Raw genomic sequence first — 72,089 nt, 5'->3', positions numbered from 1 at the left:
TTCGAAAAACTCTTTAACTCTATGTTATCAAGTTTGTTTGTTTTGGCTTAATAGGTTGAAGTCTTCAGATTTTTCATGTAGACCAATCTGAACTGAAGCTCGGTGCAGTTGCTTTGGTCAGCTTTAGGCTGCATCGGTTTCATTGTAATTTCATTCTTTATTTTTATTTTTTGAAATTTTTATGGTTTAATTTTTTGTTATTTTAATCTATTTTTATATATAAAACTATATTTAACTTGTATAATTTTTTTTAAAAAAATTTGAAATCTTCCTTCAAATCTATCGAAATACCAAATTGTTGTATTTTTTCAACCAAATTGAAAAAGGCTCCAAAAAAGTGAAACAGTTTAACTAAATTAATTCATTTTATTTTATTTTATTTATTATTATTATTTTAAAGTTGGCAGCCAAGAACAATGAATGGGCAGGTGACAGGCCTCATGGTTCCCTTGATGTGATGGGAGCTTAGAGTCTCCATAGTTGAAGAAATCCCAAATCCAAGTGTTTGCATAGAAAACGAGAAAATGCAAAGAATGCTATGCACGTCATCTTCATGGTACAAGAAATCACAGATATCCCTTACTATTTTCTCAGCTATTGACAAGGAATAGGAGGAGAAAAATCCAAGAGGGCATTGGACTCCCAAATAATTACACTCCTATGTAGGACCATAGGTCATTTTCTTTTAAAATGTATAAGCTTAAGTCATTTTCCAACAAATATTGTGTGTATTTAATTTCACCAACTTATCATGACCATAGAGAGCTGCAAGTGCTATTATAGGACTTTTAGTGTAAAATTAGGTTTCCTAGAGAAGGATTAAGGGCCCCCTCAAATCTCTAATTAATGGGGTCACTTCTTAATCACTCGTGCCTCAGCTTAATGGTTGAAAAGCAATTGCTTTCATGAAAGAAATTAATTCATAATTTCAATACGTACTCTCTCTCTCTCTCGTTTATTATTTAATAGGTGTGGTTTGTATAAGGTTGAAGCTCTAAATAATACAGGTAAGGTGCACTTTTAAATAATTTTAAAAGATATTGTTTTAGTACTGAAAATCTTTGAGATGACTTGAAAATCTATTTTCGTATCTAATTATAAACTTTAAATTTTAAAAAATAGTATAGACCGAGTAAATCTATGAACACTTAAAAATATTGAAAATTTATAATCCAAAAAATGTATTACAAAATACATTAATTTCAAGACTTAAAATTTATTGTTCTCTTGTCCATACAACTTGAGGTCAAGATGATTCATTCTAGAAATTTTGAGCTTCAAAACAACATTTTCTTATGGATTTTTGATGTACGCCTTAATTTAATTGTTTAAGGTCTCCCCCTTATATAAATTTTTATTATTTAATACGTCTCTCTCTCCACCCACGCAAACTGTTTGTGAAAAAAAGTGCACGACTTTCACTATGGTAAAAGGAAAGAAGATGATTTGTCAAAATAAAGTTAAATAAAAGGAAAGAAGATGGAAGTGGGGTATACTTTTATGAACATTTTTTTAAAAGAATTTCTCCATGTTCATTGAACGTGACGTTTATTCCATCGTGTTTTGGTTTAAGCATCAAGCCATTTATCCTTACCAAAAACAGAGAGAATATTTTTTTTTATTTTCTCAAATTTTGTTTAACCCACTTTATTATTTTAAAATTTCCTCAATTTCATGGGTGATTTGAATTTCCTTGTTTGTGTGAGTTTTCTACTTTTTCTCCGATAGTCGAGGTTTGTATGAGGTGGCTTCCTTGTACTGTAGAAGTGAGGTGCACCTCTTGATTTTGCCTGGAGATATAGTTTCAGTGTCAAAAACTTATTATGGCTTCAAAAATCTATCTTCATCTCTAGTTATTAGATTTGGAACAACAAAAATGGTACATATTGAGCATAAGTATGAACACTTGAAAATTTCTAATATAGATGGCCTAGATGATTTATTACAAGCTGCACTGTTTTAAGAAGTTGAATTTTTTTTTCTGTTTGTATCTATACATCTTGAGGTTGAGATAATCAGATTAGATGATTTTCTGACCGTCGGAACACTCTTCTAGATGATTTTTAAGGTACACCATATTTCGATGGTTTAATATTATAAGGTTGACATCTTATATAAACTTTGTCCTTCTCAAATTGGGCTCCTTTTACTCACTTTCACCCTTCTCTGCCATTCAATGGACATGTTAGGCACTTAGCACTAAATGCATCTCGGTTTTTCCCTAAAAATTTTTCCAAAACACAAGTAAAAGTTGAACTATTCAACATAGTAGGTTGACATAAACGTGAAAACTTGGTGCAAAGTAAAAGTAGAAAAATTGTGGAAAGTAAAATAGATAAACAAGTTCAAAAATAGATAAACAAATGTTATTTAATAGATTCAACTTAGGGTCAAAAGAAACTTGAGAGTTGTTGGGTTGCCTAGTAAGAGTGGGACTCTAAGGTCAAATTTAAACGGCTTACGAATATTGCTGCCCTTACCGACGCAAATACGAGTTCCTCCAAGGCCAAACACCTTGAATACGACCTCCAAAGAGTGCAATAACCCAATTTATAAGATTTATTCAATTATATGGTGTTTTGGGATTGTTTATAAAGAGATTTTTTATCTTTTATAGAAGGTCACAACTATTTTCCACTCATTAAATATCAAATTGGATGGTTGAAAGTCTATTCAATGACACTCTTACAATCACCCATTTTAAAATTTAAGAGACAAGAATGATTGTGACCTACTTGTACAAAAGATAAATGATCTCTTTGTAGACAATCACATTCGTTTCACCCCTTTGTTGTTTTCTTAAGCAACGTTCTAGAATTTAATTAATAAAAAAAAAGCATTACAGTAAGGAGATTACAATATCAGAAATAAAAAGCACAGGTGAAGAAGTACCATTGTTAGCCAAAAAAAGCAACTAACTCATTAGCTTCCCTGTAGAAGTGACAAAAACAGACTATTAAGGTAGCCGCCAAGTCCAAAATCTGTAGCCATAGAGACTTCAATTGCCATGACACATGTTGCTTCTTTTAAATTCACTGGACACGGATTGCCCAATGAGCTCGCCCACCCTCCCACTCCCCCCCCCCCCCCCCCCACCCCCGCGACCAACTTGGTGCGGATTACCTAATGAGTAACATCGAAATTGAGGTTATAAGAGCCTTGTAAGGGAGATTCCCATCTAACCTTAGCTGGAACGTTATAGGCTCCAACTTATATAGATTAGGTAGATTTAAGAAGACATCCATCTCTGAAATACCTTGGCCCTCCTTAATAACAGATCGCCAGCACCACACAGTGTGCCCTATGTCATTCAAAATCCTTTCAATTGCCTTCAAAAGTACAATGATTTCTCTCCTTCTAGACCTCCAAAGAATAGCACCACTAAGAATTTTCCAAATTAGGCAAGACTGTCAATGAAACCTGTGTGATGGTATCCAAAACATTGGGTGGCATCGCTAAAGGAATGCCCAACTGTTGAAAGCTCCAACTCCATATTCTCAAAACAAAAGGACAATGTAGAAATAAATGGGCTCAGATTCTCCATCTGCCTATTATGTGCGGAAGCTGTAATTTTTGATAAATAAAGTATGAGAAATAAAGCACGAAACACATATCACAAGAATACAAAGATTTACGTGGTTCACCCCAAAAATGCTACATCAATGAGTATGACTAACTGAAATCCACTATATCAATAAAAGTTGCATCAAAGATTTTGGAACAAACCTCGAAAAAAACCCAAGTTGAGCAAACCCTTTTAAACAACCATCCATTTATTCTCTTTACTTCCGACAATATCGACAGCATCAGATACAGACTCGAGAGCAATGATAAACCGACTTTCTCTCTTACTAAAAGAAAAACAACCCAAATCTTTATGGGAACCATTTTTTTATAAGAAACAAATATCTTAATTTTCAAGAGTCTAAAAGAAGCATCATCACAATGTTATTCGGGAGTCAAAAAGATGCACCATCACAATGTTCTTCGGGAGTCTAAAAAAGGCACCATCAAAATGTTTTTCTTCATAGGAAGCTCTCTTCTCTCTAAGAGAAAATTGCATCTTATGAAACCTCTCTCCACAAGAACCACCATTTCGGCTGAAATATGTCCTACAAATTCTCTGTACTTTCATCCTATATATATAAAGTTATGAATCCATACTAAATAAGAAACTTTCGATAGATATTGCATATATCTCAAAACCCATGAGATATATCCAAAAAGTCATAATCTTATTGGATTTCTATTTCTTCTAGAAAACTTATCAAATATCAACATCAATATCACATAATAAGGAAATATCTCAATTCTACATATTTTGAAAATGGCTTCAATATCACATAATAAATAAATATCTCAATCCCACATAATATAGATCAATCTCAATCCCACATACTATAGGATTTGTTTACGTGGGTGATTTGGATAACACTAAATCCAACACTGCCTTTCACATGAGACAAATATTGGATAACACTTTTCCTCTTTTGATTAAGTTATCAACCATTAAGATTTTATTTTGCCATACTAACTAAATAAAGATTTGAATTTTATAAAGGATAAGCCATTTTCAGATTTGAGCTATTCGAAGAAAAGACCACTGACATTGATGGAATAAGAGCCTATAAACCGATTTGACATAAAATTGCCCATCATTCTCCTCCTCCCACACTGCTTCATCATCTACATCATTAGCGATAGACACCGTTCCCAACTCATACACATTACATTAACATGCACTCTGTTATAATGTAAACAAAGACTCGACTTTTCACGGCTATCTATACCTTCAAACAACTCAGCAACCAAGGCATTCGGCTGAGACAGTTTAGCAAATAAATCCGAAAATAAGATCCCAGCATGCTAAAATGAAGCTCTCTCCCAATACCTATTTACCCAAATCAGATAGAGGTGGCTTACTTGAAGCATGGGTAACCAAAAATGAATTATCCCTCGATTGAGAAATAGAAAATGTAGGCATATCGAAATGTCCCACCGGGATCTGAACTTTTTTAAATTTCAAATTTGAACTAGCACCATATATCCCTTGGTTCCTAGAAATCCGGGAGGGCTTTCCATGGAGTGCAGCAGAAGAACCACAACCGAGGGATCCATGGTCATGACCTTCAGACCCAGCTGCTTTTTACTTCCTTCTCCTGACCTTACTCCACTCATCTCCCTTATTCACATTTCACACCATTTTTTATATTTCTTTAAAGCCAAAAAGATCATATGCTAATGTTCATCATGTATTAGATTCACTTCCTTGGGAAAGATGCATAGGAATACTCTAAAATTGGGGATACAACTTCCTCAACCTACTTATCAACCTTTAAAAAAAAATAAAAAAATATATAAAAAAAAGAAAGAAAGAAAAAGGTGCAGTTTGTATAGAGCCGAGGCTCTAAACAATCAAAATAAAGCGCACCTTCAAATAGCATAAAAAAATGTAGTTTCAATACCGAAAATCTTTGTGATAGCCTTAAAATACGTTTTCATCGTTAATTATAAAATTTAAAGATTCAAAAATAGTGTAGTTCAAGCAAATCTATGAAAACTTGAAAATCTTGAAAATTGACAGTCCAAAAATACGTTATAAGATACACTGATTCCAAAAATATGCTTCTACGCAAAAATCCTATACAAGTCTTATTTGATCTATTCAGTATTCTTGTTTCACTTATCAAACTCTGTAAAACTTAAGTTTAATTTTCTTTTTATAAAAATACTCATCTTGTAATTGTAAAATTGATTCCAAATTTCAGATTGAGAGAATCCCCCAAAGTATTTTCCCGAGGGAGTAGGTGTATAGTGTACCAAGTATATTAAGGGGTTTCATCTCCATAGTCCATCTTGAAAACAGATAGTGGATGTCCACCTCGACGAAGGTATACCATGATCCATTGGAGTAGGTTATATGGTCTTCCTGAGGACATCTACCATCCCTTCCTAATGATGGAAGGGTGATATCAGCTCTTCAGGGACATTCAAGTGGAATTGAATCTCCACTGTCCATCGGAAGATCGGACAGCAGATGCTCCTATGGAGAGTGGTATGCCATACTCATCGGATTATGACATTCTTGCCCTTGTACTTTTTCTCTCAGCGTGTTGCTTAGCACCTTCATTGTATTTTAAAGATTTTGAAGGGTCGTTACCCACCTGCTCTTATGGCATCATGGGAATATATTGAGGGAAATGCCCTACAAAACAATAATTTGAAGCCTTCAAAACCAAGCCCATGGTCAAAAGTCTCTACTTAGATACTCACGTGGAGGGAAAAAGTTCAAATGTGGTCCCATCTAAACAGGGTGAGGTTTATATAAGATGCACATATTATACTATAGAATTAATGTGCTTCTCTAGATTTTGCTGGAAGTTGTAGGTCAGGTGTTAGAAATTTTATGATGATTTGAATTTTTTTTTTCATTCTTAACTATAAAATTTTAAATTTCATATTAGTGGAGATCAATAGATCTATAAACACTTTGAGCAATCTTGAAAATGGATTGTCGAAATAACTTGTTAGAAGACCTACTTTTAGGATTTGAAATTCTTTTTTTTCTTCATATCCATGCATCTCGATATCAAGATAATTATTTAGAGGGTTTCCGAGCTTTGGAATACTCTTTATTAGCAGGTTTTTGTGGTGCACCTTGTAGTATAAGATTAACACCGTATATAACATTTTTCACTAAAACATCATCTTAGAGATGAATTTAGCACCTGAAAGATATCTTAAATCACTGTACATATATATCTGCTTCATGTCCATGATGTTGTGGTCCTTGTGGATCTGAAAATAATATTGATCCGATGATTCTTGACAATTAAATTGAGTAATAATGAATAGTCTAGAACCAAAGTTTCGGCTGCACTACATTTAAGGTTCTATTGTTTTAGATTTGTAATCATAGTGGTTTAGATTATCCACTTTTTAAAATTTAGTCCCAGAGTCCCATCTTTTGAACGAATCCGCATTTGAATGGGTGATGCACCAAAACCCATCCCATGAAAAATCCAAGAAGATAAATTGACAACGAAATTAGGGGTGGCAATGGGTCGGGTCCGGTCTAGCAAAATTATGGGATTTAGACCCAAACTCGGACCTAACCGGACCCAAAGTTATCGGACACGGACTCGATTGGACCCATCCCAAAATTTTAAAAAGTATACTTAAATAAATAAATATATATAATTTAAATATTATAACTATTATTATATCTAATTAAATATTATTTATTTATATAATAAAGGTTGAGTCCACATGGACTCGGACCTAGAACCGAATGGTGTTTGGGTCTAATATTTGGATTCAGACCTAACTCGTCGGGTCAAATTTTTGAATCCATACCCGGATCCTGGTTGGGTGCGGACGTTGGGTCGGCGTCCATTGCCTGCTCTAGGTGAAATGCCCGAAAATGGGGTTTGACATCTTGCTTGAATGGTAAGTAAAAATGGGGCATAACTTTAATGTCCAAGATTCGAAATGCTGAATGGTCACATTGAAAACATGCATCTCACGAGTTAAAAGAAACTTCTTTGACGGTTGGAGAATAGTAAAAACTAGTGAAAAATGTACGGGCTCTGCAATCAATTCAACCTTTTGATTCTTTGTTTTTGACCCTCGAAATATAACCTCTTTCCGTGGTTCACAACAAACATCAAACGCAAAGTTGGGAAGACTAAAAGTCCCAAGAATTTCAAATACTGACAATTGACAAAAGACATGAATCCCCTCGATACATTGAACAATCTTTTTCATTTAATATTAAACAAAACATTTGTTTTTGTTTAATATTAAACATCATGTGGTCTTTTCAACTCAATAGATTTCTTGTATAATGGACCATCCTTTCACCATGATTTTCATAGTTTTTTATTGTTAAAGGTTAAACCTTATCAAGAATATGATGGTGATTATACGGTTAATGGTCTTAACGATAAGATAGAGTTTAGTTGATTCCTCTAATGATAACAGTTCATGCACTTGGGAAAAAACAAAAAAAAAATTACCTGTGGGAGCACAGTGTATAGTTACTCCCTCAGCGAGAGTCCTTAGAAGGATTTCCTTGGTTTGAATTTTTGAGATCAGTTTTAAATTATCGATGAAAATTTTAATAACAATTTAAATATTGAGTAGCTCATTATTTAAATATAGTTGAATCATCTCTACGACTTTATCCTATCTTTTATTTTTTCAAGCACATTTTTTTTTTTTTTTCTCTTTTAACTATAGTCGTTTGGTGGAGGAAGTTGCCGTTAGGATTCAAGGGCGCTCTTATATGCGAAAATATGAATCCCGAACATTGGATCCTACTAAAGTCATATATTTAACCAACTAGAATCAAAATCAGTAATAGTACAAATCATGATATGAGTAAAAGATAAACATACACACAGCCATACACTGCAAGAACACAGATTTACACGATTCATTCCAAAGGCGTTACTTCCATGGGCATGGCAAACATAAACAAGTTTCTTTTAACTTCTCATTTCTGAACAATGTAATTTTGTGTTGGAAACTTTTATGGTAACTTGAAAATTTATTTCTAATCCCGATTGTGAAATTTAAGGCTCGAGAACTGATGTAAGTTGAGCATATCTGTAAATATTTGAAAGTCTTGAAAATGGACGTTTTAAATAACATGTTACAAGGTGCACTATTTTTATTACTTGAAATTTTTTTTTATCATACATCTTGAGAAAAGAGGATTAACTAGAGCTTTTTTTAGCATCAGAACAATCATTTGTGATGGACTTTTGATATACTTGTTATTTCTACAGTGTAAGGTTGGAGTTTCATCTCTTTTACCCATTATTAATCCCGATTATGGTGGGATTTCTATGGGGTGGCGGTCACCATCTCTAACCGTTACATTCCCAAAATCTAGAGTCCTAAAAAGAACTCCCGGATAGAGCTCTACAATGCAGGATATGCTCCTGCCGGAGCATATAACTTTTTTGGCATTGCATATTGATCCGCTGAAGTGCGAATTGTACTGTAGAATAGAGTATATCTTATCAAATGTAATTGCGTTTCAAATTTCTACTATCACTAAGAATCTTGAGATTCTTTTAGAAGTTTAAAATGAGCAACAAAAGTGGCCACAAGCTACAATGGCAAACCATTCCATTTCAGATTTACCATAGCTACAATGTGACATCGTATACTTGGCTACAAATTGGTGCCAAGAGATTCGTTCTTAACTAGTCAATTTCAATTCAACAACGGCATCGAATTAGGGCTGTCAATGAGCCCGGCTTCTCCCGGGCCGGCGCATCTTTGCCAGGCTGGCCCATCTCGTTCGGCCCATCCTGTCCCATCCAAGCCGGCCCATCCTGTTTGAGCCGACCCGTCTTGTCCAAGACGGTGTGTCTTGTTCGGCCCAGCCCTATAACACAGGGTTTGGACCACAAATTGTGGCCTAGGGCCAGGCTAGGCCTGTACCGGCCCAATTTGGCCTGATCTAGCTACTTTCTTCCCTTGTGTTTTCTTTTAATTTTACTTTATTTGCTTTGGCCCAGCCCTGACATTAATGGGGCCAAGGCCAGGGCCAGTTCTATGGGGACAACGGCTGGGACAAAGTTGGCCCAGCCTGTTGCCACCCTTACATCAAATTGAGAATGTTGATGGAGCTGAACACCAGGAAACCTTGATGATTCCTCCCTGTTAGGGCTAAGGTGATGATTCCTCCCTATTAAAAGGTTTTTGTGTCATTCTATTCCCTTCTTATAGAGTATGGGATTTTGCTATTAGTGCCACTTTATTACCATGGTATTTTTTACCATCATGGCCAACATGAAATGCTTTCCTAAGATTCGATCATTTGAACTAAAAGATTTGGACCACATTCAGGTTTTACTAAAGAGGCACCAAATTCTAAGCAAAACCAAATCCCATGAAATAATGCTTTAACATTCAAAATCATGTCACTAGCCAAGCCCTAATGGCCTTAGAAGACCTCTAAATGAAAATTATTTAGTCAAAAGCTCAACAAAAATTCACAGTTCATATAGTAAATTAAAGGCAATGATTGATCTCATGATATCAGAAATATAATGTATATTTAAGTTTTTATTTTTAAAGTTTTTATGCTCAATTCTTGGAGTAAAAATTTGTGATTTTTCCTCTTTGGTCTACATGCAAACTAAGTTTTTTGTCGTAGTATTAAAACAAGTAACATGCACATGAGAAGCATGTGATATTAAATATTCAACACTAATATATAATCAACATTAAAATATAAGTATTTTTAGAATTGTAGTTATAATTATATTTATTTAATTGTATATTTGATTATAATTTTAATTACAAGAGGAATAATATTATAATATCTATGGTACTAATTCAATATTCTTATAATTATAGTATAACTATATCTCCAATACTTTTAAATATTTAGATATCTTTCAAATACATTAAATAAATTGTACAATTCCAATAGAGAATTACATTTATCTAATAGAATATTCACTTATAATATATTTATTATAAATATATCCATTATAATTAAGAACTTAAATATTAATGTGAAATGAACAATGATATTTATAATTTATATTATGAAAAATATTAGTTATTATATTATTATAATAAAATATAATAGATATTATTTTGTTACTATGGGTATATATAATTATATATTTATAATCAGATAATTATTTTATGCTAATAGGTTGTATATTACCTTATATTTGAATTAATACTAGTTATAGTACTACTTATTTCGATCAATATAATTGCAGACTTTCATATGACTTTATATGTGGGAAGGATAATAGTATATTATCCTAAAATTTAAGATTTTCAATGATCTCTCACCGTGATTTTCTCTCCATCTCTCTCTCATGTACTCTATTCTCTCTTTCTTTCTCTGCCTAAAGATTTGAAAATCTATCTATTTCCTTAATTTTCTCTCCATATCTCTCTTTTTATTATCTATTCCCTAAAATCTCTGACTCAATCATGGGTATCTTATCTTTGCATGATTTTCTTTCCTCGGGATAGAGATATATTTATAAATTTCAGTAAACATTTTCTTAGATGTACTTCTCTCTACTGGATCAAGTAATAGGAAGGAGTTTTTTAGACAGAGGAATATGTTTAAATAACCAAAGCTATAGAAACGAGATTTTGAAGAGAAACATCTCACATACATCAAAGGAAGGAAATGGTTGAGGGAGATTCAAATGTATTTCTTGAGAATCTTAAAGTCTCTAACTATTAGGCATCCATTACTCTACATAAACTCTTCGCTTTAATGAATATATATATTTTTTGGATATTTCAGTAGGGAAAGCCCCTACTCGTTTTTAGAAATAGTTAGTTTTTTAGAAATAATTAATAGTGAGTTTTTTAGAAATAGTTAGTAGCCAGTGGGGATGGAAACCTAGACAGGTAGCTGAGGTTCACGTGGTGCTACCACTACAACCTCAGCCCCATTTTGAAAAAGGGACAAGTTAGTGGAGAATTGAGCCCCTACCCTTTGGTGAGAATGGAGTCAGAGACCTCACCATGGGTTCTGCAATACTACCACCATAGGGTCCTTTTTTATTATTACGATACGTGTCTATCCCTTAACTCTGGCTTAATAATATAGTATAGATATAAAGCCCTTAACTCTGGCTTAATAATGTAGTATAGATATAAAGGTTCATGGGGAAATTTAGATTACAATCCATTGAAAGTCATCCTGATGGTCTTTTTTTCTTTTTTCTTTTTTAAATACAGGCTACTAATTGCATCACTTTTATAACCTTGAAAATTCAATAAAACTTGAAATACAATAGATTCAAAGTTTAATAATCGAATAAAAGCATGGAAATGAAGAAAAATAACAAAATCACAAGAAAATAAAAAAAATCTTTGAATGTCTGGCCGGAAAACCCAACACTCATAATTTGGGCCACTCAAATAGAGCCTTCTCCAACTTGAATGTTGATGTTGTTTTGAAGAATTGTTTTGAAACTTGAACGACATATCATACAAGAATTGAAGAATTATATGCTTTCTAATGCAGGGAGGATTAAAAGCAACAAACCAAAAAAATAAAAGATAAAAATAATAGCAAGAGAATATACTCACTCAAGATTGGAGTCTACCAAAAAAGATCTTTTCATATGACGCAAATTAATTCTTCTTCTTCTCTCTATTTTTTTTCTTGTCCGGTCACATAGTTGTAGAAGAAGAACAACCCTAAACTTAACTTGCACCATGAGAAATCCTAATCAATTTGAAAACTAAGCCCTTCATCTTTTAAAGAATTGAACTTTTGAATTTACCCCTGAATTCTATACAAAAAAAAAAAAAACACAAATCCCCTTAAAAAACCTATAAACTCAAATAATCCCAAACCTAAAATTTGATATCCTAAAAAATAATAAAATAAAAACCTAATTGCATTGTTCTCTCAGGGTTGGGAGAAGCTCGGTCCTGCTCGTTGAATTCATCATATTTTAGAGGACTTTTCAATACTTGGTGATGGAGTCCCACCACTTGCTTGGTTACATTATCTTCTTCAATTAGTCAATTACTTAAACACTTGATGTACGAACTGTAGAATACTAAACTTAATATTGATTTCTCCTTCTAGTTCAAAGGGCAGTGTTTCATATGTTGCAACCAATGGTTATCAAAATCTAGCATTTTTTTATTCCTGTGAATATCTTTCGCACTAGAATTTACTTCTTCATGGTATCCAATACATTCAAGTTTATTCTTTATGTGATCTAAATGGTTAATATTTGGTAGAAGATCTAATGGATTATAGGCATCTTCTTCTCGATAATTGATATTTTTTAATTGTTGTAGCCATTCATTTACTTTACTAATCTCTCCTCAAAGGTCATGGATCTTGAATTCAATGTTTTCCATGGCTTGATTTATGCTTTCTTTAGTTTTTAGTTTACAACAGTTATGACTTGGGGTGATATACCCTCAATCATAAGAGTGGGTTTTGGAGGCATCGTGATAGATGGATCTTTTGAAATTTTTATACCAATCAAAGTAGGTGGAATCCCTGATACTAATTGATGTAGGGAGGACGGAGATAAAAAGAAAAGAAAGAAGAAGGTAAAAATAAAAAGACAAAAAAAAATAGTGAAAGAATATACCATCTCTCAAAGTTCGCAAGAGAGTTCACCCCAAAAGATCTTTTCACAAGACTCATAATTAATTATTCTTCTCGTTTTTTATTCTTTTACTTATTTAGTTACATACTTATACAAGAAAAATACTAAAACCTAAGTTTCTCCTTTAAGAAATCCTAATCAATATGAAATCTTAGCTTTTCATCTTTTAAAAATTAAACCTTCAATTGTACCCCTCAATTTTCTACAAGATAAAAAAATACAAATACCCTCAAAGAAAACTAAAAACCAAACAACCCCTTTTCAATCTCCTAAAAGGATAATAAAACAAGAAAAATAGAAAAGCATCAATTTCCTATGGTTAGATCGAGTTTTTTAAGGGTTAGAGCTAGGATTTGGAGGGTGCTTGGGTAATTTGGATGGTTAGGTTCCTAATGACTCATAGGTGTAGGGTTCTCGTGAAACCCTTAGCTTACGAAACCGGGAATCCTAAACATCGGGATCCAACCAAGATCGTGTACATGATTGACTAAATGCAAAGTAGATGAATACAACTATAAATCGAATGAGAGAAATAAAACAAACATAAAGAGCACACCACAATAACACACGATTTATGTGGTTCACCCCGTAGGGCTACATCCACGACCTCGGGAACTAGAAATCTACTATCATAATGAAGATTATAGTTTCTGGTTGCAAGAGAAAATACCTATCTCTAAACATTGGTAAAAGACAATTACCGATCTTCCCTTCAAAACCCGCCTCCCAATCGAGCAACACCATCAATCAACATCCGCTTTCGCACCGCAATACTGCTATTGAAAAGATAACCTCGAGAGCAACATGGATATTTTCTCTCTCTAAAAGCGGAAGTTAACCAACCCAAAACTCATGGGAATACTGCCCCTCTCTCAGAAGCTATGTCTTTCTCTTGGAGACCCATCTCTATATTGGAGATCGATTCCCATAACCCCCAAAGGGATGACCCTCAAAGGATAAGTGTTATGTTTTTCTTCACTCTCTTATAAAGATATCACTTTTTTGCTTCCCAAGAAAGTCAATTTTCTATTTCCCATAATACTATAATCTTTGGAAGAAAATATGGCTATGGTGATTTAGCTATCACCAAACCCAACTATAGGCATGCCAGTGTCTTTCAAAGTCAATGCAAAACTAGGGTTTCTATAAAATTGGTACTTTTGTTACAACTTCAACTATTAGATTTCAAGTGTTCCAACTCTTTCTGCTCTATTCTCTCTCATGTTATCTTAATGTGAGGTGTATTCATTGAGTTAAAAGGTTGGTTTCCCATCGCTATCATCTTTAGAGAATCCTAATCTATCATCTCAAGAATTTTTGATAAATTTGGGCTGTTAATCTGACCGCCACTACTATCCATCACCACACCTCAATGCCGCATGATGATGCTGCCACGCATCTTGAATGTAGCCCAAATTTCTTGAAATTTTAGAAATTGGATTAATCAGATGTTCCTAATCCTAATCCATTCATAACTTTTCCAAAACTTATCCATCCTTTTCATCTTTAGAGCACCATACAAAATGTGAGAAACCAAGGCCTCTTCCTTCTCGTATAACACATGCCACGATTATAAACTCCATGAAGAAACGTTCTCCAACCATGCCTGTTGTCACTGCTGCTACTGTAATGAGGGCATCACGCAACATGTAGCATCACAACTAGAAGAGCATATTGCATTCGTAGGGTGTCCTTATCATTCTTATAAGAAGTTTTGAGAGAGAGACAGAGAGAGATGAGTGCATCACGTAATATGCATCATCACAGCTACAAACCTTTTTTTTTATGTCATCATCATCAGAGCTTTTTTTCAATTATTTAGAATCGGCTACATGAATTCTGGTCTGCCATTCTGCTCTATCAAAGGCCACACCCTCAATATGAGGCATTCCATTAGCAAATATCACTGGTGGTATTGGGGTCAACACGTATTGTTGCCTCCTTTTCAAAGACTGCTTTTTAAACTTGGTATTCTATGATATAAGGGAATAGAGAGTTCCTTTATTATCATAGACATTATTATTTTTTTGAAGTTCAAGATACAATGTTATTTAGAGTAAAATTGGGAAGAGTTAGAGGGCGTAAAGAAGACATTTTGTTTGTTAAACGTGGGGCATAAGTGGTAAAGATGCACAATTTAATGTAGTATGCAAAGATAAAATATGGTTGTGGTTGCTGTCTGAATATGATTTGCTTTATGGTTGCATTGAAATTATTCTTATTGATTCTAGAAAGTGGTTAGCTATATGTAAATATTTTGTTTTAGTTTTAAGCAGGCTTTACTTGTGGAGGATAAACAATAAAAGTTTATGTAAAATTGTAAAGGAAAGAAAATTTGTGTAGAAAACAAAAATAATAAAACTCAGATATTTATGTGGTTTAATAATTTCCTAGATTTACTTAGCAGCGTACCTTTTTTTTTTTTTATTAGTCATAAAAACATCATGCGAGTAAGAAGAATATATGGGATTTTAAGCACTTTCACATGTCCTAAAATATGGTATTTGTCCCTCTAGAATAAATATCTAATGAGCTACAAAAACTTCAACCCTTTTCTCTCTCGTGTATTTTATCTGCATGCATTATTTCACTTTCTTTCTCACAACTTTTTCATAGATAAAGCCTAGATCCAAGTACAAGAGGCCCTTCCCGATCAACATGGAATCGTACCCCCACAAAAAAAAGAATCTCCTAATTTAATGGACAGTAGATGCTTATCAATAATATAAAGCTCTCTAAAATTCAGATCCTAGCTTCAAACCTTAATAGTCTCCAACTGAAGACATGTTTGAATGGATTCTATCAATCTCTTCATATCAAATGGCTGTTTGTGCATTTTGCTTCTTGATTTGTGGGGACAATCCAATGCTGCATCACCTGCCAATATTTCTTTAGGTTATTTTGGACATTAGATTTTTTTTGGTTTTTGTTTTTCGTTTTGGGTAATTCAATGGGGAAGAGGTTCACTACTCGCTTTCATTAATGAAAACTGCAAGAAACTGCCTTATGAAGGGGAGGGCGTATTACATCAGCAAAAAGAAGCATAAGAATGTTTGGAGTACAGTTCCGATTCTTGGCAAGTGCTCATGATAAATATGTCTAATAGACCAATCAACTCCAGAAAGCTTACACTGCTGTGTTGAATGTTGCTGATTTGGTGTAATTCATCATTTTCCTAATTAGTATAGTTCTTCAGTTGTGAATTAGACCATTTATTATGTAAGCTTCTAACAGATGATCCAGCGGCAAATCAGATGATCATTTTATTTAGATTTTTGACAAATCATGCTGGATTTTGGCGCAGTAAACGGTGTGGTGTTGACTATAGAAGAGATTAAGCACCGCATTATTTCTTGAATGTTATTTTTCCCATTTTCACATCATGATTCTAAAACCATGGTTGTGAATTAGCAAACAAATGATGCTCCATATAAAGAAACTTGATTTGTTTGTGTTAACTGAGTAAACAACTATTTGTGGTTTACTCCATGGTTCTTTTATTTGTTTCAATCTTTTAGGGGCATATCATGACAGGGATTCGAATACGGGAGTTGTTTGTGCTCTGATCATCATGACAGTTGCATGCTCTGAAAGACCGTAACCAACATTTCAACTAAACATTCATTTACCAGTGTAATAAATAAGTTATTCTTAAACAATTACAAGCCGCAAACTCAAGTAATCCAACATATCGTGGCTTCTCAAATATTCCCAGTAACATTCTGCACATAATTGACACCTTTGAGGAAGATTAACCATTTCTTTCATGAATCTTTATTTTTTGTTTTTTGAAAATGTATCATTTCATCATTTAAATACGTAGTGCAATTAAAACAATAAAAGGGAAATAGTAGCCTCAATAAATAATCTCATTTGGGAGTTTCTGAGATATTAAAACAAGCTGAAGATGACTTTGGCCAACTTCCTAAAAATACTGCGAAAACCCAAGGATTTCTAAATTATTAGCTATAATAATCATTGAAATTTACAACATACTTGTACCAAAAATCCTTTGAAAACTACCCAATGATGGTTAGGCTTGGAAGTGTGATATTTAAGGCAAAGCTGGGTTCTACCTAAAAATTCTCCATTAATTATCCTTTTGCATTGATTTTTCACTAATAATTTGAGGAGTGAACAGGAAGGACCCGGCTCTACCAATCCTATGTAGTTCTATTGAGTTTTCACATCATTTTTATATTTTCTTACTTTATTTTTGATATCATGAAATGTTTAACATTCTGAGTGATTAAGTTTTTCTTTTTCTTTCTACTTTTTTTCTTTTGCAGATATGGTATTTAGTTATTACCTTTGGGAATCCCCATTTAAAATGCTTGAGGTCTTGAAGGATAAAAGATGGATTTCTTTAGAGTGTTAGAATACTTATTTAGTTGTTTATTTGGTGACATGCAGTGCTTGGCTGAGTCTATTCAGGCTGAGTAACTTGGCTTTGGTCTATTGCAGAGGCGAGTTCTAGGACTAACTCAGCCCAAGATTAAAATGATTAAAAATGGATATCTTGTTAAAAAAAATGTAACTAAATGATTTAGAAATACATTTTGATCCTTTACTTGGTTTTTGTAATGATACTGGAAGTTTTCTCTCAAGATGCTCCAATTATTATTTTTCTTTTTTATTTTTCTAAATGTTTCAAGGTATAAATAAAAAATTTAAATGATCCATCTTGCATATGCTTTTTTGGAATTTTATGGACTTGGAATGAATTCTATTATTTATTTTACTTTTTCTTGTTTTTAACATTTTAACAAATTCTTTTACATTTTTAAACTATTTTGTCTTGTACAATACTCAGCCAAGTCCTGTCGTCTCAGACCAGGGCCAAGTCTGAGGCCCGAGTGGGGTTTAAAAACATTGGTTACATGTTATAAATAGAAACTCAGGTTAATATTCTGTTGAAGTCACTTTAACTGTTCACATTCCAAGTTTTATTTTCTTCATTGAAGAAATGCTAGATCTTTTCTTTTAGTTATTTACATCTATGTAAACGCAATCCAATATTAGATATGGAAACATAAGGGCCAATGGCAACAAAGTTTCCATTGGAAAATTCAGACTACTAATAAAGTTTCTGTTGGAAAATTCGGAATACCCCAACCGTTAGATCTTAAGACTGACTTCTTGAATGTCTTTTCCCTATGCTCAAAGTTTTTTGAGACTTTGAATAAAGGAAAAACACACCCCTGCCATCTGCTCTTGACTTCCAACAGCTATGGTGATATGAACTTGTGTTTTTTTGGGTAGATATGAACTTGTGCTCATTGCATATTACATCTCGAATGTATACTCTCTCTCTATCTCCCTGTCATTTCTTCCTCGGTCAATCAATTATTGGACCAACGTTTCATTATTCATATCAATTGATCAAAAAACTATCAGATGATGAATGATGTTGCTACCAATCTCTTCTGATTGAATGGTAATTTGTGTTCTTGATTTGTGGGAACAATCCAATTCTTCAGCACTAGCCAATATCTCTATATCTTATTTCAGTTATTAGATTTTTCTTTCATTCTATTTTTTTTTTTTAGGTAGATCAGCGAGGAAGAGGTTCCCCACCTACTTCCATTAATGAAAATTACAAGAGAGTGCCGTTTGAAGGGTGGAGCGCATTATATCAGAAAAAAGAACCATAAGAAATTCTCGAGGCCTAAAAGCCGTACTATTGCCTCACTCAAGCATGCCCCATGCGTGGCAAGTGCATCAGCCGCTTGGTTCGCCTCATGATAAATATGTTTAATAGACCAATCAACTCTACGAAGCTTACATTGGTGTGTTGAATGTTCTTGATTTGGTATAATTCATCATTTTCTTACTTAATCTTGTTCTTCATCTGTGAGTCAGATCCTTTATTATGTAAACTTTTAACAGATTTTTCAGCCGCAAATCATGAGATAATTTTATTTGGTTTTTGACAATTCATGTTGGATTGTTGCCCAGTAAACACTCTATTATCTACTATAAAAGGGATTAAGCACCGCCTTAGTTGTTAAATGTTACTTTTCCCATTTTCACGTCATGATTCTGAGACCATGGTTATGAAATAGCAAAAATTAGCATAAGATGTCATGGTGCTCCATTTAATATGAAGAACTTGATTTGTTCGCGTTAACTGTCACACTAGCTATTTGTGGTTTACTCCACGGTCCTTTTATTTGTTTCTATTTCTTTGGTGCATATCAGCGATGGGGTTCAAACATGGGAGTTCTTTGCGCTCTGATGATCATCATGACTGTTCCATGTTCTGTAGTTTCTAAGACTGTAACCATCATTTCAACTGAAAATTTCATTCACCAGTTTAATAAATAAATTGTTCTTAAACAATTGAATGCCACTAACATTTATCCAAGTAAACCAACATATAATGGCTTTCCTAATGTTCCAAATAGCATTGTGCTCATAAATGACAGCTATGGAGAAGATCAACCATTTCTTCTGTGAATCATCCCTCTCTTCTTTTTTTTCTTGTTTTTTTCGCAAAAGTATCATTTCATATTTGAAATACATAGAGCAATTAAAACAATGAAAAGGAAATAGAAACCTCAATAAATAATCTAATTTGGGAATTTCTGAGACATTAAAACAAGCTGAAGATGGCGTTGGCCAACTTCTGTTGAGAAACCTGAGGTTTTTAAAACAATTAGCCACAATAAACATTGAAAAATGCAATATACATGGATGAATAATGAATGATATTTGAGAGAAACATGTCCTTGGCTTCATGTGTGAATTGCACCAAAGAGTCACATGTTTGATTGCATGCTTACCTACACCAAGAAACTGGTGGTATTTCAGTTGAAAGAGCATTATTCAAATCCAAGGCCCCAAGTTTCTTACTTGTTAAGAGAAAAGAGAACACAATGTATCATATGCATCTCAAAATTCATGACTAGATGACAAGCTTTTGCCTATAGCATCTCCCTTTTGATTTTACATGTGCATAACTCGAGAGTAAAAATAATATTTTTATTAGTATACTGTCCTTTTATGGGCACTTCTCATTTCATCTCTGTTTGCATATGAAACCTTATGGTTTATGTAAATATTCGTACAAAAACTCTTTGTATTTTCATAAATATTGTAATTTTTCATTAAGCAAAAGCCTAACCAGCACTGGGACGACCTTTGTCATTGCTTACTCATAGTTACATAATGGATGGTAGGGGTGATGTTATCACTCGAAGGCTTCAGCACAGAGTTTCCTATTGTTAGTATTGGTTTGTCAAATACAAAGCAGTATTTCAAAATAATATGATTTTATACTGTAGTATTTCCAAAATGTTTCATTCTAGAGAGAAGTTATGGGGTTTTAAGTCCCATATTGAGGAATGGAGAAAGAAAAAGAGATGCATGGAAATATTTGTTGTGCGTGGAAGCTCTAAACCCAATGGGTTATTTTTGGCAAATAAAGTACGAGAAATAAATTCTCAAAACACAAGAGATAAATCCAAGAGTCATAATCTTTTTGGATTTAAGAAACGTATTGAATATCAATGTCAATCGCACATAATATGATAATATCTCAATGTGGACAATTTTGGATAGCACCAAATCAACAACATTTTCTAGCTTTATGTTCATGTAACATAAGGGAGAGTATAAAGGCTTATGCTGAGCATGTGTAGTGTGAAATGTACATGAGCGTATAAATGAGAGTGCAAGGGTGCTTAATTACTCTTTGTACTTTTCACGCTTGCATCAACATCAAGCTGCAAAGTAGACTCATTGTTTGAGTCACATGAGACAGCATGCATGTGGTGGCACATCAATTATATTTAACCATTGGATATCATGTTGTTGTTGATAATATGGTTAGTTACTAATGGAAAAGTGACTGTTGAATCTTTGATGGTTTATTACTGTTAGGCAGTTCATAATTGTTCATTGACAATCACACTACGTATTGAACAGTCTCATCTCTCAACTTGAAAAGCCGCTTTTTAACTCTATAAATAGGGATGAGATTTCCCCATTTATATACAATTTTTTAGACTAATTCTATTACCCTTAACTACTTTTTCTCTCTATAAATAAAGCTAACTCTGGTGTATTTTAGACTCACTATTCTAGGGCATTGAATAGGTAAGTTTTCATAGAGACCATTTGATTTTGATCAGTAGGGGGTAGATATAGTCTTGAAAGAGCACCTTAGGGTGCATAAAATATAGGAAAGTCCATAATAGGATGGTTCATCCTTCTCATAAGCAAAATTTACAGCCCCCGTTTCATCCACACCCTTATATTTCTAACAACTCAAGTTTATATTTTAGTGGACTGATTGAAATATTTGCAAATTCCATTAAAATGATGAATCAATACTTACCAAACTTGATCGATTCGTTTGCTCAAACTTTAAACGCCGATGATAATAATTATTGTTCTTGTAAACAATACTTAGTGTAGCTTATGTTGTCACCGATGAATTGTCAAGCTTACCACCACAAGTCGAGACCCTAAAACAATATCAAGTATGTTAAAAGTGGAAGGAGATGATTATGTATGCAAACGACATATCTTCAATCCTCTCGTTGACCTAATTTATGATATACGTGTTATAGTTGAGGGATCTTTTGGAGACAAAGTATCAAATGAAGGAATTGGGTAACCAAAGGTTTTTAATTTTGAATTGTTTATAATTTAAATTCACTAAAAATAGGCTAATACTTAACCAAGTTAGTTACATCTTGCTGTAAGTGAACTTAAGGGATGTGGAATTGATTTAGATGAATCCTTCCAAGTCGGAATTATCATACACAAGTTTCCCCATCATGGGATGGGTATTGAAAGAAATTGAAGCATAAAAGGATTGATGTTGACTTATGTCAACTTTAACGTTCTCTTTGAATTGAGGAAGATGATAAACTCCAAGAATAAAAAGAGGAAGTATCAGAATTTGAATCAAAAGGGGAATATTGTAGAGTACAAGTCTAAAGGTCATCTCAAAACAATAAGAATCATTTCTTTCCCCACTCCAAAAGGATGTATATTAGAACTCTAAGGGCCAACACTGAATGGGGCCTGCCAAAATAACAAAACAAAAGAAGCAAATATGATCACCAAGGAAAAAATTAGTGGTTATGGTCATCGAACTGAATATGATCCGAGAAGGTTCGAGAAGGTTGGTGGATAGATACCAAGGCTACCATTTATGTTTCAAACACTAGAGACCTCTTTAAGACATATGAACCAATGGGTGATGGAAATTTTATTCAATAAAGAAATCAAGCTATTACAAGGTAATTGATAAATGTGTTGTCGAATTAAAAAGCCCAGTTCAAGCAATGTTTTAACCTAAAATTTTTTATGTGAGGTCGATCGTCATACTGTCTGATAAGATCAATTTGACAAAAAATAGTGTATTGATACCCATGTAATGCGATGTTCAAGCTTGACTTGAGTAATGAAATAAAGAAATTCTTCTACTTATAGTGTAAGTTAATATAACTTGTGGCATATTCGATTAGAACGTTTAAATTATACTTTAATAAAATCGATGACTAAGTTATGCACAATCATTGAATGTGGTAAATTTTTAATAGAAATTTGTGAGTTATGTGTACAAGCCAAATTAACAGGAAAGCCATTCCCTTCATTTGAAAGGATTACTAAATTATTAGAGGTTGTATATAATAATATTTGTGATTTAAATAATGTACTCACAAAAGGACTAACAAAGATATTTCACCACATTCATAGATGAGTCATCTTGTTATACTTAAATGTATTTGCTAAGACATATAGATAAAACGTCTGATAAATTGAAGATTTCAAAGCCGACGTTGAGAATCAAGTTAATAAGAAAATTAAAATCCTAAAAAGGGATACGAGGTGGAGAATATTTATTATATAACTTAAGTGAATTCAATGAGATTATATATTAAGTGATTACTCATTATACCCTTAAACAAAAAAATTTAGCGGAGAAGGGAATAGAACATTGGTAAAAATAATTAATTCAATATTGATATATTTTAGTTTTCCTTTGAATCTATGGGATGAAGCTTTACTTTCAACTTGTTTTAAAATTATCGAATTCCCAGTGACAAAACTGGTGACCGCAACATACCTGTTCCAACAATGATAAAGGATGAAGCTTTTCTTTTAACTTCTTTTAAAATTATAGAATTCCCAGTGACAAATCTGGTGACCGCAACATACATGTTCCAACCATGATAAAGGATGAAGCTTTGCTTTTAACTGGTTTTAACATTATAGAATTCCCAGTGGCAAAATTGGCGACCTCAACATGCATGTTCCAACAAACGTAAAAGAAACTAGAAATGTTGAGATCCAGTCAAAACTGGAAGTTGGCTGTTTGAACTGGTTTGATCGTTGGTTTTGCAGATTTTCTTGAAATAGCCGGTTCTATACTTCCCCATTTCTCTTGATATTTTTTGGCCCTTTTTTAACTTTTTACTTTTTACTTTGATTGGACATGCTTTTTTATTTCCAAAATCTTTATGCAAAATATCTTTTATTAGCATAATTTTTATCCATTTTAATTGTACATGATATCTTGATTTCCAAAATCTTTATACAGAGTATCTTTTGTTAGCAAAATCTTAATCCATTTTGATTCCACTTGGTATTTTCATTTCAAAAATATTTTGTCCAAGCTCTTAGCCAAAATTGTTAAAAGAATAATTTGCCTTTCTCTCATCACCGCCACTCTTCTCTCTCTAGAATGTTCCCTTCCAACATTAAAAAAGGCAGTGCATTAAGGAAAAAAAAAAAAAAAGGCGGTGGTAAAACCGACGGTCCATCGAATGCCCTCTATAAAAAAGTGAGCTCGTTCGTATCAATGTGAAGTGCTTAAGTGGTTATGAAAACAAAAGGGAGAGCTAAAAAACGTGTCAAATATGAGTGTGGTCTTCCATATCAGACTATATCAGTGTAATTTGTTGTATCTTTTACTTCAAATACAATAGTGAAAGTTTTTTTGTACGTGAATATTGCTTCCTCTTCACCCTATTATCTTTCTTTGTTATTTTCCGATCAAATTATTATATCAACGCTTCCACAAATTTCCAACATTTGGTATCAGAGCAAGATTTGTGCTTCCTAAAAAACCCCTTTACCTATGGCAGCAACCTCAAGTATGAATTATACCCAAAGTCTAATACTCATCTTAGATGAAGAAGATTACAACTCATGGAGTCTCCAAATGAAGACTCTCTTTTTTGTGGGATGATATTCCTGTTGGATTTGGTGCTATCCAAAATCACCAGGAAATCTCATATTTTGTGGGATTGAGATTTATATTGATAAGTTTCCAAAAAGAAATAGAAATCCAAAAAGATTAGGACTATTGGATTTATCTTGTGGTTTTGAGATATATGTAGCATCAATAAGGAGTTTCATTTTTACTATGGACTCTTATATATGTGGGATGAAAGCGCAGAGAATTCGTGTGCCCTATTTGGGTCACTATATGATGTGGTTCCTTTAGAGAGAGAGAGGAAGATAGAGCCTCCTGTGTATAAGATGTAATTTCCTCTTAGAGAGAAGATAGCTTCCTACGAAGAGAAACATTGATAATGCCTCCTGAAGACTCCTGCAAAGTGAGAGGTTGGTTTCTTATAGAGAAGAGGTTTACATAAAGATTTTGGGTTGTTTCCCCATTTAGTGAGATAAAGTCTCGTTTGCTCTCAAAGTTGTTCTTTTCCTAGACATTGGTCTACTTATGTATACTTATGGAATATAGATGAGAAATCAGCATGGTACCATTTGGGAGAGATGGTTTAAAAGGTTTGCTCGATTTGGTTTTTTTTCAAGGTTTGTTCCAAAATCTTTGATGTAACTTTCATTGGTATAGTGGATTTCTATTTGCCGTGTAAGTGGATATAGCTCTCATGGGGTGAACCACATAAATCTTCGTGTTCTTGAGGTGTGTGTTTCATATTTTATTTTCCAAAAATCAACCCGTCGGGTTTAGAGCTTTTGCTCACAACAATTCCTAATAAAAAAATAGTTCAGAAAATTTTGAGAATCTTGCATGTAGCTGCCATAGAAGAGTCAAAAGATTTATCTAAATTTTCTTTACAAAAATTAAGTAGGTCTCTTGAAGCACATGGGTAAAGAATGAACAAATTTCAAACCAGAATATAGAACAAGCTTTTCAGTAAAAAATAACAATGTCAGAAAAGAAAAATATTGAATAAAATAAAGAAAGGGGGCATTTCAAAATGATCAAAGAGGTTGTGGAAGACAAAGTTTTTCCAGAGGCCAAGGAAGAGGAAGAAATAAGGAAAATGAAGAAATAATTTCAACAACTACAAAAATCCAGATGGAAAAAATAAATCTAAATCTTACTATATTATTTGCAAAAAATCAGGGCATGAATCTAGGGATTGCCGATATAAATGTCAAAAATGTAGAAACTCCAATCATTCTCAAAGAGATTGTTGGTTTCAACAGAAAAATGAAATACAGAAAAATAAAGTACTTTTTTCAAAGAAAAATAATAATAAAGGCCATACGTTTTATTCATGCACGAATGTTCAACAGAATTCACATGATATTTGGTATTGGATAGTGGTTGTAGCAATCATTTGACAGGAAATCGAAGCTGTTTTGTTGAGATAGATGAAAGGTCACTTCTCAAGTCAAGCTCGGTTATGTGAAGCTTCAAAATGTTAAGGAAAAGAATTAATTGCTATAAACTAGATGGAGGTGATCCTAAATTAATTTTTGTTGTTCTTTATGTTCCTGGCTTGACTCAAAATATTTTAAATATTGGTCAATTGATGAGAAAAGGATATTCAATCAATTTCAATAGAGATGAATGTGTGATTTTTTATAAGAAAAATAAACAGACTATAGCCAAAATGACCCCAAATAAGGTTTTTCCTATGGTGATGCCGTAATGTGAAAATTATGCATTGAGTTATGAAAGTATTGATAAATCTTACTTGTAGCATTTAAGAATTGGGCATTTAAATTTTCAAAGTTTGAAATTGATGAATTAGAAATGTATGGTAATTAGATTACCATCAATAAATGACGAAAGAAAAGTATGTGAATGGTGTATCTATGGAAAACTACATAGATTGTCATTTTTAGAGTCGAGAGCAAGACCTCTAATGGAGCTGGTCCATGCAGACGTATGCGGTCCAGCTCAAACAAAAACTTCTAATAAGAGAAGATATTTTCTTTTGATTGTTGATTATTACAATAGAATGATGTGGGTATGTTTCTTGGCTAAAAAATCTGAAGCATTTTTAGTTTTTACTCAGTTTAAAGCTGATGTAAAAAAGCAAAGCGGTTTTCCATGAAAAGGCTTGAGAACAAATTGAGGAGGAGAGTTTATATCAAAAGAATTTTGGATTTTGGGCAAAAAGAATGGAATCAGAAGAGTTGACAACAACTATACTCCAGAACAAAATGGAGTAGCAGAGAGAAGAAACAAAACAATAGCTGAAATGGCTCGGAGTATGATGAAAGGTAAGAATGTTTCTAATAAATTTTAGGCTGAAGTTGTTTATATTATTGTTTATATTCTGAACAGGTCTCCTACAAAATCTCTCCAAAATAAAACACCTTTTAAGGCATGGTATAAGACAAAACCAAAAGGAAGCTATTTCAAAGTTTTTGGATGTATTGCTTATGGGAAAAGTACTTCTCAAAATAGAGAAAATTTTGATAAAAAAGGTAAAAAATATATCTTTGTTGGATACAATGAAGTTTCAAAAGCTTATCATGTTTACCACCCAAAAACAAATAAATTGGTAATTTCCATAGATGTTATCTTTAATGAGGAAAGTGAATGGTATTGGAATGAAAATCTAGCCAAGAAACAAGAATTTTAGAAAATGATGATTCAAATAAAAGTCTAGATCCAAGCCCTTCAAGTCCAAGTCAAGAACGTCCAAGACAAGGAAATCAAAGTTTAAGTTCTTCAGATTCAGAGATGCCTCCCAGAAAAGTAAGGTCTCTTTCAGCTATTTATGAATCGTGTGATGTTGTTTTATTTTCTAGTGAACCACAAAATTTTGAAGACGCAGCCAAAGAAAAAATTTGGTTAAATTCCATGAATGAAAAAATTTCTGTTATAGAGAAAAATAATATATGGGAATTAGTAAATCACCCAAAAGGGAAAGAAATAATTGGTTTGAAATGGATTTACAGAACCAAATATAATGAAGATGGATCCATTCAAAAGCATAAAGCTTGACTGGTGGCAAAAGGCTATTCACAACAACCTGGAATAGATTGTAATGAAACTTTTGCCGTTGTCGCCAGAATGGAAACCATTCGAACTGTTTTGGCCATAGCCGCCCAATTAAAATCTTTAGTTTTTCAGTTGGATGTAAAATCTGCTTTTTGGAATGGGGAACTTGAAGAAGAAGTTTATGTTGAACAACCATTGGATTTTATTGAAAAAGGAAATGAATAAAAATTTTATAAACTGAAAATGACATTATATGGATTAAAACAAGCTCCAAGAACCGGGAAATTGATAAATAATTTCAGAAAAATAGATTTGAAAGGAGCCCAAGTGAATCTTCACTTTATGTGAAATGGAAATTCCTTCCTAATTGTATGTCTTTATGTGGATGATTTGATTTATACTGGTACATACAAAAAAATAACGGAAGAATTTAAGAAAGCGATGATGAAATAAAACGAAATGACTGATTTGAGAATTCTGAAATATTTTTTTGGAATCCAAGTAAAAAGTTAGATGGAGAAATATTTATCTCTCAAGAAAAATATGTTAAAGATCTCTTGAAAAGATTCAAAATGTCAAATTATAAGCTAGTGAGTACTCCAATGGCAATGAATGAAAAATTGTTAAAATATAATGGTGTAGAAAAAATTGATGCATCAATTTATCGAAGCTTGGTTGGATCTTTAATTCATCTGAGTAATACAAGGCCAGATATTGTGCATGCAGTCAGTATTTGTTCTAGGTTCATGAATGAACCAATCAAAATTACATTTTACTGCAGCAAAAAGGATTTTAAGATATATCCAGGGAACAAAGAAACACGATATCAATATAATTATAAAAATAATAATAATCTTATTGGATTTTCTGATAGTGATTGGACAGGTTCTATTGATGATCGAAAGAGCACTTCCAATTATATATTCTACCTAGGTACAAAAGTGATATTGTGATTATCAAGAAAGCAAAATATTGTGGCTCTATCTTCAGCAGAAGCCGAATACGTCTTAGCAACAAGTGCAGCATGTGAAACTGTGTGGCTGAGAAGAATTTTATCAGACTTGCATCAAAAGTATAATACCCTCACAATAATTTTTTGCGACAATATGTCAGCTATTGCAGTGACAAAAAATCTAGTATTTCACAGCCGATCGAAGCATATAGAAATATACGACATCATTTCATCAAGGAGCTAACAGAAAAAAAAGAAATCGTATCAAAATTCATCAACACAAATGACCAGCTTGCAGACATATTTACGAAGACAACTACAACAGATAAATTTATTAAGTTAAGAGATATAATAAAAGCGACAAATTAAATGGGGATGTTAAAAGAATAATTTGCCTCTCTCTCATTACCGTCTCTCTTCTCTCTCTAGAATGCTCCCTTTCAATATTAAAAAATGGCGGTGCATTAAGGAAACAAAAAAAGGCAGTGGTAAAACCAACTTAAAAGGCGGTCCATTAAATGCCCTCTATAAAGAGGGAGCTCGTGCATATCAATGTGAAGGGCTTATGAAATAAGAAGGGAGAACCAAAAAACGTGTCAAATGTAAATGTGGTCTTCCATATCAAACTTCCATATCAAACTATATAACTGTAATATGTCATATCTTTTATTTCAAATATAAAAGTGAAATTTTGTTTATGCGTGAATACTGCTTTCTCTTCACCCTATTATCTTTTTTTGCTATTTTTCGATCAAATTATTATACCAACGCTTCCATAAATTTTCAACAAAAATCGTCACCGTAAATGGTTACAGGAAATTTTTTATTGCTTTTTATTTCGTCATGCTTTTTCTGTATTTTTTTTTTTTATTTTATTTCCAAAATCTCTATCCAAGAATCTTTTGTCCAAAATTTCTTTTATTTCCAAAACTTTTTTCCATTTTGAATCTCTGATTGCACACTGTATTTTCATATCCAAAATCTTTATCCAAGACCTTGGTAAAAATCGTCACCCTAAAAGACAAGGAAATTTTTTTCTTGCTTTCTTATCTGCTTTTGCTTATTTTTATTTTTATTTTATTTCCAAAATCTCTATCGAAGATCTTAGCAAAAATTCACCCTAAATGGTTAAAGGTAATTTTTACTTTTTTTCTTGCTCTATATTTTATTTTTTTTCTGCATTTTTCTTTTTTTTCCAAAAAACTTATTTCCCTATCTTGGTAAGGTTTCGTTGTTACCTAGATGGATATTTGAAAGAAATTTACCCTCCTCTCTCTCTAGTCCTGTATGCAATTTGGGCTTAGTGGTTTACTTTATTATTGTTTTAGCAGGTGCATTCTTTTGCTATTCACTTGTATCTTTGAGTTTCTTTTCCATTTGTGAAGGATTCTGCTTTGATTTATCCAGAATAACTTACAGATTCCGAGCAACAGTAATGGTTTTGTTTCGTTCACACTCTTTTTGGGTCAATACAGTGAGATTTGCACTTGCTGTGCGTTGATAGTGTTTATATACCTATTAGTTCTTAAAAATAGCTTGTTTTGGTTTTTAATAGTGCCGACCCCAATTAATTAGAAAACAGCTTTGATGATGATGATTCTCAATAGTGGGTATGAAAGATTTCACAAATTGTCTGTTTTGTTATGTCCTTTATGTAGATAATAGTTCTTAAATTGCTTGTTCTGATTTTACACTTAGATGTAGATGCATGTTTTTCTTAATTATTTGAGTAATTCTGTCTCTAAATTCTGTAGCAACACCCCCTTAAGGCATTGTTAAAGTGTGTTATTTTTCAAATTTGGTCTTATTTAATAGTATCATGAATTTGATTTGCTTTTCCAGTTCCTAAACTATTTTGCTCAAGATGTCTGCTGCTGCCATCGGATGGGCCACTTTTTCTAATAGCAGAAGAACTAAAATGGACCCTGCTTGTGTGGATGAACAATAACAACTTATGAATAGTGATGGCCTATGATAGATGAATTTTTGCATTAGAATCGTGATAATTTACTAAATATTAAAATCAAATATTTAATGGTTTGCACGAGTGGTTTTTTATAATAATTTCCAAAAAATAGAATAAATTTAACCAACTTTTCAATCGGTTTACTTAATATTTTATTTTATTTATTTATTTTTAATTTTTAATTAATTTTCTAATTGTTTATATAGTGAATTATGTAAGGACATTAAAAACAACACTAAAATACAAAATGAGTCAGTTTTGAGTTAAAATTACGTAGAAGGTTAGTTAACATGAACTTTTACCTTTTTTCAAATTTGCCCTTTGGTCCGAGGAGGGCATCCTCGAGCCACATTTTATTTTATTTTTTTGAGTTTTTTTCGATAGTAGGGTCGTGCCCTAATGTTTGGGGCAATATCCAGTCAACGGTTTGAGCTGCCCATTTTCGGACCACCTTCTCTGGTGCTCTTCATGGCAGAGGGTTGTATCCTTGGACTGCATTAGCTCATTTGTTTGTTAAGAACTAAGGAGGTCTGAGGATGCTAATGTCGGAATGTCTTCTAGACTAGGCACTGCTCCTCACTCTAGGGCACTGCCCTACTAACAAACAAAGCCAAATAAATAAATAAAAAGCAGACCTCGAGGCAATTTTAAAAATAAAAAATTAAAAAATGTAAGTTGACCGACCTTCTGCGTAATTTTTGCTCAAAATTGACTTTTGTTGTAAATTACTCTTATGTATAATTCTATACTTCCTCTACAACATAGAAGATCTATGATTCCCCTACCATCCAACCGTCCAATTTTGATCAAGAGAGCCACTCACCGTTTGATCTAAAATTTGACATCTCAAAGTATTTTATTTTTAGTTTTTTTTTTATAAAAATGGTATGAATATGAAATTTGGTATTTGACATCTTCTCCTTGGGGCGCACCTATAAAAAATATTAAAAATAATTTTTTGATAAAATATAATGATCAAAATACCCCTTGAATCTTTTAGGGGTATTTTGGTCATTTTATTTTATTGGAAATATTTGTTTTATATTTTTCACTAGTGCGAGTTTAATAGAGGATTGGATGTCCAAAATTTGGATCAAAATAGTTTATAAAAAAACATTAAAAATAAAATAGTGTAGAGACGTGACATTGTGATTAGAGCAATCTTAGCCCTCCATTCAGAATGTATATAAGTTTTATATTGTAGAGGAAATATAGAAAGCTTGCCCAATAGAAATTGCTTATATTTAAAAAAAAGTCTGATCGCAACCTTATGGGAGGCAGTAGGGACCATCCCAAGCCTACGATCTAGGCTCAATTCCTACCAAAGATAGAGGCCTCCCCCCACAGCCAAAAAAAAAAAAAGAAGAAAAAACCTCCCCACGGACTCACCCCAAAAAAAAATAGAAAAAATACCAGTTTTATTTTAATAATGTTGTCGTATGTGAATGTCTCCTAATTTATGGGGCACTTTACATAACTGAAAATGAAAACGAACTAATTTAAAGTCGTTGTCTCAATGTTAAAAGTCATGTCCCTCGTTAATTACCGCCGTTAACTTTTGAATCTTTCGGAACGCAACCCTAAAATGATCTTCTCTCTCTGAAATTACCTCTCTTTTTTTCTGTAAAAGTACATCTCATTCTCTGTCTAAAAGTACCAGACACTCTCTCTCCTTTCGATATAAGTGGCAGTCTCACTGTCAGTCTCTAGAAATATCTTTCCAACCATTAAGTCTAGTGCAGAGTACCCAGACATAATCTCTTCTGTTTCTAGGTCAAAAACTCCCATGGAGAAAGAGAAGAGGTCCTCCTCATTTTCATAGCCGCTTCTCTATCTAGAGATCAACCTTGTCTCTCTCTCACCTCTTTCTTTCTGCAGAGAAATGCCATTGCCCACCTCCAGGTAAGAGCTATACTCTATTCTATGTAGACTCCATTTCCCCCTCTAAAAACCCCAACTTAAAGGCCTCGCCTCTGTTTAAGGTACAAGCTCTTACCTGTCTCTGGTATAAGTCCTGACTTTTTTTTTTTTTCAATCTCTCTCCTCTTTTTATAAATCTTAGTTCCCTTTCTAGCAAGGCCTATTGCATGCATATTCTCTTGATCTCATTTGAATGCACTCTCTTCTTCTGTAATAGATCCTAATCTCATTTGCATGCGCAATCTGTCTTCGTCTATAACAAATCCCAATCTCATTTGCATGCACAACGAGGAAAACCTTAATCTCTTTTGCATGCACAATGTTTCTTTTATAGGAAAACCCTAATCTCATTTGCATAGACAATCTATTTTTTATCTAAGCTGCATCCACAATTTTGGTCTATGATGAGTCCAAATATGGTTTCTGGTAAAAGCACATACATGCACAATGATACAAGTCCAATCTCTTCTACAATTCCTAGTCTCCTCTCTAATGATGTTCCCACAGAGATCAATGGAACAGGCTCATTTTCTTCCTCGGGGCCTACTCCTAATTCGTTCTCTAAGGAAAATTCTAGATCGGGATTGCTCAATGCTCCAAGCCAAATTTTTGCCTCTACTAGAATTCCGAAAAATCTCTCGCATGCAAGCCGCCCCGTCTCACTCCATAATGCAAGTTCAAGTTCTTCTTCTGTGACAAACCCTAATATGTTCTCTAATGGAAGCCCTTCTTTGCTCCATGGTACCAGCTCAATCTCTTCCTATGTTACAAGTCCTTTCCTTATTTCTGGTACTACAAATAGTGCAAGGAAAATTCCTTCTTGCATGACAAACCCTAATATGTTCTCTATGAAGAGTCCCACTTTGCTCCATGGTACCAGCTCAGTCTCCTCCTCTACTACAAGTCCTTGCCTTACTTGTAGTACTGCTACGAGCTCCACCTCTCTTTATAGTTCAAACCCCACTTTGCTCAACAGCACCAGCTCAATCTCTTCCTCTACAGCTAGTCCCAGCTTTCTAAGTCCAAGCTCACGCTCTTCCTCTGTGACCTGCCTGAATTTGTTCTCAACTAAAAGCCCCTCTTTGCTGAATGCTGCAAACCCAATCACTTCTATTTCAAGCCCCACCTTAAGCTATAGTGCCAGCTCAACCTCTTCCTCTATTACTGCTCCAAACCTCCTTACTGATCAAAGCCTCACCTCACTCAACGGGAGACCATCAATATCCATCTATACTAAAAGCTGTAACTTCCTCTTTGGGAAAAGCTTGGAGTCGTTGTGTCATAATACCCCGAATTCTACTGCAAGTCCTACTTCTCTTTGTGGTTCAGGCATGGACTCATCATGTACGAAGTGCCAAATTTCTGCTACGAGTCCTGACTTTCCTTTTGCTTCAAGCCTGGCCTCATCGAGTGACAAGAGCCCAATTTCTGGTGCAAGTCTTGACTTCCCTTCTGGTTCAAGCCTGGCCTCATCACGTAATAAGAGCCCAATTTCTACTACAACTCCTAGCTTCCTTTTTGGTTCAAGCCTGGCCTCATCCCGTGATAAGAGCCCAATTTCTGCTACAAGTCCTGGCTTCCTTTCTGGTCCAAGCCCTAGCATGTTCTTTAGCTCATGCTCCAGTTCAAGCTCATCAGCTGTTACAAATCCTAACATCCTTTGTGATATCTGCCCCGCCACTCCATTCGATGTTACAAGGCCAATGACTTTGTTGGATGTAATCCTTAAATTACAGAGTGATGAAGCCACTAACTATCCCTATGGCACAAGCCAAAGTTACCCAGCCGAAATTCCTAGCTTTCCAAATCCAAACTCTCTCTCCCAACAGACTATTCCGAATGTTTGCTCTCCTGAACTGACTGGTACTAACCTTCTCTCTGATGAAAAGCCAAACTTTGCTAGCGATACAAACCAAATCTCCCATCCTATACATCCCAGCTTCTCGCAAGCCTCTATTCCCGATTTTCTTTCTACTGAAAGCCGCGTCATGCTTAGTTGTACAAGAGAAACCCCCCTTGAAAAAATTCTCGACTTTCTTTCTCACTATGATAGTTCCTACTCTCTCTCTGATACATATCCCAACTTGCTTAGTGATACAAGCCAAACCCTTGTTGGGCTACATGACTCTCTCTCGGGTGAAAGCCGCACCTTGCCCACTGAAGAAGCCTCTCTTTCTCATTCAAATTCTGGTGAAAGTAATGTCTCGTTCCTTGGAAAAAGGCCCGCATTCTCTTCTGATGAAGTCCTCATCATTGATCTCACTGAAGAAAACGGTCCTTACTCTATACTTAAAGACAAAGTCCCCAACAGGAAGAGAAAAACTGTTCCATCATCATCGGGTTATTTCTGTGAGATATGCATGGATCATAAATCCCATGAAGAGATTTTCTCAAACCCAACATGCTTTCACAGCTATTGCAATGAGTGTATTGCAAAACACATAGCTTCAAAATTACAAGAGAATTTCACCATAATTTCGTGCCCCAATCCTTCTTGTAACCAAGTTTTAGAGATAGGAAGTTGCAAGCCCTATGTTCCAGAGAGTGTTTTTCAGCGATGGTGCGATGTACTATCTGAGGATTCTATATTGGTCATCAACAAGTACTATTGCCCCTTTAGGGATTGTTCTGGGCTTTTGGAGTTTGATGCGGTCAATGATGGCAACATAAGGGAGAGTGAATGCCCTTATTGTAGGAGGCTTTTTTGTGCTCAATGTAATGTACCATGGCATTCAGAAATGAACTGTGAAGAGTTCGAGGAGGTGAGAGGTAATAAGGAGCATGACATTTTGTTTTCTGAGCTGGCAGAGGAGAAAAACTGGAAAAGGTGCCCTCTCTGTAAGTATTATGTGGAAAGGAAGGCAGGTTGTGATCATATGACTTGCAGGTATACTTTACATTTTCATGGACTTGTTTCTATAAGAAAGTTTGAAATTTATCTTTATCTTTTTTATTAGTGACTGTTTCAAGCTTAGATGGTGCTTATGCTTCACTAGAATATTTTAATCTTTGCTTGATTATAGTCTATAATGCATTCTAGATCTCAAATATGTATGTAGAACTTCCACTACGGTTAGTTGGGCTAATCTAGACAATCAGGGACTTTGATTTGTCTTCACTAAAGGACTCATAATCCAAAAAAGAGGATACCTCAACAACAAGGAAAAGCAACATGTAATTCTTCTCCTATTGTATTCCTAAATTTGGGTTTATATCTCCCATGATTAAGCTACTAAATTTTTATCTTTTTTAAGATCTCTTTTCAAATTTATTTCAGCCAATGCATACTGAATTCTATTCTTTTCCAAAATCTAGACCTTAAGCTCTCCGCTCTTGCATGTGCATTGCACTGGCTGAGAACTAACATATCCAAATCCATGGTCTACGGAAAGTGAGAGGTAATGATAATGACCCTTGTTAGGAAAATGTGTAACGCCTGCTAGATAAAAACTCGAAGTTTGCATGATAAGTCATAGTGTCCTTGATTTTCATTACTTTTCGAAATGAATCCTAGCCCTCTAGGTCATGTATTATGAGTTATATGGAACTTTGCTGACAGATATATTATGTATGTCATATCAATGTTATTTTGAAAGTTGCCATTATTGCTTATTTCTTTTTAAGCATAATGGGAAATGATCCGTAAGACAAGGTCCTATAACCTCAGATACGATGCAACTACAATTCCGGCCCCATTGTCTAATCCTTGTCATGGATGTCATTGATGTTTAATAGTTACAATGAAAGATCTATAATATTCTTCATTGGGAAATAGTAATTGGATGGTGATGATGAGAATCTCAAATGAATCCCAAATAATTTCTTGTTATTTTTGTTGTAATGGCAGTTACTATTATGTTACTGTTACTATTCTACTGGCCAGTTAGCTGTAATGCCCCACAATTACATGCTTAAAAAACATGCCCAAAAACAAAACAATAGTATTTTTAATAGGCCATGAGAATTTTGCTTGTCTTTCTTTATATTGTGGTGTTTTGTTGTGTTTTGAAACTTATATTTGGGTTAGTGACTTAATTTTCTATGACAAAGATTAAATGGGTCTATTTGATAGGGTTATCTCTTGTCATTCACTTAAAGAAAAAATACATGATATAGGAGTTTCCTTTGATGCAGTGAACTGGACATTCGCTTATTCTCTTTGTTATTTCTACCTTCCACTGTTTTCCTTCCAATCTTTTTATGATAATTGTCCTCCTAATGTTGATGCTTTTAATTGCGCTCGAAGATTTTAGTTTTCAATGTTTTGTTTTGAAATTTATATTTCGCAAATAGCGGCCTGTTCAACTTACTGCTCTAACCTGTTGATTGCATGTGTCCCTAGATCGTTTATGCACAATACCTGTACGGAATACATTTCCTTTTACATTTACAGATAGTAAAAGATTTATCCTAATTCCCTCTCTTTTTCATTTTTGCAGATGCAAGTATGAATTTTGCTACCGATGTGGATCTCCATGGGGTCTCATACATTGTTGTCTGTGAACATGAAGAAACATACTTCAAAGGAGAAAAACTATCAGTTTTCATGATTTAATTTCTGTTGTTCAGTATTAATACTCAAGAAGAAACTAAGACTTCATTTTTCAGTCAATAGTATGGTCTTATTGGCCATTATTTCATGTTGTGACTTGTTCTATTAAGTACAGTATGAAGTTTACAATTTCATAAGTGTTGCTTGCTAGTTCATCTTTATTAATACAATTTCATAAGTTTTGATTGCTAGTTCATCTTTATTAATTCTCACAACACTCTCATTGTACCTCCATTTCTTTTTATTCTCTCTTTTTAGAGCAGCTTTCACACATTCAGTATAATGTTTCTCTAGGCCCTTAGGTTTCTCCCCAACTAATGACTACTATTAATGCATACATGCTAACAATTGTACTAGCTTTCACACAATCATTCGGATGACTTATAAATGCTAGATGTTAAAAGTGTATGTACCTGCATGGAATATTACTATCAAACCAAAAGCAATCAGTAGTAAGTAGGTTCATCTCCACCTCAGAGACCTACAAATGGACATGTTTTTGGGGTCGGTGCACGAAAGAAAAGATATGTTTAGGATATTTTAATATACTTGTTAGGAGTTTTCAATATGCTTACTACCTATTTTAAGTGATACACCTGTCAATAGTTTTGGCATATGTTGATGTTACTTAGGATATCACACTCATGTCTTAAACTTTAGAAACTTAGATACTTGTTATAAATTTTTTTTGTTGAAATTTCAATGTAAATGTACTTTAATGTCACTTAAACGCCACTTCCTCGTTGGTCTTGATGTACAAGATGTGTGTGAAATGCCAATATTCGGGTTGCTCTCATTTACACTCATATTCGTGTTAGGCACCAACACACGTATCCATATCTTTGTAACATAGTTTACAATGAAGCATATTATGGCATGTCCCTTTTGGGCAACAGCAATCGCAATCCCATAAAGTGGATTCAATCTAAGCAGATAAAAATGATCATGCAGATGATTTTCATAGTAACCATTTACCATCCATATATAGATAAGAAAAAGTAACAAGGGAATGATCTAAAGAAGGCAAAATGATTTTATGACGAAATCCCTGTATGTTGAATGAACATTAAATGTCTACAATATTTCTCTGCTCAAATTCTTTCATGTTCATACACTGATCAATTTCCATTTCCAGAATGAATTACTCAAGTATTTACTGGAAAGAAAACATACAGAATGTACTCTTATAAGTTATGAAAAGAAAACTTAAAGAATGTACTTTTTCAAGATATATAAAAGCTATTAGGAACTCTCTCTTGCAAACAAAGCTGAGGTAGAACAAGAGATAGATGAAGCCTTTTTTTCTGCTGTGTGGACAAAGGGAGTTTTTCATATTGAAAAACCTTTGGTACCTGGATAGAGACTCCAGAATTTGCTTCCTCATCCTTCTTGAACCCTTCAGTTAAATGGAAAGTGTAGATTACAAGTCATAAATTTTAGGTACTTCCTACTGTTCTTGAACCACTCATTTAAATGGACAGTGTAGACTAGAAGCCACAAGATCAGTTTTTCTGTGTGCTGGTCGGTGGGGAGGATACGATCGATATATGGGCAATAATGGTTACTATTCCTACTGAAGTTTCAGTGACATCTGATTAACGTGTTTGTTTTAGTATGGTGCCCCAATTCTCATAGTTTAGAACCTTTTTCCATTAAAGACGGAAAATCTTCATGTTTCAATCAATTCGATCTCCGTCTTTTAGATTCTTTGCTTCGCGCTCCTTTCCTCGTGAATGCCTCAAGCAATTCGATCTTCCTATTTTAGATTCTTTGCTTTATATTCCTTTTTGTTACCTATTTTGCATGTGGTGAACCGAAAATATGAGTTAGTTACCACCTTGGGGGCTGGGGGGTGGGGGAGAGAGAGAGAGAGAGAGAAGTGGCCATTAAAAAAGGGAAATACTGTTTAATTGATCGACAAAATTGAAACTTTGGGACATTGGGAACTAGAAATATTAAGAGGGGAGATAGGCAACATTTGAATGGTAATTAGGGCATTAAAAGCAATGGTGTTCAGAAAAAACTCTAGACGAAACCCTGTAACAAAATCAGGATTAGTATCAGTAATCAACGGAGCTAGTCTTACTGCTACCAATGTTTATTCTAGCCTAGGTAAATTGAATTAAAATATGTTTGGTGTAACAGCACGTTCGTTAATTAATCCAAGGCTAGTCGAGATTCTCTCACACACAAAAATGGGTGGTAGATGATCTCTTGGAGTACCACTATCAAACTATATCATAACATCCCATATAATTGGTTCTTGGTAAACATAAACAAGGTATTGGAAACTTGCCATAATTTTATAAAATTTGAATGTGTTCAAGATTTCTCTATAAAGAGAATTTGTAAAATTTGATTTGTAAGACATTTTTCTCTGGACAAGGGTTGTTTTAGGGATTTTGATTTGTGCTGAGAATTTTTGTGCTCAGTGAATAGTTCAGAAGCTTTCAAGTGGGAGCCCATTGGACAGTCAATTTTTTCATTAAACACCCACTGCGTTTTGGGTCTTGTACATAGTCCATGGGTGGCAATATGAAAAGTGGGTGACCCAATGTGCTATTTTTCCTAAAATTCGAGATTTTTGGGAAGATCATAGAATTTTAAGGAGTTTGTGAAGACTAGAATTTTCATTTATTTAGCAATTGAGCATATGTGGTAGATTTTTGGGATTGTTTATCACAATTCCACATATGCTCAATTCCATTTTTGCTAAATAAATGTAATTTTTTTGTTGGATAGATTAAGAAGGAGTCTCTTTCCCTTTGGTAAGAATGGAATTCAAGTGATTCACGTTATGGCACCCACCACCTGTGCCATTCTATTCTAAATAAATACAATTTTTGTATTATCAAAAATATGTTTCTATTTTTTATCGGTCTCTTTCCTTTAGTGTTCAAAGCTCGGCTAGATCCTCTAGTAACTCGGCCTCAGCAAGGTACGGAGGTGAGCTTTTTAGTTACAGACATGGGGTAATAGAAATTCTGTTATTTGTAAAAATTCATATTACTAAATCACCAATCAATGTTGTATGTATTTCTATATAATTTGTATGTATTTTATCATGATTTGTGAATTTTTATATTATAGCCTTTATTTTCCCAGTTTTCCCTTTTTTAATTGCTTCAAGATATCAACCAAAATTTTCCTTATTCCATTTTTTATACAATATTCTCCATAGTTTATAGTATTTTAATGCTTTTTATAAATTTATTTTCTTTTTTGCCAATTCTTAATTTTCTTTTACAATTTTTAAGCCTTTTTTACCAGCCTTCTTAAATTTAGCCTTTTCCGTTTCGCATCTTCTTGAAATCTAAGTTGAAACTGCGCATATACTTTGGATCCGATCCAATATTTATTTATCTTAATCAATAGTTAAAAGTAACGAAAAGTTTGTTTGTCATGGGTAATATCAAAATGTAATAAGTAAATTGGAAGCCGATCTCCCCTTCTTCACTTGGAAGGGGACCTCTGTGCTTGAATTGGATGGGTGAAATGGTGCAGGAAAATAACTTGCAAATGATTTGTTATGGGATAAATACAGCTGTTTCACGGTTGATCTATTAATTATTATGGGATAAACACAATCGTTTCACGGTTGACCCATTCTTTTGGGTATTGATGTATTATTTGCTCCTCTTTACGCTCCTCTCTGATTTTAAGGGACTTAGACTTATTTTGTAAACTGTATATATTATTTTTCTATTGAATGGAAAAATACACAATAAATTTTTCTCAAATCACGATTTCTACATGGTATCAGAGCCTCTAATCTGACCTTCTGTCTAGTCGTGACTCAGACTCATCTACTCTTCGATCTATTCCTCTCTATAGGGCTTTTCATTCTCTCGAATATATATAAAAAAAAAATTTAAAAAAAAGCACAAATTGTAAGTAGATTTCTTCTCTTTCTAGTATTGAGTCTGGTACCTTCTCTCACTAAATATCTCATTTTGTCTTCTTCCTAGTTTTACCTTCTCTATTACAAGCTTCTTCTCTTCTATTAAATTTCTCGCTTTGCTTCTGTTATTTTTTCTCTATCCTCGTTTATTGCATATTGCATGACCTCTATCACCGTGCACCTTGTTTATAGTTCTGTGCCCACCCTTGTTCTCACCTTGCTTCTGTTATAGCCTCGTATTTACTTTTCTCTGTTCGGCTTCTTCCCCGCAACATCTCTTTTTTGTCATCATGCCTTCAACGAACTCCATCCCTCACACTGAAACCCCAACCGTTAGAAATTCAAAATCTGTACGGCGCTTACTCCTCTCCATATTATCTTAATTATTTGGATCATCCAGGTATGTCCCTGGTCTCTCATCGTATCACTGGGGAGAACTACAACACATGGCACAGAGCCATGTTTATGGCTTTATGGGCGAAGAACAAATACGTGATATCTCTCTCCCCAAACCAACCTCTCCTAATTCAGATGTCAATGCTGGACAACGTTACAACTTCATGGTGCAATCTTGGCTTCTCAATGTCTCTCTCAAATATTGGCCGATAGTGTTGCCTACACAGCCATTGCTCAAGCCGTCTAGACCGATCTTGAAGAACAGTTCTCGCGTGGTAATCCTCCTCGTATTGTTTTCTTAAAAAAATCTCTTGTCACTCTCCAACAAGAGCAACTCTCTGTTGTTGAATATTATACCAAACTCAAAATGTTTTCGGACGAACTCCTCTCTTATTCAAAACTTCCAGAATGCACTTGTGGTTCGTCCAAAGTATTCATGACTTGCCAACATCAAGAGCAGGTCTACCCGTTTTTTATGGGCTTGAATGAGTCTTTCTCTTGGATTAGAACCCAAATTCTAACTATGGACCCTTTGCCCAACTTCAATAAAGCCTACAACATGGTCCTTCAAGAAGAACAACAAAAACATTTGCTGCAACAAACCCCAAATGTGGTTGATGTGGCTGCTATGGCAGTCAGCAAACCTGGCTTTTCTCGGTTAAAGTCACCCTCCACCATGCCCAAACCGAACAGCCGCCCCAAGGGGCATCCATTCTGCGATCACTGCAACTTCCATGGCCATTAGAGATCAACTTGCTGGGAGATTCACGGCTACCCATCGAATCATCCCAAAGCCAAGCTTCAATCCAATGATAGGTACGATTCCAGGGCCTACACCGCCACCAACTCCACTACTACTACTGCCGTCCACACCAATGTTATTCATCCTTCCCATGCTTATGCTGTAAGTAACATTCCACAAGACCCGGTTCCTGCCTTGCCTCCTCCCAGCACTGCCCAATATCATTCCTCAATGTTGATGGTAATGGTTCCTCTGCAAATCTAGCAGATAACATTTCTTCAAATGTCATTTCCCCTTTCCCTACTACATCTTGGATCATTGACAGTGGTGCTTCAGACTACATGACTCATTTCTCTCACATTTTGCATGACATTATTCATACACTTAATGCTAAACCTGTTCAATTGCTAAATGGTGACACTATGCCAACTTTACAGCATGGTTCTACACATTTGTCATTTGAAATTCATCTCAATGACTTTCTTTTTGTTCCATCTGTTTCATTTAATCTCTTGTCTGTTAGCAAACTTACTAAACAGTTGAATTGTTCTGTCACTTTCTTTCCTATTTTTTGCATTTTTCAGGACCTTCTCACGAAGAGGGTGATTGGAATGGGTGAACTACATGATGGACTTTATCATTTTTCCCTTTCTCCTTCAAATAAACCACCTACTTTTCCTGTTGTTTGGGCATCTCGTTTTGAGCTATGTTTCCTGTTGTTCGGGCATCTCGTTTTGAGCTATGGCATAAGAGAAATCCTTCTAACAGTAGATTATCAAGTGTATCTTTTGTTATTATGGAACAATTGTCATGTAAGGATTTTCATTGTATTGTTTGCCCTCTTGCTAAACAAACTAGAACTCCTTTTTAATTAAGTACTAGAGCTTCTTCTCCATTTGCTCTTTTATATGTTGACATTTGGGGTGGTTACTCTACACCATCTCACACTGGAGCTCATTTCTTTCTCACCATTGTTGATGATCACACATGCTGCACATGGGTTTTTATCATGAAATATAAATTGAATACTTACCATTTTTTAACCAATTTTTGTGCACTCATTCAAACCCAATTCAATTGTCAAGTTCGCCAAGTTCGAACTGACAATAGATCTGAGTTTCTCTCCCACAAAATGCAACAATACTTTCATGAGCATGGCATTTTTCATTAGAGGACTTGTATTGGCACACCCCAACAAAATGGGATTGCTGAACGAAAGCACTGTCATATCCTAGAGGTTTCTCGTGCTCTCCATTTTCAATCTCATTTGTCTTCGATTGCAAAACTCCCCATGAGATGCTTTTCCATGTTACACCTTCACACCTGCACACATTTGGTTGTTTATGTTTTGTCCATAACCATGAGCCTAACCGAGACAAATTTGCTCCTCGGGCTCGCCGCTCATTTTCATTTGGTATCCCTATAATCAATGTGGCTATTGTGTGTTTGATCTCTTGAAACCCACTCCATATTCACCAGTCGTAATGTCACCTTTCATGAAACCACTTTTCCATTTCAATTTATTACCCCTACCTCCACTCATCCTACTCAACTTCATGTTGTTATTCCTCTCCCTATACCTGATACTACCACATCATCAACTACCACCACGCCACCACCACCAGCCATCACGTCACCACCATCCTCCACCACGTCCCCACTATCATCCACCATGTCACCCCTATCATCCACCAATCCATGTTGTTATTATCAACTACCACATCATCAACTACCACATCATCAACTCAACCTCATGTTGTTATTCATGAACTACCACATCATCAACTACCACCATGCCACCACCACCAGCCATCACGTCACCACCACCCTCCACCACGTCCCCACTACCATCCACCATGTCACCCCTATCATCCACCAATCCATCACCATCCATTCCATCCTCAACCTCTCTGCCTTCTTCACCTACTCCTGTTCATCGCTCTGATCGTCCTCGTTCCCGGCCGGCTCATCTCAATGCCTATGTTTGTTCTACTCTGACTCAAAAGCTCTAATGAAGTTCATCCAACAATCTCCAATCAATCTTCTTCAGGTACACCCTACTCCATGTCCAATTTTATTTCCTATGACCGTTTTTCTCCTAATCATTTTATTTTCTCTCGGCCATCTCCTCTCATGCTGAACCTACCACTTACACTGAGGCGGTTAAACATTCCCATTGGTGGGACGCTATGAGAGTCAAAATAGATGCATTGGAACTTAACGACACTTGGTCCATTCACTCCCTACCTATTGACAAACACCCCATAGGCTGTAAATGGGTTTAAAAAATTAAATACCGAGCTGATGGTTCTATTGGGCCTTATAAAGATTGCCTTGTTGCAAAGGGCTATACTTAGATGGAGGGCTTTGATTATACTGATGCCTTTGTTCCTGTTGCTAAACTTGTCACTGTCAGATGTCTTTTGGCTGTTGCTTCCATTCGTGGCTGGTCACTTCATCAACTTAATATGAACAATGCATTTCTTCATGGTGATCTCCATGAAGAAATTTATATGAAACTACCACCCGGTTATGGTCGTAAGGGGGAGAATCTTACTTGTCGCCTCCATAAATCACTTTATGGCTTAAAACAAGCTTTTAGTAATTGGTTTCACACTTTGTCATCTACACTCAAAGCCACAGGTTATCATTTGTCAGCTGCCGACTATTCCCTTTTTACACGGCAATGTGGACGAGATTTGGTTGTTGTCTTAGTTTACGTTGATGACATAATCATTTCTGGCAATAATGATGCTTATATTGATTCTCTCAAATAGTTTCTTAGCAATCGCTTTCACACTATGGATTTGGGTCCCCTCAAATAGTTTCTTAGTATTGAAGTGGCTCACTCTCCACAAGGGATTTTTCTTACATAGCGCAAATACACTCTTGATATCCTTAGTGAGGCTGGTCTTCTTGGTACTAAATCTGCTCACTTTCCAATGGAAAAAAATCTTCGCTTGAATGCTGATGATGGGGCCTTGCTACCTGACCCTTCTACCTATAGGCGGTTAGTTGGCAGACTTCTCTATCTGACCATTCTACCTATAGGCGGTTAGTTGGCAGACTTCTCTATTTGACATTTTCCAAACCAAATATATCTTATGCTATCAACACTCTCAGTCAATTTATGCAAAACTCGTGAGAGCCACATCATGCAGCTGGCATTCGTATTCTTCACTACCTCAAATCATCTTCGGGTAAAGGACTTTTACTCTCCAGTACAAGCACACTTCATCTTACTGCCTACTCGGATTCTGATTGGGCCTCTTGTCCATTAACCCGGCATCTGTTATAGGCTACTTCACAATGTTGGGTTCTTCTCCTTTATCATGGAAGTCCAAGAAGTAGCTCACCATTTCTCAATCATCAGCGGAAGCCAAATATCGCTCCATGGCTTCGGCCACTTGTGAGTTAATATGGCTCAAAGCGCTCTTGAAAGACCTGGGTATTTCTCATCCACAAACAATGCGATTATACTATGACAAGCAAGCTGCACTCCACATTGCCGCGAACCTTATCTTCCATGAACACACCAAGCATATTGAACTCAATTGTCATCTTGCTCGCGAGAGAATTCATTCAGGCATTCTTGAAACATCATATATTCCATATATTCCTTCTCATGATCAGATAGTCGATATTTTCTCCAAACCACCTGGTCGAGACCAATTCCATCATTTATCATCCAAGTTGGGCATTACAGATCTCCATGCTCCAACTTGAGGGGGCTTATTATGGGATACGGCCGTTTTCACGGTTGACCTATTATTATGGGATAAACATAGCTATTTCACAGTTGACCCATTCTTTTGGGTATTGATATATTATTTATATGCTCTTTAATCTCCTCCCTGATTTTAAGGGATTTACTTTGTAAACTGTATATATTATTCTTCCATTGAATGGAAAAATACACACAACAGATTTTTCCCAAATCACGATTTCTACACGATTAGTACAAACCATGTCATTGCTAAGTATTGATGTGAACGGTGAAACTGTAGAGTGACTATTCTGTCGAAACACCGACAAGACAATTATGACAGCATAAAAGAAAACAATACTTATTTGTTTTCGACTCTTACACATAATAAGACACTGCTATAATATTTCAATTTGACATGCATTAATGGTATCAAATTTATCCTTGGGATACAAAGAAACAGAGGAACGAACAAAATCTTACTCGTTCACGATACATGATTAGCATGATCCAGGAAGCCCCACAAGTTGCTTATTCCTACAGAATGGAAAAGCGAACTCAAGAGTCTGATTGAATCATAAATCAACATTTCACATGAATAAAAAGTTTGTTACCCTTGAATCTTTTGAAGAGATATAATTTGTCTCTGTTAATTATATCAATTCAAAAAAAGTGAGTCACCAAACAGTCATTAATTTCAGGTGATGTGAACAAATTGGGAAGTACAAAATGCGCATCAAACGCGGTTACATGACGTCCATTTTATAGTGATGGAGTTAAGTTCAAAGTGCAAAGTGACCATCAAGCAACCTTATACATGCACGCATGCATCACATCTGTTGTGTACTCTTCACCTGTCACCTCTCATCTGTTTCATGTTTCATGAACACAATGAGGAAGCGAATTTCTCTACATAAACTTAACTCTCTCATTTCAAATGGTTATTGTGGGGCTAAAACCCAGCTTCTCTCTTGAAAAACAACTTTTGTCAAGTTACCTTAGTACACATTTTATTTTGAGAAAAAGAAAAGCACTTCTAAAAAAGAAAAGCACTTCAAAAAACAAATATACCAACAACAGTGCACATGTACTAGAAAGACTTAGAAGATGCCTATATAGAGGGGAGATCCTATGTTAATCCAAAACATATTCATTTTGGATCTAGAATGTTGAATTTCTTTCACATGATGATTTCCATAAATCACAAGTGCTAATTGCATGAGCCCCATCACCTTTGATCCTAATAGTACATTAATGGCAGCTACCCTCTCCATCACCATCCAACTATCTATTGGACAAAGGATTTCGTCACGAGGATTATAATAGACTTTTCCTACTAGGATGGATCTTGAAGTCCGTAATATATGCCATTCATTTCTTAACAGATGAATATCCTGAAAATTTCATCCCATATTCATTGAGAATTATAGTCAACTTAATGGTTCTGAAAACCTATAAAAGTTTGAATTCCTATTGGTTGTGATTTATTCAAACGGTTTCGCAGTAATATAATGGAACTACTTCTTTAAAAACTATGGTAGAGGCATTTGTTTGACCTCGAATATTGCACATACCGCATATCGCATTAATCAATATCAAGAAACCAATATTTTAACTCGTGCTATAGTAGAACTGCTCGATCCAGCCTTAAGGCTTTTCTTATTTTTATTTTTTTTTCAGACCCAAATTTTGTCAACTACCTTATCATCACTAAATAAAAAGTTAAAAAAGAAAATTTTCAACTTGATTTATGTACAACATAGATTTCACTAAAATAATTCATTTAGTTTGGTTTTGGGGGACAGATGCAAATTTATTTATTTATCTTCAAAATGATTGTTGGGATAAAGAATGTGCAAATTCAGTATAAAAAATTGCCTCTGATGTAATTCGTTAAAGGAATGGTTTCATTATATACTACAAAAACATTGCAGCGAAATCACCCTATACAAAAATTGTTTCATTCATAATATTACAATGAATCTGGTTTTTGCATAAACATGTTAGGGAATATTTGCCCTGAATTTGTTTTTTTCTTTTTTTTTAATTTACTGGATCTAATATTTATAAAAATTTGAGGTTTAGCGTACTTAAAGTTTTGAACTGGCTTACACACTATACTAAGCTTTAAAACCAGACGAAGCTTTAAAACAAGACCAATGGTCGATACAGACTGGCAATTGACCAGGACCTAACTGATCCTGGGAAGGTATCGCTCCCACCCTGGTTTCTACTCTTCCCCTCTTCCCAAAGATGCTTATGAATGTGGGTAAGGAGCGATGCATTTGAGACAATGTGTTTAAACAATTTTATGTGTCACCTTACACAAACCTCAACCTTAATTATTTGATCTGTATGTAAACACCTAACAGCTAATCATATATTATCATAGTAACTACAATGTCTATAACAATATATGAGGAAATCACTTACCATAAAATTTATCATAGTAACTACAATGTCTATAACAAATAAATGAGAAAATATCACTAACCACAAAATTTGATCTTCGCCTTCCTAGATCTAAATATTTGCCGTCTTCTCTGTTATGCAAGATCTTCATAGCTATGACTACATATTGGTATTTCGCTTTGCACTAATCATATTAAATGTGTCTTAGCTCAACATAAGATTGATCTTCAGCACCCTGCAAGTCTAATTAAATCATATATATATATTTATATATATATACATCAAGAGAGAAACCAATATCACCATCATGCAATAAAGTCAATTAACTATTAACTCCTCTTTCTATACGAGGGCAGAAGAAGTGGATTTTCATAAAAACCTAGAGAACTGAATCCTAGAGAGTTGCCTATAAAAACTAGGGTAATATTTAGAAGATAAAGATATCTGTTTAATCGGAGAGAGAAATACTCAGGACTTTGAGAGAGAACATACCTTGAGAGATTCATGTTTAAAATTATGCAATCTTTATCCAAAATATAAAAATAACCTATACATTTTCTCCTAAACATATCTAAATCTCTCTCTCGAAATCTCTCCTATCTTAAAAATGCCAAGGAAATCTCATGAAAGAGCCTAAGCTATCTCTTGTATCTCTCTATCCTAAAAACAATGGAGAAGATACAGTAAGAATAACCACTTTTCTAGATAGAGAGATATATATGTTGCGTGAAAAGTGACCCAAACCTTTGGGCATTACCCTACTAATAAAAATAAAATAAAAAATAAAATACAGTTCGAGGATGACATTGTCAGACTGAAAGGTAATTTTGTCAAAAAAAAAAAAAAAAAAAATCGCAATATTGGATATTTCATGGAAGGTCACACCTAATGCTCAGCTTATATTGACATCTCTCTCTCCATGTTTAAACTTTAAAGAAACTTTTTTAAAATTCAAAACTTTCATCCACAAGTTTCTAATCTATTGACCCTTCTCTCTCGTATCTCACTCTCTCGAGTTTCTAAACAATAATAGATCAAATCTCTAAAACCCTAGGTATCACATCAAACATCTCTCTCTGTCTTCCATGAGGTCATAGGCGCCTCCATTGTTCCTTCTCTCTTTAAAACAAATGCCTTTTCTCTCTCTATCCACCTCCATTTATGGTAAACAACCCGCCTCCCACTTGAAAAAAGGAATCCACCTCTCTCTCTCAACCCATGGATACTCCATCTCCATCATCTTCTCCTAAAGCCCCACTTCTCTCTACAAAGAACCGATCTTCTCTCTCCAATGGAAACTCCTCCTCTCTCTCTAGTATAAAGCCCACGCCCCACTCTGCAGCAAACCCCCCTCCTCTCTCTAAAACCTCTCCTGAAACCATGAGCAAAAAAAGGAAATGGAGGATTTCTTCTTCTACAACCTCTCCTTCTCTCTCTAAGCCTGCTAAAACATCGTCTCCATCCATCCCAAAACCAAATCCTTATTTCCTCACGACATGCTCAGTCGAAACCACCCTCAAAACCGCCATACCAGAGCCCTCTTCCTCTGCAACTTCTCTCTATAGGCCTCATAAAGAACCCACTATCATCTTCAAACCGAACCCATCTTCTCACTCCAAGATCAAAATTAAAACCGAGCCCGAGCCCTCAACTTCTCTATCTAGGCATCGTAAAGAACCCACTATCATCTTCAAACCGAACCCATCTTCTCGCTCTAAGATCAAATTTAAAACCAAACCCGTGACCACAACCAAAGAGAGAGAAAGAAAAAGAAGCAAGTGCTCTTCCTCTGCCATGGTATGTGAAATTTGCATGGATCACAAACCCTATGAAGAGACCTTTTCAAACCCCACTTGCTCTCACACCCACTGTAATGAATGCATAACTAAGCACATAGCCTCAAAACTACAAGAGAATTTAACCCTTATTGAGTGCCCTGTTCCTTCATGCAAGCAAGTTATAGAGATAGAAAGTTGCATGCCCTTTCTTCCAAAAGAAGTCTTTGAGAGATGGAGTGCTGTGTTATCAGAGGCCACAATACTGGGGAGCAACAAGTATTATTGCCCCTTTGAGGACTGCTCTGGGCTTCTGGAATTTGTTGAAGGTGAAAATATTAATATAAAGGAGAGTGAGTGCCCTTATTGTAACAGGCTCTTTTGTGCTAGGTGCAAGGTGCCATGGCATTCAGGGTTCAAGTGTGAAGAGTTTGAAATGAAGGATGATGATGATTTGTTCATTAAGCTTGCAATGGAGAAAAAGTGGACAGCTTGCCCTAACTGTAAGTTTTATGTGGAGAGGAAGTCTGGATGTGATCATATGATTTGCAGGTATGGATTTTTTTTTTTCACCGGGCATTTTTTTTTGCTTCTCTTTGTTTTTTTTATTACTATTTTTTTTAAAAAAAATAATTTTTTTATGAGAATGTGCACAATGAGACCATTTACCTTTGATACAAGGAGGTTACAATTACTTTTATTTAAAATAGCTTGGGTATGTTACAAAGTTTGATTTTTTATTTTTTTTGAAGTTTGAGCTTGGTCAACAAAATAAATACAATCTTCTAATTTTACATCTAATGGTTGAGATTAATTGTGAACACCTTTTACAAACGCAAATGATCTAATGGTATACTTTTCCTTTTTTTATACAGGCCTTTTGTTTAATAAAGTATATTATGATTTCCATTGCTATTTTAATGTTATTTGTTTTTCCTTTGTTTCACTTTTTGCAGGTGCCTGTGTAAATTTTGCTACCGATGTGGATGCCCCTGGAAACTCGAACACTCATGCAAATAGATCAGATCATTGAAGAAATTTTTATTTCTAATTTTTTTAACTTTTTTTTGTTCTAATCATTTTCCTTTTTCATCTTTTCTGGTGAGTTGCGTATTCTACTAAATAATATGAAATAAAGAGAGAGCTTTGTATCTTTGTATCCTGTTTTTCTTCCATATAGATGTATCGTGTTTTTCTTCCATATAGATGGATTTAAACGGTTTTTAGTGGGATATCATCGAGTGAGATCTTTTTATATAAAATTTAATGAAAAATTATGAAATTACAATACTTCATAAATAGAATAGGTAATTTTTTTCATTTTTTTATACCGCAGAAATAAAGAAATAAAGAAAAATGTTAATACGAATTAATCATTAATAATGATCATAAAAGAAATACAATTTCAAAATTTAAATCTCCTAAAATATCTCCTTTCATGTATATCAATCCCCATTCATGTATATATCCATGTATATCAATCCCCATTCATGTATATGTCCATGTATATCTCAAATACGAAATCTTAGAAATACTATCTCCTAAAATATCCCAACCCATTTCCTAACAAAATTTCTATATCTCATATCCATGCCCTTTTCCTCTCCCTTCATTCATCTCCAACACTATGCCCCTCTATTATATTTTATAAATATAAAAGCTATATCTTGGAGAAAAAATGACTATTTCCTAAAAATGTCAAACACCCATATCGTAAAATTTCTCTTTCTTTAGGCAGGAAATATCTTAAGAATGAAAGTTCTTTCCTTATGAAATTTTAAAATGGCAAAATTTAAAACAATAAGGGGCCGTTTGGATACACAGAAATATATTATCAGTGGATTGTAACTGTTTGGCAGTATTTAGATGCAACCTGTTAATGGATTGTAACTGTTTGGGTCGTATTTAGATGCAACCTGAGAAATACATTGTTAATGGATTGTAACTGTTTGGGTAGTATTTAGATGCAATATGATAAATACATTGTTAATGGATTGTAACTGTTTGGGTAGTATTTAGATGCAACCTGAGAAATATATTGTTAATGGATTGTAACCGTTTGGATAGTATTTAGATGCAACCTGGGAAATACATTGTTACTGTAATAGATTGGAACTGTTTGGGTAGTATTTAGATGCAACTTGGGAAATACATTGTTACTGTTTGGCTATGTCGAAACGCATTACCAACATATTATTTTTCTTTTTTGGCTTTATACCCAAAACTTGCATGTCTTTGCATCTTGAGTTGGAACCACATGTTTTCAAGATGTTAACACTTTGGAATAACATACTTTTATTAAGATAAGCCATCATATTTTTTATGTTTTCTTTTCTTATGCTAAAGCCTTTCGATCATCTCTCTCCATAAAACTTCCATATGGGCAAATTCAAAAGAAATGGAGAAGATTGAGAACGTAAATTAATTTAAAAAAGTTATGAAAAAAAAAACAATTCAAGCTGACTGATTTGATGATTCAAACTCAAGTATTTCAAATTTATCAGCAAACAATAGCAGCAAAAAAAAAAAAAAATTATGAAAAAAAATAAAAAAAACAATTCAAGCTAATTGATTTGATGATTCTCTGTGAGTAAACTCAACTAAACAATAGTAGCAAAAAAGAAAAACAAATTGATCTTAGTTGAGAACCCAAATTGGTTTATTTTTTTTGAACCTACCATTATGATTGCAGAACCTAAAATTGCAAAAAGTCTTACGAGAACCCAAAATTGCAAAAAGGTTTTATTTACCAGAACACCAGAACCCAAAATTGCAAAAAGGTCTTACGATTAAGATTTGTCTTGTGGTAGGAGGTGAATCAAAATCACGGTGAATCAAAATCACCGAGACGTCCGAAAGATTTGTGGTATGTTCGAAAGATTTGTAGTAAGAGGTGAATCATGGGATTTTTGGGCCTCGAAAATTACCGCGCGTAATAGATTTTTATTTTTTGGGTCTCGAAACTACCGAGACGTCCGAAATATTTCCCCGATTACCCGTCATAGATTTTTTACCGGTCAAACGCGTAATAGATTTGCGTGATAGATTTTTTACCAGTCAAACGCGTAATAGATTTTTCACTTTTCACTGCGCGTAGATTTTTCACTTTTCATCGTGGGTAATAAATTTTCTGATTTTTGGGAAAATCTCGAGTAATCTTTTTCAATTTCTTTATCATTAAAGTGTACCTAAGTGTACCTTGGAAATGTGATAATGGTTTAAAATGTGATAATGGTCGAATAATTAAAACATATGCATACTAATTATAGGAGACCCTAAAACCAAATGGCACCTAAAGAATAATTAAAATGGATACATACTAATTATAGGAGGCCCTAAAATCTCATCTTTAACTATGACTTATAATATAGTCGAGTATCGTAGAGTAATGATCCTATAGGACCTCCCCCACCCATGTGTGTAGGATCCTAAAAGGATCACTATTAAAGTTGGCACAGATATCTAGATAAGATATCACATGGGTGTGAAACTTGACTTTTCTATAGATTCGTGCTAAATTTAATGATAATCCTTTGGGATCCAATAGACATTGGTGGGGGAGGGTCGTATAGAATCATTTCTCAATATAGTATAGATAGATACTTGAAACTAGCTATTAGGTAAGGGGCTCGGTCTATTCAAAATCAGTTTGATTATCGGTCGAATTAGTTTAAAATAAGAATAGTAATATTAAAAGGGCAAGCTTTCTATATTTTTCCTACAACATAGAAGTTTTATAATCCCCCTTATCCAACCGTCCATTCTGAATGGAGGGCTAAGATTGCCCCAATTACAATGCCATGTCTCTACACTATTTTATTTTTTAAATTTTTTCTATAAACTATTTTGACACTAAACTTTGCACGTCCATTCCTCTATTAAATTCGCACTAGCAAAAAATATAAAAAAAAAATATTTTTAATAAAATAAAATATCCAAAATACCCCTAAAAGTTTCAAGGGGTGTTTTGGCCATTAAATTTTATTGAAAATTCATTTTTAATATTTTTTATAGGTGCGACCCAATGAGAATATGGCACATACTATATTTCATATTCATACAATTTGTATAAAAAAAACTAAAAATAAAATACTTTGAGACGTTGGATCTAAGATCAAACGATAAGTGGCTCTCTTGATCAAAATTGGACGGCTGGATGGTAGGGGAGGATAGAACTTCTATGTTGTAGGGGAAGCATAGAAACCTTTCCCATATTAAAATATGAAATATATCACCAAAAACTATCTAGCTTCATTTAGACCAGCCAAAAATTGGCATTTATCAATTTTCAACCAATGTATTATTAATCTGCCAAATCACTAGTTCGTGGACATGTGGGATCGTCCGATCTCCAGAGTTATGCTTAATGACATGTTTGGTTCCAGCGTAAAAATATTCACATGAAAAATTCTCTCATGCATTCAAGTGTCGAAATATTTTCATAACCATTGATCTTAATGTATCTTTTCATACCAATTAGCAACTAATTAATGTAAAAATATTCTCACACTTGAGATTTCTTTCGTGCGAAAATATTTTCATGCAACCCAAACTTGCTCAAACTATGTCTACCGCCTACTTAATGTATTAAGGCAAGAAATCTTCAGTGTGAAGCCCTCCCTTGCTGTAAAGCTGACAAACAAAGCTATTAGTTTAAAATTAAAATCAAAGCAACATTGTTGTCATCTAAAAAGAAAATTGCATAAAAATAAGCCTACCGTATTTTAGTTTCTCATTTGCAATTTTGTTTAATTGAAAGTCATGTTTTACCATTCCCACATGGCAAGTTCCTAAAAAAAATGCAACATAGTAAATTATTATTATAAGTTTCAGTAAATTTCTTCAAAACTCTTGTTAATTAAAAGCTATAGTAACCAGTTAATGTAATAAATTTAAATAAAAAAATGAAAATGAAGTAAAAATCAAATAGGAAACTAACCAAGTAGAGAACTAATATTGGGTGACCTAATTTTATATATCAATGGAGTATTGTTTGACCTAGAAAATTTAAACTATTAAAGTTCAACGATAGTAAATATTTGAAGAGTATACTGAAAAGTGTCATTTTGAAGAATGGAATATTTTGGATCAGATTTTTCCTATTTCAGTTTATATACAAAAACTTTAAGGAGAAATTTCTCTAGTATATTATGGATATACTTGTTAGGGAAAGTATATAACATTGACAATGTTTATGAAATGGTAAGTTTAGTGTCTTGTATTTATGGTAGAAAGCATATGTAATGGATATGCTTGTTAGGGATAGTATGTGTCATTGAAATTGCATATATAAGAGTAGGTATAGTATCTTGTATTTATGGTAAGATTAGATGTATTGTAGGTATCAACAATATCTTCCTATTTTATCTTTGATGCAAGATACTGCACCTACCCTTTCATATACATTTTTAACTATATATACTCTTCTAACAAACATATGTATGATATTTGCTCTCTATAATATTTTGTACATGACATCTGTGGAGTTTTAGAATCCTGAAATAGATGCATACTAAGCTTATTAGAATCCAAACACCATATATAGAAACAAAGTAAAGTATTGACTATGCAGTATTGACTAGCATAAGTTGTCTTTTATTTAGATAATAATTTAGGCTAATAATATAAAGTGCATGTATATATAGACCAAAAAATCATTCTAGAATCATGCATGCATGCCTTTGTACTATACACTCTTATCCTAGAAATTCATCTTTCTTTTTTAATAAAAATTGAGTTATGCAAGAAAACACCAAGACCTTCATTTTAAGCCTGGGATATCATCAACTTGTTCCTCTATACAAATTAAAGACCCGAACTTCATTTTTAATAGAAAATTGTTCAAAACTCCGATAAAATTGGAACGATAAAATTTGCATGGCCCTGGGCAAGGATGAAACACACCAATCAAGAAATGGTCCAACCTTTTTATTGTTAAAAAAAGCAGAAAATTGTTCAAAATTCGAACTGATAACAAAGGTAAATTTGAATTATGTTTGGAACTCGGAACTCAGAACCAAGGGCATTTCGATGGAAAATAAAAGAAGGGTAAAAAAAAAAAGGTACATGGGTAAAATTGGATAATTTAGAAATATTTTCAAAATTACTCCGAGATAAAGGGATATTAATGAAAAATAACTCCTAAATCCGCTACTGTATAAATAATATTTTAAATATGTACTCCTTTAGTCCGAGACTTACACTCAGTGAGTGTGAAATAATTTGACGTATCTTATTAAGGTTTGCCGAAAGGTTAAGACGACTGTATTTTGGGGGCATAAATAAACCCGCGGGAGCAGTTGAGACAGCGGGAGTTGGTGAGATATTATCTTAAAAGGAAAATGGGATGCAGCCCTATCAAAATAAGTAAATCCTCACTTCATAACTCATCGAAATTGCTAGTCAACTATTGTAAAACCTTCATATAGATCATCTCGACTTGAATATTATGGTGGTGAAAAAAAATTAGGATTTCAACTTCTAAAAATCTTGTATATTGCAACAAATTATCTAGACCATCTATTTTTCTTTAAAAATAAGTGTTCACATATCCGAAAGACTTGTGTCATTTTTTGAGTTTCAAATTTTATTGTCTGTATTGGAAATTGACTTTAGAGTCATCATAAAGATTTCCATCATCGAAAGTACTTTTCGGATGAGGATTTGAGGTGAGGCTTTATTTTGTTTTTATAAAGCCTAGGCCTTATAAAAACTTCATCCTATCCTAAATGGACTGTTCACATATTTTGGAGAAAAGATCAATCAATTTTCCTTAGGGATGGCAACGGGTCGAGTCGGGTCCGTACATGCTGGAACAGGTACCAGACCCGCCCCAACTAAGTCTCATATGGACCCGGACCTGGTTCGGGTTTAAGTGACTTGGACCTGGACCTAACCAAAGCCATTTCGATCAGCCCCGACTAAGTCTCATACCTTCTTGCATCACAAGGTTTGGATTATCTCTCTAATAATAATAATAGGGTTTTTAGAGAAAGTCGTTCAAACGAAAGATTGAAATGCGAAGCCCTCTAAAGCGAGTGTTTTGATGTTGCAATCCCCAATTTGATGTGTAACATAAGCTATACATCAAAGCATTCGCTACTATGGCAAGGAGTGATTTGATATTCCATGTAGGCTACACATCCAATTGTTCGTAGGAGGTCAAAGCAAGAGCAAAAAGCCCATCGGACCTTGCTACTGCTGGTTGGATTTTGTCAGTAAAAAGGGTAACTACATTCTTGAGACCCCATCCGACCTTGCTACTGCTGGTTGGATTTTGTCAGTAAAAAGGGTGATTACATTCTTGAGACCAAGAGACGGTGTAAAATGATGGGAAAAGTTTAAATAATGTTGAAACTTTATAATATTGAAGTAAGTCGCATCTCAAAAATCCAGTAGAAACGAGTGTCCGAAAGTTGGAAACACTTCCTATCGATAATTTTGATTATAACAAGTTATTTGGAAATAAAAGAATTCCAAGTCTTAAAAATAGTATTTATGCAACACATTATTTGGAACATTTGATTTCAAGATTTATAAATGCTTATAGATATGCTCAATCTTCACCATTTTTAAGATTTTAAATTTCATTATTGGAGTTGCACATAAATTGTCAAGTCATCATAAGATTTTCGATACTAAAATTATATTTTATGCCAAAATTTAGAGCCAGTACAAGTGGTAAGCAGTTAGGCACCTAATACAGCCTCACCCATTGAAGATCCATGAGATTATTCCCCTTCTTCGCTAAAAACCTAAGCAATTGGGGTTTCCTCTTTTTTAAAGTATTTTTAATTAAGTTTGTTTATGAAAAAGTATATTTTTTTTGGTAAGTGAATGGGAGAAGGGCCTTCGCCCTCGGTAGAAATTGAACGAGGGACGTAACCTTACAAAATCGTCCAGCGCTTATCAACTATTTCCGGGTTCTTTCGTACGTGATAAAGTATCATTCAACCATGATTTGGTCGAACCTTTCACCAAAATATAAAGTCGTAGACCGTTGTGTACGCCGTCAACGAAGCAAAACGCGTTGATGACATAATGCCCATCAATCTTTAATAATTAGTGAGCTCATGAGACTCATATCAATTACGTCACAAACATAGCGTAATGGTCTTGAATGCGTACAACATAGACTGCATATAGTAATCAGGGAAAAGCTTATACATATCCTAGGCTCTAAACAATTACATTAGAGCCTACCTCCAAAATTTCAATAGGTTGTTTTGAAGCTAAAATATCTTCAAATTGACCATCTCGACATTAAGATGCATGAACTCGAGAAAAAAATAGATTTTAAGTTTTTAAAGATCGATTCGATCTACACTATTTTTGAAAGTTTAAATTTTATAATTAAATATAAAAATATGTTTTAAGGCTAGTCAAAGATTTCCAATATTGAAACCGCATTTACCGCCACTATTTGAAAGTGGGCTCTAATTTGATTGTTTAGAGCCCAGGTTCTATGCAAACGGCACCTTATTAATAATTTGATAGATAAGAAAAAGTTGATATAAAGTTGAGGCTTTAAAATATGGATCCAGTTTCTATGCAGCCAAGCTCGCATATGTATAAATGTGGGCTTTTTAATCGATTTATTTTTTAGATAGATTTTAGGGCGTAACTTTTAAGGACATGTAACCTCTAACATGTAGATCATGAATATGAAAAAATAAATAAATTGTAAAAACTAGAATTAAGAATTTTAGTAAGAAAACATTTGGACCGTTAGTTTCCATTGTTTTTAGATGGAACGCCTACTTGCATCGATCTTTAAGATGGATGTTTTTTATATTTTCTGGACCACATACCACATGAAACAATTTTCCTTAAAATATAGAATTAAGGTGCACCTTTGAAATCTTTTTAAAAAAGATGGTTTGATATTAGAAAGACTTCTGATTGATCATCTTCATATTGGGATGTATAGATATAGAAAAAAAAAGATTTCAAGTCCCCAAAAATAGTACGTCTTTCAACACATTATCTAGACCATCCATTTTAAAAAATTTCATATGTTTGTAGATCTGTTTGATTTGAACAATTTTTTAAATTTAAAATTTATAATTAGAAATAAAAATAGATATTTATACTGTCTTAGGAATTTTAAGCACGCATTTCATGACAAAATTTGAAAATTCACCTTAATTTGATTATTTAAAGGTGCAACCTTATGCAAATCACACCCTATATAAGGATATAAAATATTTTTTACTCTTCTAATATTCAATACAAAGCAAATCCACTGGTTCCCAATAAAATTGTCGTCCAAGAAACCATTAGAAAGGTTCAAGGCTAAATTTGGAAGCTGGTTCTTAATTTACAGAGAGAGAGGCTACCAGAGACATCACTTAAAAAACGGGGAGAGAGAGAGAGATGCAGTTAAGGCAACAAAAGGGTAACACGAGCATTTACCACGTTCCCATGAGACCATATATTAATACGCCGGTTTTTCCATGCAAAAGATGTGTTCTATAAAATTTTAGGGTGTTGTACATAATTTTAATATGAATTTCTAGGATCTATCTAAGAATCACAACATAAAAGATATATACTTCCCCCTTCATCCAGCTATCCAATTTAGATCAAGTGAGCTATTAACCATTTAATCTAGATCTGACGCCTCAAGAGTATTTCATTTTTAATGTTTTTCTACTAATGATATCAATATAAAATTCGATACATGTTATCAACTAAAAGGGGGGCACCTAAATAAAATATTAAAAAAAAAATTGATAAAATAAAATGACCAAAATACCCCTACAGTTTCAGGGGCATTTTAGTCATTTTTTTATTGGGAATATTTTTTTATATTTTTTATAGGTACGAGTTCAAGAAAGGATTGAATGCCCAAATTTTGGTGCCAAAATATTTTGTATAAAAAAAATTAAAAACAAAATAGTTTAGAGGGTGATATTATGATTGAGACCATCTAAGCCATCTATTCAGAAAGAACGGTTGGATAGGGAGAAGTATAAAAGTTTTATGCTGAAGGGGAAGCATAGAAATCTTCCCCTTTAAATCTTCCCCTTTACTTAAAGTACTCAATATGTGGGTATGAAATCACCCACATGAGGCTTTTACTTCCAGTACTCAATACGTGGGTATGAAATCACCCAAATGAACATGTTAACTACTAATAAAATACCATTAGTTTTTCATAGAAATATCTATCTTACCCCTTTTAATGACCTAAAACTATTTTTACTTAAAAAATTTGTATTACAAAAGAAGGGGCAATGAGTGTCCCAAAATGTTGAGTACATTAAAAACATATGCATATGCAAGGGTACCTTAATATTATCTTTTAAAAATTGTATATTTTGAGTTATTAACTCTTGTTTTGTTTTCAGTTGAAGAATTATATTTTCTCTATTAAATATCACAACATTATTTTTTAAAAGGTAACCGTTTTATTCTCTTTTTCGTTGTTTTTTGTTTTGTTTTTATTTATCTATTTATTTATTTATTAGATTGATCTTGAGGCTCGACAGGTCATTTCCTTAAATTTTGGAGTCTAAAAGTAGTTTTGAGTTTTACCTTAGGGAGCAATGCACATTTTGCTCCCCTAGAGCAGAAACTCATGTGGAATAATAGAAATACGCAATTATGCCCAAACCTTTTAAAAATGCATAAATAGATACATTACGAACTTATCGTTTTGATTTAGGAGCAACATCGTTTGTCTTTCCGCAATTTCTTTCTTTCTCAATAATTTGAGATTGTATATTAAGAGACCATTATCTTTGTTATGACAAGTTCACATGTACTCCTGGTAATTGGATGGCTTAGGGTGTATCATGAAGTTTAGATAATTGTTTTTTTAAATATTTGACTCTAGATAATGAAACTTTTACAACCACTTCATAAAAAATCTAATAGACAAAAAAAGATTGACCTCTTTGTATCAAAAATAAATTGTTTCATCATACGCTTTTCTCTATTTTGAGCTTACCTAAATTACTAACAGGAACTTTGGACTTACCTAAAATACGAACAGGAACGACATCGTAGCCATCCTGGTGTATGGAACCAGAACGTTGTATCATCATTATTATCATAGCCTTTTCTTAATTGTTTGAAGTCCGCTGCTCCAAAGCGCTCCATACAGTACATAAAAGACATCCACTTATCTAAAGTCACTGATAGAGGGCCGAGATTAGTCGTGGCTTTAGTGGAGGATAAATGAAATGCTCACTAGGGACTATGGTTCACTATATATGCATAGTGAATCTCCTGCTTCCTAAATGACTCTCTCTCTCCCATGGCTTCAGAATACGAGGACGAGTTCCACCTCTCTCTCATGTCATTAGATGCAGAAACTCAGCGATTCTCAGATGAGGCATATGCAGGGAGCCTTCAGCTCCAAGAAATCATCTTCTCTTCTATCAAGTCTTCTCCCTCTAGAACTAACCCCTTCTCTCTCTCTACAACAAACTCCTCTTCTCTCTCTGCAAACTCATCCCCTTACAACCCTAAAACCACCCATAAAAGAGGGTTCAGCCTCTTTACTTGGCTCTCGGAGAAGAATCGCAGAAAAGAAACAGAAACTGGATCTTCTTCCTCTGGTTTCTTTTGTGATATTTGCACTGATCACAAAGCCTATGAAGGGAAGTTCTCGAACCCCATATGCTCACATAGCTACTGTAAAGACTGTATTGTGAGGCACATAGAATCGAGATTACAGGAGAATCACACCATGATCAGTTGCCCTAGCCCTTCTTGCAAGCAGTTTTTAGAGAGAGAAAGTTGCAAGTCCTTTGTTCCCAAGAGTGCCTTTGAGAGATGGGGAGCTGCACTCTCAGAGGCCTCAATATTGGGGATCAGTAAGTTCTATTGCCCCTTCAAGGATTGTTCTGAGCTTTTGGAATTTGATGGGGACAGAAATGGTAGCATAAAGGAGAGTGAGTGCCCTTACTGTAACAGGCTCTTTTGTGCTAGGTGCAGGGTGGCATGGCATCATGGATTGGAGTGCTGGGAGTTTGAAAAGGTAAGAGAAGACGAGAGGGGTAGAAATGATATTTTATTCCTTACGCTTGCAGAGGGACAAAAGTGGAAAAAGTGCCCTAACTGTAAGATCTACGTGGAAAAGAAAGAGGGTTGTCCTCATATAACTTGTAGGTATGTCGCCATTTTCTCTCTTTTAATTTTTATTTTTTATTTTTTTTTTTATTTTTTTTGTCTTAGGTTTAAGAAGTTTTATTATTTCTTTAATAAAAAAAATAAAAAATAAAAATAAAAAGAAAAGAAATCCAATTGTGACCTATTAAGGTTAAAGCAGCCTCTTGCTTGTAAACCTTGTTAGCCATTTCTACATGTCCTTTCATAATATATTTATAAATTGACTTTTACATGGATAACATATTATTTGCATTCGAGATTGTATACTATGAGGCCATTTGCCTTTGATTCTATCCGATAGGCAATCAGACGGCAGAGTGTGTCATTTCTCGTTGCAAAATCTAAAAGAAAAAGTCGTAGACTTTCCAAATAGTTAATTGTATATCCTAGCCATTTGAATTCACATGATAGCTATGTGTGATTGCGATAATACTGTGAGAAAGATAAATTGTCTTAAGTGTATGTTCCCTTTTGAAATTACTTAAGTTACATTAAAGTCCATCATTAAAGAGTCTAGTGTACCAGGCAACATGTTGCTATTCGAGGCACAAAAATTATATCTCATGCTTTCCCCCTTTGCATTGATTTCCTTCATGATTTTACCTAACTTCTTACAAAACAATTCACCACAATCCTTAAGAATATTTATTTTTATTGTATTTTAAATTCTAAGGACTATGGTAGATTGTTTTTGGTTTTTTCTTGTCTATTTCCAATTTTTGCAGGTGCAAGTACGAATTCTGCTATAATTGTGGATCCTCATGGAGTGATGCACATCGTTGCCGCTAATTAAGATGTGTTAATATGGATTAGAGCACAGAGACGGATTGTTCTTTTTCTCTTTCTTTTTTTCTTTGGCAATCTTGTAGTGATTCCCCCTTGTATTATTCTTCGAAGTACTGTTTATTTAATACGATAAAATACAGTTATTTCCCTAAACAATGCCTCTAAATAAAATTTCCATAACGACTTTCCAAGTCAATCGACTTGATTAAGAAATTGGGTAGTGCAATCAATAATCCATACAAGACCAGGACAACCTACTTAGGTTTTATATTTTATGCAAATTTAACTCCCTCTTCTTTCTCTCTCTAAAGAAATGGCCCTTGTTTGCGTGTCTTAGCTCTTAAGAGATGCGCCTGATCATGCACATAGGAGAAGTAAAAATATTAGCCTGTATCTAATTCCAAATAATTAAATGCTACTTGCTTTTCAATTTTATTACCATGTCTCCTTGTTGGTGTTTTATTGGAGTGGAATCCCCTTTGTATATGCAAGGTCAACTTCTGATTAACTTACTCAGTCAAACCCACCCTATTTTAGTAAACGTTGAATTAGCTTAGAAAAACCACTGAGTTAGTGAAATCAATCAGTTTATCAATAATGTGGTCACTCAGGTAAGATCATTTGACTAAAGGTAACCTCAAATATTTTGCTAGAAAAAGTCTCAATCCTGAAGAAATCGTGGCATTGTATAATATGAGTATCTATCGTTAGGAGTTCTATATTATGAGAATATTTATCTTTGTTAGAAGGATGCCGCAATTACTACTAAGCCTTATCTATACTACATTATTAAGTGAGAGTTAAGGCATAGACACATGGCGCGAAAATAAGAAGGGCCCCTAATGTTATAGAGGTTGTAGGACATATTCTCATATTTAGGGGAAGAGAGAGAAAATTTTGTGCATATAGAGTAGTGATTTTAAAAAGAGAGAGAAAGAAGAGATTTTAGGAAGAGAGATATTGTTTCCATATCTTATTGAGAAATAGGAGAACCTTTTTGGGAAATTATAAAAAATATACCTTAATTTTTACCTAATTAAAAAAAAAAAAACCTTAACTTTCATAAACCTAGTCCACACATTTTTCTTCAATTTTGACATTTGTTTTTTTTATCAAAATAGCCTTCACAATAATCATATTACCGCAATATAGCACTCTAAGTATCATAATGACCAAGCTAAGTATTATGGTATTTTAAGTACTGTAAAGATCAGACTAAGAATTACGGTACTTTAAAGACCATAATGCTCAGAAGTGGCAAATGAGAGAGCAAGAGACCCACTGAGCTTTATGGTCTTTAAAGTACCGTAATACTTAGCCAGGTTGTTACGATACATAAAGTACTGTAATGTGGGTTATTACGATAGTTGAAGGGCATAGCATGCACAAAATGTGGATGCTTGAAGGGAGGAGTCTCATTCAAGCACTATAGAATTAATTTCCTTTAACCCATCCTATACCCGGATAAAGGCTAGTTGTGTTAGGTAGGCAGCTAACATAAAATTTTTTCAAAACTCACCATGAATCCATAAAAATTTATGACGATGATGATGATGATATTGGGATTGTCGAGAAAGAGACCATTTAAATTTTATACATGGATGCCACAAATATTCTTGTCCCTTAAATTGTAAAATAGTTGTTGTAAGAGTGTCATTGAACAGCTACAAAGTTCCAAAAAAATATCATCAGACTTCCTAACTCACCCCAAGCCATCCAATTTGATATTGATGAGTGGCAATGATTGTTGTAGAAAATCCCATATATATTTGTAACCAAAAAAATCCAACAAAATCATTATGCAATTGTATACATTACGTTTTAAAGTATTTGGAAATATCAGTTATTTTAAATTATAAGAACTCATAATTAAATATAAAATTAGGCAAGTGAATTATTCCTAGTTAAAAATAAATTAAAAATATAATTTATCATATTCCTACAGATTCAAGAAATATTATTTATTAGGGATCTAATTAGGATATTTGAATAATGGAAATTAATAAATAAAAATAATTACTACGACTTACCTTCAATATAAACACCTAAAAAGTACAAAGAACACCTAAACAAAATACAAACAAAGGTAATGCAATAGGTAAATAACAACAATTATTATGACTTATCTTCAATATAAACACCTAATAAATACAAACACATATAATAGAAAAAAATAAAATAAAAGGAATTACTATGACTTACCTTCAATATGAACTTTGTTAAGCCTCATTGGACTTGAAAAATATTGCAATAGCAAAATTTAAATGTATAAAAATAGGTAGCAACATTTCTTCCCATAATTAAGCACACTATACTAAATGAAGGGTAATGATTTCATGCAACGGTTGGATAGTAATGTGATGCAATAACTTTCAAAAACCATGTTATAACCATTGTTTTGATCCAAATTTTGAAATATACAATCTTTTCATTCTAATGAACAATAAAAGAGAAAAAGAAAAATTTGAAACCACAACCTAGAAAGTAAAAATATAAAAAAAATGATTTTGAATTTTTAAAGACTAAGATCTTGAAATTCATCAAATGAATGGTCTAGATTTGTTTTTGAATGAGACACATTTTGACCATATCTAGGATTCAAATTGAACTTTTTTTGTTTTTTTTAAATTGATTATTGTGATGAAAAGAGTGTGCATGCAAAAGTTTGGGTCATACAAATGCCACAAACATGGTTCTCTAGAAGTGTCGTTGCATTATTCTATTATACAACTGTTGCATGAAATCATTGCTCTTTTTAATTACTCTTTTTTATTTAAATTGTGATTTAAAATTATAATTAACTAAAATTTGGATTGTAAATTAACCTCGTAAGAGGAACCAAATAAAATTAATAAAAAAATTGCAAGAACATATTGACCAAAATATATTAAGGCTTTCTTTCTGTATTTTTTTTGCCTTGTACAATTAGATCCTTTGCTTTTTGTATAGGGCAGTCACAATTACTTACAACCATTCAATGTGAAATCCGATAGTTAGGCTGTATCACAAAGTTTATGAAATTTTCTTTTGAACTTTGAGCATGGTCAATTAAATAAATATAGCCACCAAATTTTATATCCAATGGTCAAAATTAATTATGACCACATTGTGCCAAAGGTAAATGGTCTCTTTATATATTTTTCCTTTAGTTATTATCTTTAATTGGTTCCCATTATAAAATTTAATTTACATTTTAAATTTTGAATAAATATAATAGGGTGTGGTTCGCATAGAGCCAAGGTCTTAAACAATCAAAGTAAAGCGCAACTTCAAATAGGATTGAGAAATATGGTTTCTGGAAATTTTTGTGATAGCATTAAAATATATTTTCATCTTTAATTATAAAATTTAAAGATTCAAAAATAATGTAAATCGAGTAGATCCATGAGAACTTGAAAATTTTGAAAATTGACGATCCAAAAATGTAATGCAAGATACACTATTTCCAAAATTTGAAATACATTTTTTTTTTCATGTCCATGCATATTGATGTCGAGATGATGTTTGAGGATACTTGTGCATCAAAACAATCTCTTCTAGTGAAATTTTTAAGGTGGGCCCTAATTTAATTGTTTAGAGCCTCGGCTCTATATAAATTTTTTCCCATATAATATCTAAACATAAATGAAAAAGTTAAAAAGATGCTTAGATTTTGATAAGACGGATATGGCCTTGTTTAATATGAACCATTGTCAACATGATGTGGATGCGACTTTTTCCCTTCCTCTTTGTGCAAGGTCCCTTATCTCTAGAGACTCCGAGACGATCTACATGATATATATCATGGGAAAGGTATCTATACTTCTCTTACAACATAGAAGATTTATGCATCTTTTGTCATTCAGGTGTCCAATTTTGATCAAGAAAATCACTCATTGTTTGATCTTAGATCTGCCGTCTCAAAGTATTTTATTTTTAGTTTTTTTTATATAAATTATATGAACATAAAATTTGGTACGTGCCATCTTCTCATTGGGTGCACCTATAAAAAATATTAAAAATAATTTTTGGATAAAATATAATGACAAAACACCCCTTAAAAATTCAGAAGTATTTTGATCATTTTATTTTACTGGAAATAGTTTTTTTATATTTTTCGCTAGTGCAAGTTTAATAGAGGATTAAACATACAAAATTTGGTGCAAAAATAGTTTATAAAAAAAAATTAAAAATAAAATCGTGTAAAGACATGACATTGTGATTGGGGCAATCTTAGCCCTCCATTCAGGATGGACGGTTGGATAAGGGGAAGTCTATAAGTTTTATGCGGTAGGGCAGGCATAGAAAGCTTGACCGTAATATATATTAGAATTGTCTTGGTCTAAGAAGAGTGATGACTTTAAACTTTGCCTTACCCCATCCTATGCCCAGATAAAGGCTGATTGTGTTAGGCATGTCAAAACTCAGCATGAATCATGATATAACTATGATGTCGACAATGATATTGGGATTATCTACAACGAGACCATTTAAATTTTGTACATGGAAGTCACAAACATTTTTGTCTCTGAAATTCCAAAGTCGTTGTTGTAAGAGTGTCATTGAATAGCAACAAAGTTTCAAAAAAAAGATTATCAGATATCCCGACTCACCCCAAGCCATCAAATTTGACATTTATGAGTGGGAATGATTGTAAACCCATGCTCTCTTTGTAGACAATCCCATAGATATTTGTAACCAAAAAAATCCAACAAAATCATTATGCAATTGTATATATTATGTTTTAAAGAATTTGGAAATATCTGTTATTTTAAATTATAGTAACTCATAATTAAATATAAAATGAGGCAAGTGACCTATTCTTAGCTAAAAATAAATAAAAATTAAATTTATCGTATTCCTACATTTCAATAAATATTATTTATTAGGGATCTAATTAGGATATTTGAATAATGGGAATTAATAATAAAAATCTAAATAACTTTCAGAAGCCTAGTTGTACATTAGTTTACACTATTTTCAAATTCTATAAATTTCTAATCATGAAAATTAAAATATGAAAAAGATGTCTTATTCTCTACTTTTACATTATAAAAAGGAAAATTGTCCTATTATCCCCTATTTTTAACTTCTATATCTAATCAAACCTAATAATTGAAAATATTACTTGTAAGTAAAAGAACTCCATCTTTTCTATCTTTCAACCTCCTAAACCGTTTTAACCATGTATTATTAACCTCAACAACTTATGAAATGACTCTATATCTATATCTCTCTCTCTCTCTCTCTCTAAAACACCATCTCTCTCACATCATCATCTCTCTCTCTCTCAAAACTCCATCTCTCTCTCTCACATTATCATCATCTCTCTCAAAACTCCATCTCTCTCCCTAAAACTCAAACTCCATCTCTCTCACTCAAACTTCATCTCTCTCTAAAACCCAAACTCCATCTCTCTCACACACATAAGAAGGTGTACTCATGTGCTCAAGCTAAACCCCTTGGCTGATAAACTCATCGAGAAGCAAAGAGAGAGATGGAGTTTTAGAGAGAGAGAAATGGAGTTTGAATAGAATGTCATTTTAGTGTTTGTTTGGGCAAAAAATTTATGGTCAAAGGGGTCATGGGGATTGTAAAATAGAAAAGATTGAGACCTTTTGCTTACAAGTAAAATTTTCAATTCTTGGGTCTCATGAGATATGAAAGTTAAAAAAATGGCATAAGAAGATATTTTCCTTTATAAAAATTAATTAAATTAAAAAACTGACATAAATAAAACAAGGAGACCTTACCTATATAGAATAAAAGCAAATTTACATACGATTTGTAATAACAAAACAATCAAAATCATTCTCAAATTGGATACATAAATTTTTAAAGAAATTAGAAATTAAAAATCCATATATCATGGTATTAAAATAACTTTTTCTTGAAATAAAAATTAAGGGAAATTTATAAGATTAGAAAATTACCTGATTCCTCCATCTTGGCAAGCAACAATGAAAGAATACAATTTAGTAATAATTATCCGAACCATCCAAAACCATCAATACGAACCAAGGAGAACCCACCCCTTAAGGTTTTGGATGATAGGTGTTTTAGATACATGTTTGTACACCATGAGATCATTTATTTTTTGCACAATCACTTATAGCTATTGGATGCGAAATACAAAAGATAAAAGTGTGCCACAAGATTCAAGATATTTTATTTTGGATTTTATGTCAAAACAATGACACATCGTTCGTTTTCAAATCAAATGATCACCGATGATGGTGACCTCCTTGTATTAAAAGTAGATTTCCTTTACATATCGGAAATCTTTGTTTGTCTATATGAGATATTCTTCATTTTTATTATACAAGCGTGAACAAGTAGACAGCATGTATTTGCCAGCCCTAACAAGAAATAGGGCGTGAGCAACAAACTATGGCGTGAGGTCGGACAAGGGCTAAAGCCAGACCTGGACAAGAGCCTCATTGGCCGGGTTAGGCATGACCAGCCCGACAGCCCTAATCTTTCCTACTTTTTATTTCATGTTCCATAAGGTATTAAAGGAGCTTTCACTTAATAGGAAAAATAATTACGGGAAAACAAAGGGAAATTAGGATAAAGATATTGCTTTAATAGAAATGATCGATATAAATCAAATTGCAAAAGATGTAAAAACATTAGCCACTAACAAATATCCCCGAAATTCATATTAAAGCAATAATGCAAAACAGGCTAATTAATTAATCCCAAAAACGCGATATCATTTTTCTCTTTTCTTTGAGCACAAATCCTCCAATTACGGACAGTGATGGGTATTTGTCCATGAGGACCCACAGCAATAGCAGAATTGAAAAGGCACCTACAAATAAGAAAAAAAAAAATTAATGAAACCATTCTCTCCCATTTATATGGGACCGCTTTTTTTCTTCATTTTAAAAACAAATTAAAAAAAAAATTTGAGCTGGACTAAGGTGAGTTGCTAGACTCTCCTGAATAACTCGTCTCGGCCGGGGCCCAAGTACTTTAGCCAAGTCAGTCATCTGAATACGGCTAGTCCGAGTAACTCGCCTTGGCCAGGGCCGAGTGTCTTGACCAAGTTGATTGTCTGAACATTGCTTGTAATATTTCGGCTTGGATGCATACAATATGTTTTTAAACTTTAAATATATTGTTAACTCAACTTTGATATTTAGGCTTGGATGCGTATAATATGTTTTTAAACTTTAAATATATTATTAACTCAACTTTATGTCAAATACGCTTGAGTGGTTTGCTAGTTAGCTCTAATGAATAAGCTTTGCCCCAAGCGGTGTTGGTCAGTTTTTTATTTATAATCACTTTTTTTCGAGTTCCAAAATCATTTTTTTAGTGTTCCAGACTTCTTGTAGAGAGGTCCAGGTACTAACCAGCACGCCTGTTTACTAGATTGCTGATAGAAATGACGCTCATTATATATAACCATTGTTTTCCATCATTTTTTTAAAAAAAAAATGAGGTGGACTGGAGCGAGTTACTCGAACTCGCCCAAGTAATTCGCCTCGGCCAGGTCCGAATACCTTAGCCAAGTCGATTTTATAAACATTATTTGAAAAATTAGAGTCATTGTTTTCCATAGTCACAATCATCAATGTGAATCACATTTAACTAATTTGAATCACATTTAACTAATTTGAATCAATTTGAATCACATTGAAAAGAATACCTGCAAGTGACATGAGAACAACCTTCATTCTTCTCCACATAATACTTACAGTTGGGGCACCTCTTCCACTTCTTACCCTTTGCAAGTTTATCAAACAAAATATCATTTTTACCCACTCCATCCCCCTTACCCTATCAAACTCCTCACAATTCAATCCACAATGCCATGGAACCCTACAAATAGCACAGAACATCCTCCTACAGTAAGGGCATTCACGCTGAGTTATTTTACCATTTGTATCGTCATCAAACTCCAAAAGCCCAGAACAGTCCTTGAAGGGGCAGTAGTATTTGTTGAACCCCAATATTGAAGCTTCTGATAATGCATCAGCCCATCTCTTGAAAACACTCTCTGGAACAAAGGGTTTGAAGCTTTCTATCTCTATAACTTGCTTACATGAAGGATGAGGGCACCCAATAATGGCACAATTCTCTTGCAATTTCGACGCGATATGGCACCCGACGCATTCGTTGCAGTAGCTATGAGAGCAACCATTGTTAGAGAAGGTTTCTTCATGGGGTTTGTACTCCATGCAAATCTCACAAAAGAAACCAGAGGATGAGGACCCCATTTCTTTCTTTCTAATGGGTGTTTCATTGCTTGTTCTAGATAGAGAAGTGGGTTTTCCTCTAGAGAGAGAAGATGTGATGGAAGAGAAGACCACTTCTTGGAGTTGCAGGCCATCTGCATATGCCTCATCTGAGATGGTGAAGAGCTCTTGGGTTGCTTCATCATTTGAGAGGAGAGAGAAATAGAATTCGTCTACAAAATCTGCAGCCATGGGATGTGAGAGAAATGGAGAGGAGGGGTTTTCAAAAGAGGAGCTCCATTTACTAATTTTTAATGGTACACAAATTGGATTTTATTGATTCTATTTCTAGTTGTTTTTGTGAAAAACTCTTGGAGAAATTGAAGAGCCACTTTTTGGAATTTGCACCCACTATAGTGAAGGGAATTCCCAAACGTTCCATGCACCCTCCATGGGAAATCTTTCTAAACACATTCAAAATATCAAATATTCATAAATAATAAATATAGAAATACACTTAAAATACCAATAAGTTTAGGTAAACGTTTCCATACTTTCTCTGATGTAGAGAAGATATATACTTTCCCCATCCAACAATCCGATTTAGATAAAGTGAGCTACTGACTATTTGATCTAGATTTGGCGTCTCAGAATATTTTATTTTTTAATTTATTTGCTATAAATTATATAAATATAAAATTTGGTATATGTCATCATCTCAATGAGATACAGCTAAACAATTGTTAACAAATATTTTAAATAAAATACAATAACCAAAATATCCCTAATACTTTTAGGGGCATTTTTGTTATTATAATTTATTTGGAATATATGTTTTCTGTTTTTATAGGTGTGAGTTTAAGAGAGGAGTGGACATTTAAAATTGAGTGTCAAAGCATTTTGTATAAAACTAATTAAAAATTAATGCCTCAAAACATTAAGGCATCACGGCTGATTTTATTGTAAGTTTCGAACTTATAAATCAAGAAATTTCTCCTAAATAGGTTAATGCGTAAGGAATTTAGGGAAAAAAAAAAAAAGTAACAGACACCCCTTGGTGCAAAACTTATTCATTAGAGCTAACTAGTAAACCATTCTAGTATTTGACATAAAGTTGAATTAATAATATATTTAAAGTTTAAAAACATATGATATACATCCAAGCCCAAAAATCAAACTTGAGTTAAGAATATATTTAAAGTTTAAAAACATATTGTATGCATCCAAGCAGAAATATTACAAGCATTATTCAGAAAATTGACTTGGCCAAGACACTCGGCCATGGCCAAGGTGATTTACTCGGACTGGTAATGTTCAGATGATTAACTTGGCTAAGGTACTCGGGCCCTGACCAAGACGCGTTAATCGG

At 33.8% G+C, this 72,089-nt stretch overlaps 3 protein-coding genes, 1 long non-coding RNA gene and 2 other non-coding genes across 10 annotated transcripts; 5 read left to right on the top strand and 1 right to left on the bottom strand.

Annotated features, from left to right (window-relative positions):
* The first annotated feature begins 31,795 nt into the window (after positions 1-31,795).
* On the top strand, positions 31,796-36,908 carry LOC18423996 (uncharacterized). The gene is made up of 2 exons (XM_020676498.2): positions 31,796-35,052; positions 36,605-36,908. Exons 1-2 carry the CDS (start codon positions 32,567-32,569, stop codon positions 36,666-36,668), a joined length of 2,550 nt encoding a protein of 849 aa, XP_020532157.2. The 5' UTR covers positions 31,796-32,566; the 3' UTR covers positions 36,669-36,908.
* A 4,646-nt stretch (positions 36,909-41,554) lies between these two features.
* On the top strand, positions 41,555-42,649 carry LOC148778967 (uncharacterized). Its single transcript, XR_016048147.1, has 2 exons — positions 41,555-41,996; positions 42,341-42,649. It is a non-coding gene; the product is annotated as an uncharacterized LOC148778967 (long non-coding RNA).
* A 6,230-nt stretch (positions 42,650-48,879) lies between these two features.
* Positions 48,880-50,850, top strand: LOC18423998 (uncharacterized). The gene is made up of 2 exons (XM_011630424.2): positions 48,880-50,201; positions 50,606-50,850. Exons 1-2 carry the CDS (start codon positions 49,093-49,095, stop codon positions 50,667-50,669), a joined length of 1,173 nt encoding a protein of 390 aa, XP_011628726.2. The 5' UTR covers positions 48,880-49,092; the 3' UTR covers positions 50,670-50,850.
* Positions 50,851-55,473: 4,623 nt separating this feature from the next.
* On the top strand, positions 55,474-55,578 carry LOC148778966 (U6 spliceosomal RNA). Its single transcript, XR_016048705.1, has one exon. It is a non-coding gene; the product is annotated as a U6 spliceosomal RNA (small nuclear RNA).
* A 5,255-nt stretch (positions 55,579-60,833) lies between these two features.
* Positions 60,834-62,939, top strand: LOC18423999 (RING/U-box superfamily protein). 5 transcript variants are annotated; one of them, XM_088856530.1, is made up of 3 exons: positions 61,349-61,474; positions 61,590-61,769; positions 62,495-62,939. In XM_088856530.1, exons 1-3 carry the CDS (start codon positions 61,434-61,436, stop codon positions 62,556-62,558), a joined length of 285 nt encoding a protein of 94 aa, XP_088712656.1. In that variant the 5' UTR covers positions 61,349-61,433; the 3' UTR covers positions 62,559-62,939. The 5 variants fall into 5 exon arrangements, with proteins under 5 accessions (XP_088712653.1, XP_088712654.1, XP_020532060.1 ...); XM_088856529.1 differs by having other exon boundaries at positions 61,575-61,769; XM_088856527.1 differs by lacking the exon at positions 62,495-62,939 and having other exon boundaries at positions 60,834-61,474; positions 61,575-61,727.
* A 6,263-nt stretch (positions 62,940-69,202) lies between these two features.
* On the bottom strand, positions 69,203-71,035 carry LOC18424000 (E3 ubiquitin-protein ligase RSL1). Its single transcript, XR_016048143.1, has 2 exons — positions 70,192-71,035; positions 69,203-69,348 (listed from the first exon to the last, which is right to left on the bottom strand). It is a non-coding gene; the product is annotated as an E3 ubiquitin-protein ligase RSL1 (transcript).
* Between the last annotated feature and the right edge of the window lie 1,054 nt (positions 71,036-72,089).

This window comes from Amborella trichopoda, chromosome 13, assembly GCF_054954075.1.
Source record: "Amborella trichopoda isolate Santa Cruz 75 chromosome 13, AtrichopodaSantaCruz75HAP2 v2.0, whole genome shotgun sequence".
Taxonomy (NCBI): domain Eukaryota; kingdom Viridiplantae; phylum Streptophyta; class Magnoliopsida; order Amborellales; family Amborellaceae; genus Amborella; species Amborella trichopoda.
This window is presented reverse-complemented; position numbering and strand designations above follow the sequence as displayed.

Excerpts from the sequence above, each read along its gene's own strand:
- LOC18423996 (XM_020676498.2), top strand. The coding sequence starts at position 32,567 with ATGATGAGTCCAAATATGGTTTCTGGTAAAAGCACATACATGCACAAT. Across the intron at positions 35,053-36,604 it reads TGTGATCATATGACTTGCAG|ATGCAAGTATGAATTTTGCT; the intron begins GTATACTTTACA and ends TCATTTTTGCAG.
- LOC18423998 (XM_011630424.2), top strand. The coding sequence starts at position 49,093 with ATGGATACTCCATCTCCATCATCTTCTCCTAAAGCCCCACTTCTCTCT. Across the intron at positions 50,202-50,605 it reads TGTGATCATATGATTTGCAG|GTGCCTGTGTAAATTTTGCT; the intron begins GTATGGATTTTT and ends CACTTTTTGCAG.
- LOC18423999 (XM_020676401.2), top strand. The coding sequence starts at position 60,913 with ATGGCTTCAGAATACGAGGACGAGTTCCACCTCTCTCTCATGTCATTA. Across the intron at positions 61,770-62,494 it reads TGTCCTCATATAACTTGTAG|GTGCAAGTACGAATTCTGCT; the intron begins GTATGTCGCCAT and ends CAATTTTTGCAG.